Source organism: Nicotiana attenuata, chromosome 3 (assembly GCF_001879085.1).
Source record: "Nicotiana attenuata strain UT chromosome 3, NIATTr2, whole genome shotgun sequence".
In the NCBI taxonomy this organism is placed as follows: Eukaryota; Viridiplantae; Streptophyta; class Magnoliopsida; order Solanales; family Solanaceae; genus Nicotiana; species Nicotiana attenuata.
Window position 1 is genome coordinate 50863815 of NC_031991.1, and position 64760 is coordinate 50928574.

At 37.5% G+C, this 64760-nt stretch overlaps 4 protein-coding genes across 4 annotated transcripts; all 4 read right to left on the reverse strand.

Moving 5' to 3' along the window:
- Positions 5617 to 8772, reverse strand: LOC109224364. The gene is made up of 3 exons (XM_019388945.1): positions 8643 to 8772; positions 7238 to 7396; positions 5617 to 6509 (listed from the first exon to the last, which is right to left on the reverse strand). The coding sequence occupies exons 1-3, from the start codon at positions 8770 to 8772 to the stop codon at positions 5617 to 5619; spliced, it is 1182 nt and encodes a 393-aa protein (XP_019244490.1).
- LOC109223739 (monocopper oxidase-like protein SKU5) lies at positions 18376 to 22564 on the reverse strand. Its single transcript, XM_019388156.1, has 9 exons — positions 22104 to 22564; positions 21787 to 21896; positions 21432 to 21702; positions 21182 to 21320; positions 20234 to 20600; positions 19790 to 20155; positions 19614 to 19692; positions 18853 to 19052; positions 18376 to 18762 (listed from the first exon to the last, which is right to left on the reverse strand). Exons 1-9 carry the CDS (start codon positions 22245 to 22247, stop codon positions 18660 to 18662), a joined length of 1779 nt encoding a protein of 592 aa, XP_019243701.1. The 5' UTR covers positions 22248 to 22564; the 3' UTR covers positions 18376 to 18659.
- Positions 36036 to 36695, reverse strand: LOC109224365. The gene has a single exon (XM_019388946.1). The coding sequence runs from the start codon at positions 36693 to 36695 to the stop codon at positions 36036 to 36038; it is 660 nt and encodes a 219-aa protein (XP_019244491.1).
- On the reverse strand, positions 53739 to 59687 carry LOC109223740 (acid beta-fructofuranosidase-like). The gene is made up of 7 exons (XM_019388158.1): positions 59255 to 59687; positions 58752 to 58760; positions 56643 to 57499; positions 56075 to 56236; positions 55704 to 55939; positions 54253 to 54340; positions 53739 to 54138 (listed from the first exon to the last, which is right to left on the reverse strand). The coding sequence occupies exons 1-7, from the start codon at positions 59673 to 59675 to the stop codon at positions 53953 to 53955; spliced, it is 1959 nt and encodes a 652-aa protein (XP_019243703.1). The 5' UTR covers positions 59676 to 59687; the 3' UTR covers positions 53739 to 53952.

Genomic DNA, 64760 nt, shown 5'->3' on the forward strand with positions numbered 1-64760 from the left:
GATGTAGCTATCAAAAATGGAAATGAAATAAAGCATGGCTCACGTTTCCTGTTTCGTGATTCGCACTCGTTTGAATGTTGTATATCAATAATTAGACATTGCTAGTTAACATGTGCTTGTTTAATACAGTTTAGGCTAGACTTGTAATAATATGGACTTTGAAGTTTGAACTGTACTGGACTGTAATTTTTGAATTTGTATTCATTTGTTCTGGAGCAGTATCCTAATGTAGTGTAGTTAGATCTCCATGTTAGTTGAAAGTCAGTACATTAGCAGGTTTATCGTTAAAATGAAGTTTAGTTTAGTTTAGTAGAGTTAATATCGTGGCTTGGACGGACACAACTGGATTAAAATTAGATTGAACTGGGACGGTAACTCGTCTTAATTCAACAGCCTAATGTCTCATTCGAAAATCAATAATCACACCTTTGTATAATTTGGTTTATTTGGATGTCAATAGGTCCTCTAGTTTAACTGTTCAAAATCACGATTCAATGCACAAATGTCATACTGACTGTCTCATACTCCTTCAATTATTAGCATTTTGGTTTAATTCTTGTGGAATGACTTTTAGATTTGTGTTGCTTTAAGTGTATTACTGAAATTGGAATCCCATTGGGGAATTAGGCGTCAAGTTGGCCTTGAGATCTGAGGTCTCCAAACGTGCTTGGGCTATGAACTTTGGCCCAAATCATGACTGAAATCTGATTGTAGTCCTAGGGGCTCGAAATAAGGACCTCTGTGAAATTTGGCTCGTGCATGCCTCCTGAATGTTGGTTTTCGTTTGGGCTTGGGCCACAGTCAGCAACTGGCCAATTTTTGTAGTACATACCTAGGTGTAATTTCCCTACGTTGGGCTTGTCTTGGAGCCCAATGGCTGGACTGTGGTGCAGAATTATCATTTGGTCCAGTAACGAATTAAGTAGGACTTTTCCTGAGACAAATAAAAATAGAGAACCATAGTTGCTTTTAGGTTTGCCTTTTAAATAATAAATGAGATGAGCCTCGCCAAACAAAATACATAAATTGTGGGGCCCTCGATAAATGTTTACATAAATATTTAGACTCCGGGATGGGCCGTTTAGCGAATTTCACGGTTTTTCCCCAAAGATAATAACACGATAGTTTCTTTAGGCACGCATTTAAAATAATTTTACCTTCCTAAATACGGGTGCACATTTATGTGACCCAAATTCAAATCTCAACGAAGTCGAAATGTGTCAAAAACCGCGGGTGCATTTATGTGACGTGGTTCGAGACGTGTTTTCACGACGTTGCAATTCTCTAAAAATAATAATAATAAAGCGGTTCAAAGTTAAAAAGAACATAGTTCAAAACATGTATTAAAATCAAATAAATAAGCCAAATATGACAGTTGAGCGACCGTGCTAGAACCACGGAATCCGGGTGTGCCTAACACCTTCTCCCGGATTAACAGAATTCCTTACTCGGATTTCTGGATCGCGGACTGTTAAACAGAGTCATATTTTCCTCGATTCGAGATTCAACCGGTGACTTGGGACACCATGAATCTCCCAAGTGGTGACTCTGAATCTTAATAAATAACGAATCCCGTTTCGATTGTCCTTCAAGTGGAAAAACTCCTTTACGCCCTTGCGGGTGTAGTGAAAAAGGAGGTGTGACAGAAATGATATTGTTGTTGATAACATTTTTGCTTATAATATTGCTGCTGAAATAATGCAACACGATGAGGATCTTGAACTGAAATCTATCGATGAATGTAGACAGAGAAATGATTGGCCAAAATGGAAAGACGCTATCCAAGTAGAATTGAGTTCACTTAAAAAACGTGAAGTTTTTGGACCTATAGCCCAAACACCTGAAGGTGTAAAGCCAGTGGGGTACAAATGGATTTTTATGCGAAAAAGAAATGAGAAAAATGAAGCTGTAAGATATAAAGCACGACTTGTAGCACAAGAATTTTCGCAACAGCCTGGCATTGATTATATGGAGACATACTCTCCTGTGGTGGATGCAATCACATTCAGGTATCTTATCAGTCTAGCAATTCATGAAAAACTTGATATGCATCTTATGGATGTTGTCACGACCTATTTTTATGGCTCACTGGACAACGAAATTTTTATGAAAATCCCTGAAGGATTCAAAGTACCTGAAATATACAAAGATTCCCTGGAAACTTGTTCGATAAAGCTTCAGAAATCCTTGTATGGATTGAAGCAATCAGGGCGCATGTGGTATAATCGCCTCAGCGAATACCTATTGAAAGAAGGGTACAAGAATGACTCAATTTGTCCTTGTGTCTTTATAAAAAGATCTGGATATGAATTTGTCATAATAGCTGTGTATGTTGATGACTTGAATATCATTGGAACTCCTGAAGAGCTTCCGAAGGCAGAATGCTTGAAGAAAGAATTTGAAATGAAAGATCTTGGAAAGACAAAATTTTGTCTTGGCTTACAAATTGAGCATTTGAAAAATGGAATATTTGTCCATCAATCAACGTACACCGAAAATATTTTGAAGCACTTTTATGTGGATAAAGCACATCCATTGAGTACCCCGATGGTTGTGAGATCGCTTGATATAAATAAAGATCCATTTGTCCTCATGAAAATAATGAAGAGCTTCTAGGTACTGAAATACCATATCTTGGTGCAATTGGGGCATTAATGTACCTTGTTAATAATTCTAGACCAGATATAGCTTTTTCTGTAAGCTTGTTAGCAAGATTTAGTTCTTCCCCAACACAAAGACACTGGAACGGTATTAAGCATTTATTCAGATATCTGTGAGGGACCATTGATATGGGATTATCTTATTCAAATGAATCTAGGTGACAACTGATAGGTTATGCAGATGTAGGATATTTTTCTGACCCACATAAAGGTCGATCTCAAACAGGCTATTTATTTACATGTGGAGGTACTGCCATATCCTTGAGTGCTAGACATAGCTCATCTAATAATCCTCGTTGGACTCAACATAACTGAATTATTCTTATGAAAACGTTTTAGAAAATCCATTAAAGACTTGTTATAAAACAAAATGTTAATCGAAGACTTGTTAACCGAATTTATCGAGAAATGTTACTTTTTTTATGCCAAGAGACTGATAGCAAGCGGTCTATCAATGATATGCACACCATTGCTATTCTTGTGTGTGGTATATTATAAGTCAATTGGATTAGCGGGCGTAAATTGTTATCCTATATGCATGAAATACTGCTCTCTTAACAGCTTACGACCAGATATCTATCCATGTTTCATGGCAGTGATCAAACGACGCACTCATATATAATGTTCACAAAAGGCGGATGGAGCCTTGTCGAATGGATTCAACTGAATCTAATATTTTCGACATGAAACAAACATACAATAGATACATAATAGATGGCAAAATTTTAACAACTTAGTATTGTATTTGTTACAACAACAACAACAGCCCAGTGTGGTCCCACAAGTGGGGTCTGGGGAGGTTAGGATGTACGCAGCCTTACCCCTACCCTGGAAGGTCAGAGAGACTGTTTCCGATAGACCCTCGGCTAAAGAAGGTGAGAAAAGCCCTCGTAGCAAGTAATAGAAAAACAATAATTAGAAAACTAAATCGGAGATAGCAACAGATAATATGAAAGGGGTACTGATAACAAGTAGCAGCAAGATAACATATTTAGAAAACTAATTCCAAGGCAGCAGACGAGAATATGAACGAAGTACTGCTAGCAAACTACGGAATTACCAATGGCAAGTAACAACGAAACGAGACATGCGAATATAGAAAACTAAGGAAAAAAGGGTACCGAACTAGCGCTAATACTATCGAGCTAGAGAAGACAAAGGGAGATGCACGACTACCTACTAACCTTCTACCGTAATCTTCAACCTCCACACCCTTCTATCTAGAGTCATGTCCTCGGTTAGCTCAAGTAGCGCCATGTCCTGCCAGATCACCTCTCCCCAAGACTTCTTTGGCCTACCTCTACCCCTCCTCACACCTCCTAAGGCCAACCTCTCACATCTCCTGACAGGGGCATCTGCGCTTCTCCTCTTAACATGCCCGAACCACCTCAACCTTGCCTCACGCATCTTTGCCTCCACAGGGGCCACTCCCACCTTGTCTCGAATAACTTCATTCCTAATTCTATCCAACCTAGTATGCCTACACATCCATCTCAACATCCTCATTTCCGCTACCCTCATCTTTTGGACATGAGAGGTTTTGACTGGCTAACACTCTGCCCCATACAACATAGTCGGTCTAACAACTACCTTGTAGAACTTACCCTTAAGTCTCAGCGACACATTCTTATCATACAAGACACCGGAAGCGAGCCTCCACTTCATCCACCCTGCTCCGATACGGTGTGTGACATCCTCATCTATCTCCCCATCCTTCTGAATTATAGATCATAGATACTTGAAACTCTCTCTCCTGGAAATGACTTACGTATCGAGTTTCACATCCCCGTCCGCCTCCTGGGTAACATCGCTGAACTTGCACTCCAAGTATTCTGTCTTGGTCCTGCTCAACTTGAAAACCTTTGACTCCAGGGTATGTCTCCAAACCTCCAGTCTCTTGTTAACGCCACCTCGCGTCTCATCAATCAGGACTATGTCATTTACAAATAGCAAGTACCAAGGCACCTCCCCCTGAATGTGACGTCTCAAAGAATCCAACGCCAGGGAAAACAAAAACGGGCTAAGTGTTGACCCTGATGCAACCCCATCTCAACCGGAAAGTAATCCGAGTCTCCACCTACTGTCCTAACCCGTGTCTTAGCTCCATCATACATGTCCTGAATCACTCTAATATACGCTACAGGCACTCCTCTAGCCTCCAAACATCTCCATAGAACCTCTTTGGGCACTTTGTCATAGGCCTTCTCCAGGTCAATGAACACCATGTGCAAATCCTTCTTCACCTCCCTAAACTGCTCCACCAATCTCCTCACAATATGAATGGCCTCAGTGGTCGACCGTCCCGGCATGAAACCAAACTGGTTCTCGGTAATGGACACACACCTCCTCAACCTCCCTTCAATCACCCTCTCCCACACTTTCATCGTATGGCTTAACAACTTGATACCCCTATAGTTGTTGCAGTTTTGGCCATCCCCCTTATTCTTGTACAGCTGGATCATCGTACTCTGCCTCCATTCTTCGGGCATCTTCGTCGTCCTAAAAATAACGTTGAACAACCCAGCAAGCCATCCTTACCCACGCTCTTCCAGAATTCCACCGGGATCTCGTCTGGCCCCGTCACTCTACCCCTACTCATCCTGCACATAGCCCCTACAACCTCCCCCAATCGTATACGACTACATTACCCAAAATCTCGCTGCCGCTCCGAGTGCTCCAACTCCCCCAGCACAATGCCCCTATCTCCCTCTTCATTCAAGAGCCTATGAAAGTAAGACTGCCATCTCTGCCTAATCTGTGCCCCCTCCAATAAAACTCTTCCCTCCTCATCTTTTATACATCTCACTTGGTCCAGATCCCGGGCCTTCCGCTCCCTCACCTTCGCTAGTCTGTACAACTTTCTGTTCCCTCCTTTATCCCCAATTTCTTCGTATAGACGACTAAACGCGGCGGTCTTAGCCGCAGTAACCGCCAACTTCGCCTCCTTACTAGCCTTCTAATACCCCTCCCTGTTAGCACTCTTCTGCCCCTCGTCGATACTCTTTACTAGCTTCAAATATGTCGCTTTCTTCGCTTCCACTTTCCTCTGAACCTCTTCGTTCCACCACCATTCCCTTTTATGGCCAACAGAAAAACCCTTTGAGGCCCCTAACACCTCTCTCGCCGCCTCTCTAATGCAATTTGTTGTCATAGACCACATACAACTTGCATCCCCGCTACTCCTCCAGGCCCCCATAGTCAGCAACTTCTCCCCCAACTCCTGGGCCTTGTCCTTAGTCAATGCACCCCACCTGACCCTAGGTATACCAGACATAGCCCTCTTCTTCCTCGTCCACGTGATCTCTAAGTCCATAATCAAAAGCATATGATGGGTCGTAAGATTCTCACTCGGGATGACCTTGCAATCCGTGCATAAACCTCTATCACATTTTCGGAGAAGTAGATAATCAATCTGGGTCTTGGCCACCGCACTCCGAAAAGTTATCAGGTGCTCCGCCTTCTTCGGGTAATACGAGTTAGCGATCACCATCTCAAAAGCTTTGACGTACTCCAGTAGCGAAGTACCTCCACCATTTCTATCTCCAAAACCGAAGCCACCATGCACATCATCATATCCCCCAGGCGACCTCCCAATGTGACCGTTAAAATCACACCCTATAATAAGCTTCTCGGTGGACGGTATACCCCGCACCAACCCATCCAAATCATCCCATAAGCGTCTTTTAACCTCCTCGCCCAAACCCACCTGAGGCGCGTAAGCACTAACTACGTTCAAAATATACCCTCCCACGACTATCTTAGTGGCCATCAACCTGTCATTCACCCTCTTAAACTCAACCACTAGCTCCCTTAGATTAATGCCTACCTCGTTCTTCCCTCTCACCCTCCCTGAATACCACAACTTAAAACCATCCACCTCCTAAGCCATGTTCCCCACCCATTTAGTCTCCTGGACACAAGCTACGTTAATCTTCCTCTTATGGAGTATCCTTGCTAACTCTATAGACTTTCCCGTTAGAGTCCCTATGTTCCATGACCCCACTCTCAGCCTAGAAGGTTCCTTACCCCCCTTCCACCCTTACTCCCTACCCCCGCTCCGCTCGCTCTCCCCGAGGACATGCCCTCACTCTATCATAACTCACGCGGCCACTAGACCAGCACAAAGCTACAAAAGGATAGACTAGAAAGGAATAAACTCAACAGAAACCTACCGGTACACAAGGTGCTAATAAGGGATCCGACTAAGTAGGGACCAACTATGTATCGGCTATAACACTAAGGAGAAAGACAGAGACCGATATAAGTAGACAAGTCTAACTAAATAAATTAAACAAGATACTATGGATGTCAAGGATACCAGCAAGCAAAAATGGAAAAATAAAATAAAAAATAAACTACAAAATAAACTAAACAGAAACCTACATGTACACAAGGTACTAATAAGGGATCCAACTAAGCAGGGACCAACTATGTATCGGCTATAACACTAAGGGGAAAGACAGAGACCGAATAAGCAGAAAAGTCTAAATAAATATAATTTAAACAAGATACTATGGATGTCAAGGATACCGGCAAACAAAAATGGAAAAATAACAATGAAAAATAAAATAAAATACCAATATCACGAATACCAGCTATAGAACGAAAGAACCTGGAGCAAGTTTTCCTGAAGTTTACCGGAACTAGTAATTCTGCTGCGTCCCGCCGGAAAGATGAACGGGAGCCGCCAGAAGTAATGTAACTTGCCGGAAATCCTCGCCGGAAAAATATTGCACCTGTCCAAAAAATAGAACACACCCACACACTCACAAGGCGGGAGAGAGAAAGGAAAAAAGAGAGAGCGAGGAAGAAGAAGACGGAGCAGGGGTCGCTGGAAAATGCAGAACGGGAAGAGTCGCCGGGAAACAAGGGTCGCCGGAAGCTAGCAAAGCAAACCTTGAGGGACGATAAATCATACAACAAAAGAGAAATATACCAAAAGAGACACAAACATATAACGTGGTTCGGTCAACTGACCTACATCCACAACAAAGATGAGCAATCCACTATATAAAAGAGAGTACAAAATATCGAGAGAACAACCTCACGAAGAGGCAAACACAAGTGACATGCTAACACTTGTCCTGTAAAGTTCTCCCCTAAACACGACTCTCAAACCCCTTTATGGCTACATTGTGGATGCTACTGAATGAGAAGGAAGGATCCTCAATTTATAGAACTCTAAACATTTTCCTACAAGAAAAGGGACTAGCCAAATATGGGAGATTTGTAATTTCCTTCTACAAGAAGGAAAACCCAATTAAGGTAAACATGTTGTCCTTTCCTTCAACAAATAGAAAAATCAAATATGGTAAGAAAATTATGGCAAACACCTAACAATTCTCCCCATTGGCCTGAATTTTCTGACAAAATAAACTTGATCCACCTTCTTCACATAGCCTTCAACAGGTCGCATCTTCAAATCTCCACCACAAAGTTTGTCTCAATATACGTAGCACACCGGTCAAATTTCTCAGACAAAAATCACGATTATCGTCAAATATGTTGCGGCTAGAACTAAACCCGCCAAGATAAACTTGTCTTGAACCTCACTCTGACACCACTTGCTATGACCGAAAAAAGTCAGGTGTCATGCGAAAGCTAGCAAAGCAAACCTTGAGCGACGATAAATCATACAACAAAAGAGAAATATACCAAAAGAGACGCAAACATATAACGTGGTTCGGTCAACTGACCTATATCCACGACGGAGATGAGAAATCCACTATATAAAAGAGATTACAAAATATCGAGAGAACAACCTCACGAAGAGGCAAACACAAGTGACACACTAACATTTGTTCCGTAAAGTTCTCCCCTAAACAAGAGACACACTAACATTGTTCTCGTTATTTTCAGCTTTCTTTCCTTCTCTAGTGTCTTGATTCAACTTGCGGCAAAACCTTTTGATGTGTCCCTTCTTGCCACAGTGGTTGCATGCAATGTTATGGTATTTGGACCTTGACTTACTTCTACTTTTACCTCTATTCCACGAGCCTCTTGTTTTATCTCTCCCCCGGTCTTCTGTAACCAAGATATGTCTTTGCAAGGACGAACCTTCAGATTTTCTTCTTACTTCCTCGTTCAACACACCACTCTTGGCATATTCCATGATCACCTTACCTCTAGGAGCTGAATTTGTCAAAGAAACACGAAGAGTTTCCCAAGAATCTAGCAAAGTATTAAGAAGCGTATCTCATCATCAAAATTAACTCCCATTCCAGACAGCTGATCAAGGGCGCCCTGAAAATCATTTATGTGATCAAGGATAGAGTTGCCTTCCTTGTATTTAAAGGTGATCAATTGCTTTAGCAGGAACAACTTGTTGTTCCCAGTTTTTGAGGCATAAAGAGTCTCTAGATTTTCCCACAATGATCCCGCATGTGTCTCGTTCACAATATGGTTGCGAATATTATCTTCAACCCATTGTCATATATATCCACATACATGTTGGTGCTCGAAATCCCAATCTTCATCAGATATACTCTCGGGGTTATGTGCTGCAAAAATGTGTAGATGCATCTTCTTCACGAGCAACAAGTCTTTCATCTTGCTTCTCCAAATATTATAATTTCTCCCACTAAAACATACCATATTGCTCATATTCGCCTCCATTCCATAATAACCCGGATAAATAACCAAGGCTCTGTTCTTAATGACTCAATAAATCTGGTGGAAAGTGATACTTTATTAGAATTGTGGCATAGAAGATTGAGTCATATGAGCGAGAGGGAATTACGTGTTTGGCTAAGAAAAGTTTTCTTTCTGGAGTGAAACAAGCAAAGCTGAAAATGTGTATCCATTGTTTAGCTGGCAAACAGAAAAGGGTTTCCTTTAACAGCCATCCTCCCTCAAGAAAGCCCTATTTATTATAGATAGTACACTCTGATTTGTGTGGTCCTTTTAAAGTAAAGTCAAAAGGTGGTACACTTTACTTTGTGAACTTCATTGATGATCATTCTCGTAAGCTTTGGGTGTATCCTTTGAAATCTAAAGATCAAGCACTTGGCGTGTTTAAGGAATTTCAGGCCTTAGCTGAGAGACAGACGGGGAAGAAATTAAAATGTATTCGCACAGACAATGGTGGTGAATATTGTGGTCCCTTTGATAACTATTGCAAGGAACAAGGAATTCGTCATCATAAAACTCCGCCCAAGACGCCTCAATTGAATGGTTTGGCAGAGAGGATGAATAGAACTCTAGTTGAGAGAGTTAGATGCTTGCTTTCAGAAGCTAAACTTCCAAATACATTTTGGGCGGAAGCACTTAACACTGTTGCCTATGTTATCAATTTGTCTCCTGCTATTGCTTTGGATGGTGATGTCCCAGACAGAGTTTAGTTTGCCAAAGATGTTTCTTATGATCACCTGAGAGTTTTTGGGTGTAAAGCTTGTGTGCATATTTCTAAAGATGAGAGATCAAAACTGGATGTCAAAACTAAGCAGTGCATCTTTATCGGTTATGGTCAAGATGAATTCGGGTATCGTTTTTATGATCCAGTTGACAATAAACTTATTAGAAGTTGTGATGCAATATTCTTTGAAGACCAAACTATTGAAGATATTGACAAAGCTGAGAAGATAGATTCTCAAATTAATGAGAGCTTAGTTGATAGTGATCCAGTTTCTATTGCTAAGGCACCTATTGCACATGAAGGAACCCAAGACAATGATGGAGATAGTGATCAAGATCAAAATGATCATCATGGTGTAGATGTTATGGATGCTTCAGTTGATGAAGTTGTGGTTGATCAGCAACCAATTCCTGCTCAAGTAACTAGTTCGAATGCTCCTGAAACCTCTCTTAGAATATCTACAAGGGAGAAGCAAAAGTTCATGCGCTATCCGCCTGATGAGTAAGTACTTTTGACTAACATAGGAGAACCTGGGAATTATGATGAAGCCATGCAAGATACTCACAAAGATCACTGGATCGAAGCCATGGAAGATGAGATAAAGTCACTCCATGAGAATGGCACAAATGAGTTAGTGAAATTGCCGAAAGGTAAGAGAGCTTTATCTAACAAATGGATATTAAGAATAAATCAAGATAATTATACCTCTGCGCCTAGATACAAGGCGAGGTTAGTTGTTAAAGGTTTTGGCCAGAAGAAGGGAGTTGACTTTGATGAAATTTTCTCCCCTGTTCTGAAGATGTCTTATATTCGTGTGGTTCTAGGCTTAGCTGCAAGTCTAGATTTAGAGATTGAGCAGATGGATGTCAAGACTGCTTTTTTTCATGGTGATTTAAATGAGGAGATTTATATGGAGCAGTCTGAGGATTTCGTCATTATGCTTGTAGATAAGCATGCGTTTTGTAGAAAATTGGCAGGCATGAAGCCTACCAATAGTTCCTCTACTTGAAGACATATTTGGCCCCTTGCTGGAGGGGGAGTTGTTGGGCACATGCCCATGTTGTCCAGCCAAAGTCCCAATGCCTTAATCCTATTCTCTTTTGATTTTCATTCCTATTCGGAATTGGATTCGGTGTTTATTCCTATTTTGAGTGGGTTTTGGCTTTAAGAGAAAGCACCACTCATGATCTATAAATAGGACAACCTTGAAGAATTATTCTATGCTTATTGATACAAGTCTTTGAAAGACTTTAGCACATAAGAGTGGTTTTTGAGAGAGCTTTCATCAAGAGAGAAGAGAGAAGAAAAGTATTTGTTTTGCTGCAGATTTTTATTCCGACCAGCCAACTTCAAATTGCATTTTCCGATTCGTTAATCGTTGGAACGGGCTAATATTTTGGCTGAGTGTTCGTAACATTTTGATCTTTGATTTGAACAGTGAAGATCGGATTTGGAGGCCTGTAGCATCTGATTTCGAGTCTCGGACAGTAGCTTCATTTTTGTGGATTCTCCTCTTTCTTCAATTGATTAGTTGTTGCTCTTGTTGCTATTGTTGCTCTGTGTCTGGCACTTGTTGTGTAGCCAATTTGGAAGAATTATATTTTTCTTCTAGGAAAAGAAAAACCGAATTATGGTTAATATGTCCTTTCCTTCAACAAATAGGAAAATTAAATATGATAAGAAAATTATTGCAAACACCTAACAGTATTTTGTACACTTAAGTTTGAAGCGTGGTGAGTCTAATGGTAAGAACCTAGATGTTAAATTCCTTAAATTTAAATTTCCTGTTTATTGTTCCAAAATGCGTGACACTTTCTATTGGTTTTCAAAAGTCAAATTCAACTCTTTGCAAGTCATAAAATTAAATAAATAGGAAAAAGGGAATTTCAGTCCGCATCTAAATCCTAAAATTGAGTTAAGATTGCTGGGTGATTCAAAAATATATAATGTCTCTGATATAAAATACACGAAAGAGGTTTAGTAAAATATACAATTCTTAGTGTTAGAAAACGAACTCAGTTTTATTCCCAGGCAGTTGTTGCTTAGCTTTATCTTAGCTCACAAGTCACAATATAAGGCCTGTATTGATTTTTTAGTGGACCCGGCTTTTGACTATCATGCTGGACCAGACTTGGTGGCCCAGTTATCCACAATTTCTCTGGGCCGATGTCTACTGCATGAAAAAATCCAAAATTTCACGGTATAGCCAGTTTTCGGACTGGTCAATCAAAAATAGCCAGCGTTTATCAAGTCAATGAAAAATAGCCATCGTTTTGCTGCAATAGAGACCGGTCCATCATAATATACTGGAGTTCGGTGCACTTGTGTATGAACTCCAGCATATTATGCTGGACCGGTATACTTTGCTGGCTCCAGTATAATATACTGGAAACTGGAGCACTGGTGCTCCAAACTCCAGTATATTATACTGGACCATTATACTTGCTGGAACTTCAGTATATTATGTTGGAGTTCTAGTGTATTTATGCTGGAGTTCCAGCATACTATCCTGGAACTCCAGTATAATATGTTGGAGTTCAAGTATACTTATGCTGGAACTCCGGCATAATATACTGGAGTATTTTTCGGGTTTTGAACAGTGTTTTCGCTCAGATTTATCTTTACATAAAAAGTGGCTAAATTTTGATTACTTTTGAAATTGGGCTATTTTTGAACGACCAGTTGTAAATCTGGCTATTTTTAAAAATCACCCTGAAAGAATAGCACGGGCTAGCCAATTTTTGGACTGGGAATTGAAAAATAACCAGCGTTTATAAAGTCATTAAAAAGTAGCCACTATTTTGCTGCAACGCGGAATGTTCCAGCATAATATACTGGAGATCGGTGCACCTGTGTATGAACTTCCAACATATTATGCTTGAACTCCAACACGCGAAAAGTTCCAGCATAATATACTGGAGATTGGAGCACATGTGTATCAACTTCCAGCATATTATGCTGGACCGGTATATTATATACTGGAACTCCAGTATATTATGCTGGAGTATTTTTCGGATTTTGAACAGTGTTTTCGTTCAGATTTATCTTTACACTAAAAGTGCCTAAATTTTAATTACTTTTGAAATTGTGACTATTTTTCAATGCTATTTTTGAATTTCTCCCTACTGCACTCCTACAAACATAAATAGGCAAATACAAGATTGGTTTGTCAGTCAAATAATCGCATTCGCCAGACAAAAAGTATATAAAATATAAATAGTATACATAGTTCGTACATATTAAACACAAAAATATATTTTATCGGTTATTATTCATGGGAGCAACCAAAATTATACATTTCTCAACAGAAATTGGGACTAAAAAGTGCCCATCTCTATGAGACTATGGCTATCGCTAGAGAGTAAACAGATAATTATTAATAGGGGACTTCAATATAAATGGTACTAGAGATGTACAAAAGAAACCGACAAACTACACCAAATCGATAATTCGAGTCAAATTGAGAAAAAAGATGGACTATGGTTTGATTTAAATTGATTTGGTATTGGGGAAAAAATCCGACCATAATTGGTTTGGTTTGGTTTTAACTACAAAAAGTCAAACCGAAACAAACCAACCCGACATTACATGTATAGAAGTTTTAAATATATTTTAATACATAAAAATATTTATTGTAGTGTAGTTTATAAATATTTCTTAATCTTTTTCATAATTTTATCTTTTAACGTATTATTTCAAGTTTGGACTTATAATTTTTAAATGCTCCACTAAGTTTTATAGTCCATAAATGTTAGTAACTAAAATAAATCCCAAACCAAAATCAAATCAATATTAATGCTAACAAAAGATATTCAATTCAATTGTACTAGGAATGACAATAGTGTTGGATATCTATTTGTTTGTTAGTTTTTTCACAGTTTAGATAAAATGCGTAACTTAATTTTATTTTAGTGTTTAGTCATGTAAATAATAAGTAGCACTTATTAGTCGTACTTCTTTAGCAACTTAGTAATTTTACATTATGTTTATTTTCATTATGGCTTATTAATAAAATTTATTTTATGCGATTTTATTATCTTTATTTGAATAATTTAGTACAATGTCATGTCTCATCTCATCTTTTATGTTATTTTCTTGAAAAATACCTTATATAGTTATGTCTGTTGGGTGTGCGAACAAAGTCCCACATTGGTAGCTGAAAAGATTGGGAGTCTACATATAAGGTGTAGGGATCTCTTAATGGTGTGAGGCCTTTTGGGGAAAACCGTGCGGGCTTGGCCCAAAGCGAACAATATCACACCATGTTAAGAGTGTCATTGGGCCGTTTTAGCCCAACAATGTCTTACTAGAATTAAAGAAATATTTGGAGAAAAAATTTATGTTTTGTGCTACGAAGACTTTATGGGGAAAAAAAATTGAAAAAATCCGAAAAATCCCAGATGAAGAAACCCGACTTTTATTGGTTTGGTTTGGTCTTTAGGTTTAATAACCCGATACAATTGATTTGGTTTGATAATTGAAAAATCCGAACCAACCCGATCTATGTACACCCCTAAAGGGCACTTAAAACTCTTGTGGTTTTTGCATTTGGTGGACAAATCCCTTATCATATATAAAATGTCAAAAGATATATCTATGATAAGATCTCCATCTCCCAAAAAGAAGAAAAGAAAATCAAATTAGAATCAGTTAACTGGCCATAATCAAATCATGTTAGGAAATACTTAATTCTCGTTTTACATCTTCCTTTTCGTAGTTAACTTCTCCGAGGAAATGAAAAAAAAAGGTAATTCAGAGAACTCGTGGCTTCTTATTGTTGTACTAAGTTTGACTTAAGCACATGGGCCATTTATATGATTGTGCTACATTTCAACAACTAAAATAATTTTCAAAAGTCATGATTTGATATTCTTCAATTTATTCTGTTTACAATTGATCTATTCCCATTGAAGTGACTAATCATACATGCTGCACATGATTTTATTTGCAGTTGTCTTACCAGATAGTTTTCATTTTTTTAGGTTGTTTTCATGTTGAGCCTAATCTATAACTAAGTATTGGCCTACTTTGTATTTCTTAGGTTTAGGTTATTAATTTGGATTAAATCAGTAGTAAAGTTGCGTTGAGTCTGTTCATTTTAATATGTACATTAATTAGTTACCAAATTCTATTAAGGTTCATAAGTACACAGTTGTTTTATTTATGGACAAAGTCCTTTTTGTGGTGTATCATTTATGAGTTAAGACAGTCTAGACACTTCACGTGAATTCATGTGATGGTTTTGGCCCCAAGTTTGACTTCGATTAGACAAAGAACAATATTCTTTTCTTTGTTTATTTTTTGGGGCTTAAACTTGAACACATTAAGTGAACGTTTGGTTTGAATACGGCTATGCTGGGATTAGTTATTCTGGTATTATTTTATTCATTATTTGGTATGTTGTATTAAAAATGACAATTGCATAATCTCTAAGAAGAAGGTATAAGTTATCCCAGCACTAATTACTCACCCCCTACAAGGTATAAGTTATCCCGGTAGTAATTTTAATCCTAGAATAACTTCTACCAGATTCGATAACCAAACAAAATATTTAGGTGGTATTAAATTTTCATACCAGTACTATAGCTACTTATACCTCATACCAAACGATCCCTAAGGCTGTGGCCTGTGGGCAGGTGGTTGTGGAGGAAACAAAAAGTTAAGGCTATATTGCATTTAGGAAAGACATAAAAGTCAATTTTATGCCATTACCTCTTTTAGTAATGAGTCTAATTAATGATTAATTATGAACATTAATGGCGTAGCTCTTATGTTTATCAGTTTATGCTCTCTCCCCATTTTATACGAACCTTAGATTAGGATTTCTTAAGTATTCTTTAAACTGCATAGGCTAACTCTCTTTTTTTTCAAACCTTAGTCGTAAGTAAATATGCTATAAAAAAAAATTAAAAGAAAAAGAGTAGTCGTAAGTAAGTATTACACCTCGCCCCAAAGTCACCAGCAGGGATAGGGGTAAAAATAAAAGAAATTTTCAGAAACCACTATGTTTTAGTAATTATTAGCTTGCTATAGCTACCATTTACTAAATTACGTCCTATAGCTATATTTTCAGTTGTTATAGACTGTATTCGATGTATTTTTGCAACTGTATTCATGAATAAAGTAGTAAAAGTCGGCGAAAAAACAGGGGAGTCCAGCTAACTAGAGAATGTATTCGACTGTATTCGCGAGCTGTATACGTGAATACAGTAACGGAATTTGCGAAAAAAAAGGTCTTCAGCTGTTTAAAAAACGGTAAGTGAATCAATTAACGCGATAGACTCCTAATATAACTCAACAAACTCAATTATAACACACAAAATTTGTTTTTCCAGTTATAGAAAAGATTCTCAACCGAAAAACACCCCAAAAACAGAGCAATCTTTAGATATTCAATACATCCTTTCTTTTTTTAGTGGTATCTTTACTAAAATATTTTTTAGTGGTATCTTTACAAATAGATTTATATATTGAAATTATATAATTACATTGAATACAGTTAAATACATAAAAATACATTGAATACACGAAGTATAGCAGGCCATCTATAGTGCAAATACATATGAATACATACTGTAGATACATTTGAATACATATATACATCTAAATACATAAATTATATTAATTAAAAAACATATGAATACATTCTACAATACATTGAATACATACTGCTAAATATATACTGCTGGACAAAATAGTGAAACAAAGTGAAGCTTTGAAATTATATAATTACATTGAATATAGTTAAATACAGTGAAAAGTAGAAAAAATTAAAGACAGCGAATACAATGAAATACATGGAATACAGCGAGATACATTGAAATACAATGAAAATAAAGGTAACAGACTCTTCAAGTTCCTCTGCCCCAAACTCCATCCCTAATCCACCGATATCCAGGCCGCCGCCATGTGAGGCATTGCCGCCGGTTAAATGAAGACAGTTGTTGAAGAAGCACCAATTTAAAGGATCAAATAGAAACTAGAGACAGAACTTCTTCAGATCTCACAAGGCAAACATGAACAATCAATACAAAATCTAAGAAAAATTTAGAATGTGTAACACAACTGTGTGAAAGAAAATCACCGGCCGGAGGAGGGGGTTAGGGGCGACACAACAAGGAAGGGGGGAAGTGGTCGCTGGCCGGATCTGTCGTTGGCAGAACACAGCCCCTGCTAGTGTTTCTAAAAGCAGGGGAGGAAAAAACCGGAGGAAAAAGAGAAGAAAGAGGAAAGAAAAAGGAGGAGAGAGTGAAGAAAGAGGGAGAGAGAAAAATAATACACAGCGTATTTATTTTTGGCCAAAAGTATTATTATACCAAAGTTAAGGTGTTTGGCATAGCTTTTAGAAGGAAAAGAAAGTTGCTCTTGAGCAGAAGCAGTTTTAAGAAGGGAAAAAAATAGATTCTCTCTAAAAGTATTTTTGAGAAAAATACATTTAAAGTACTTTTTAAAAGTTTGGCTCAAACACTAAATAATATTCAAAAGTGTTTTCAAATTGATCAGTCAAATACAAACGGCTTCTTATCAAAAATATTTTTGTAAAAAATACTTTAGAAAAAAATACTTTTCATAATAAGCTTATTTTAGAAACACGGTCAAACATGCTACCATTATCTATTTGTTAATATGTAAAGAATAAGGATAATTGAATTTTGCATATAAGTCCAGGCTGGTACTTTGCAATCGAATATTCGGAATATCGGGCCCTTTATATACTTACCAGAATTTCCACTTATTTAGAGAGTACAGTCTTCTTTTCTGCCAGAGAAGCATATGCTAGCCTATAAAATATTCCAACTATTCTCAAAATTTTTTAATTATTTGGCTGGTATTTTTTTTTCCTGTTTCTTGCTTTTTCTAAAGTAATTTAGCTAATGTTTCATCTTCATTTTGAGTTAGTAAATGGTAAGCATCAACATTTTGAATCAATCTAGAATTTGAATTTGGAATTACTCAAAATGCAAACTTCAAGTTTGTACCCAGTTTATAGAATCAATATAGCTGCTTCATACTTTAGAGGGCAAAAAAAGATGCATTTAGTGTATGAAAAAGGACATGAACTGCCAAAAGCTTGCTAAAAGCTTTAGGGGTCGTTTTGTTGGAAACAAGTTATCCAGAATTAATTATTCTGGGTTAAGCTATTCCTCCCGCGATAACTAATCTCAGGTATACCACAATTTTATCAAAACCAGACATAGGATAAACTCATCTCAAAGTTAATCCTGGGATTAATTATCCCTCGTACCAAACGAGTCCTTACAGTGCACACAGATTTTCTATTATCAGGGGTGTGTAAGATGATCAAAGATTAAGTGTATATAATTTTTATGCAGTACAATGAACAAAGTGGGAAGACTCAAAAGAAACAAAGAGAAATGTACTAAAATTAACGAATAGTAGCCATTACATATATTATAGGCAATTAAAAAGAATGTATGAAATTTCAATAAATTAAACAACCATCCGGGGGAGCAGCAACTGATACAACCGGAAAATAAATGGAAATTACAGGTTAAAACAATTAATAATGGCCTTTATCAACATAACTACAACTAGACTCCTACAAACACAATCACAATATCCTCACTAGGAAAAGCCGGGCTCCCGAATTTTAACACAACATCAAGCATCAGTGGAAAAGTTCCCTAATGGAACACAGAAAATATTGCAGATACCAGCAGCAGCATCGCGAAAATGAATTTCGACCCGTTGCCTCTAATGGATGTAGCAGATGATATATCTTGAGGCCTGAGGAGTAAATGAACCACATTAGATAGGTATACCGAGTTATATATTATGCTTAATAAAACGTGTTGGTGAAGATAGTTGTTTACTTACTTTTGCAGTTTGCTAAGTTGACCACAGAAGAGTGCATTGTCTGGCATTGGCATCTCAGTCTTGTTAGAGGGCTCTGGATTAACAACCCTGATGTATGTTTCTTGACCAAGAAACCACGAGTCGAGGTTTTCTGTTCTCAGGTTCCAAACTCCAACATTGTCAAGGGAGACCAAGATTGCTGTCCATGCTCCAGGGAAAACCTGAGCACCACATGAAGGACGAGAAATTTGTCACAAGATGGAGGTTTTGAAGACATCAAATGAAATTAGGAACTATCGCCAAGCACAAAATTTCTGAAATAAGAGGCAGTGATAACAGTATATTCATGTCCCTTAAGGTTATATGCCATTTAAGTGACACTACCCTCCTCATAATGTGGAGCAATACTAACTCAACATGCTATAGGAAAATCTTATATTGTAATGCAAACAAATTACAAAGTTGTCATCTTATCACTGGCATATACAACTAAGAAAAGAATTGAACTCATGGGGCTGTAAGCAGTGTTCATTGAGATGGCAACAAAAATATAGTGAGTTTGGCCAAGGAATGAATCCATAATTCAACATGCTACAGCAAATATTATTCTTAACAACATGCTATACCTTTTCTTTTTGATAACATACTTCATATACTTAGTATCAACCTTATTTCACCTGTCTAATAGACTACTCACAATTTTCTTGGCACCAAAATGAATTGTAAGCCTGTACTAACTTATCAAGAATTCAGAGAAATTCACAAGATATAACAATGATTACCTGTGTTGTGGTTCGAGCTATTCCATCCCATTTGTTGTAAGTGCCCCTACTACTATTTGACCATACACCATAATCCATCCTGCAAGTTGGTATTAATGAAAAATCAAGTTTAGCGATAAGAGTTTTCCAGTTTCAGGTTTGAATACAAGGAACATAGAGAGGAGGCCAGATCATACCCAACCACAAAAAAGGCGTATCCACTCATGTGGTATGTATGCACCTTGGTATCATTGTTCTGTAATATTATTTCCATAAATCCCCTGTAGGTACCATTTATAACAGAGGTTTCCATCTTAGGAGGTCCTGTTAGTGGTGCCGTGGGGAAATCTAGTTTATATACACCCTTCAATTTGTACTTGTCAGCAAGTCTGATTGGTGTTTTAGGATTAACAAACGAAATTCCATTAAGTGTTGTTCTTCTTTTTCCATCTACCATTGTTGGCGGCTTATTTTGTATCACGTATATCTCTGTCACGTTTATTGAGCCATATCTGAAAGAGCCTTGGGGATTTGGGCGAGCTCCACTTGCAGTTACATTCCACCTGCATAGCATACACCCCCTCTATTACTTACAACTTTCAGATACTAGTTGATAAGTGCATTTGGGAAGAGAAACAAACCTGATAGATCTAGCCTGGTTCATAGAGTAAGTTTTGTCGAATTCATCTTGAGGTGGTTCGGGAAGAGGACCATGTGCCTTTCCTTTTGAGTTTGTGTATTTCAAAATGCCTACACCAGTGACTCTTTGCCATTGTGATTGGTTCACAAATCTGGCACTTGCAACAATATAGTAATCAGAACTTGCGTTCTGATTCATGGTTACCAAAAAGGAGTATGATTGTCCAACATGTATGTCTAAGCTAGTATAATTTTGCTGCACAGTGTATGATCCTTCTGCTTCTGCCAAAAGTAAGTTATGATTTTGAATTCTGAAGTTCAAGCTGGTTGATATTCCAACATTGCTTACACGAATCCGATAGGTTTTGCCTGCAGAATCATAATATTACCATTACAAAACAACAGAGAAGAGTATCACACTTTAGATAATTAACAAGACAATGTAGCAGCACAAATGAGGACTTACAGTTCTAGACAAAGGCGAAGTCAGGAATTCTAATAAGGGATAGAAAAATGCAAAATGGTAAACCTAGAAACTTCTCTTATTACAAGGAATACACGCGCGCGCACATACATGTACGTACAAGTTTGTTTTCACCCTACTTGCACAATATAGTTTTTGGACGAAGAGGATTCAATTGAACCTCCTTTCTTACCTTTAGCTACACCACTGGTCCCAGATAATCAATTAATTTCTACATACAGATGCATTATTTCGCGGAATCATTTAATTCATTTTCCTTCTCTACACTATTGAAACACGAAAGCATAAGCACTTGCAAGAAGGTGAAATGAAACTCTAAAGTGTCTAGAGGAAGTTTTATCGCGAAAATGTCACAGAGGGAAGTTTTTGTCAGAGCAGATAAAATCCATGTAACAAATAACATGAATTACTTTGAAGACAACATAAATCTTACTAGTAGTCACATTCTAGCATAATGTAGCTTTACCTGGGTGGACAGTGATAGTTTCATAGTCAATGCCATCAGGCACAATAGTATCATTGTATCTATAAGGACCTTTTCCATTAATTAAAACACCATCTGGCTTTCCCAGATCTTTCCCGGCAAGAAGCGTGTTCCTCAAAGCCTACATCCATCCAACAAGAAGCAAAAGGTACACATTACACACTAAAACTATACAAATACTTTTAACTTCAACAAAAGCTTTACGCAATAAACTCATCGCGTAAACACTAACCGTGTGATTTCTGGTGTACCAATCACCAATCATAATAGTGATATCATCATATGGAAAATCAAAAGGGATTGGAATTTCACCCCTGTTGTTAATTGTAATTCCACCAAAACCACCTGATGCTCTCTGAAAATGGAGTGAAGGGAAGTAAAAGAAACTTCCAATTTGGTCCTTGGCCTGAAATTGGTAAGTCCAATTCCATCTTGAAGGGATAGGACAGTTTGTTCCTGGTAAACCATCTTGCCAGGTTGTCTTCTTCTGTTGAACACCAGACCTGTATAAATTACAACAAAATTATAACCCCAAAAAACCATTAACATTCAAAAGAGTGTACTCAGCGGGAAAAATTAAAACTTACCAATGCAGAAGAAGTTCTTCATCTAATTTGTTCTTTACATTAACAACAACATTGTCATTTGTAGTCACATTCATAGTTGGTCCAGGAAATTTTCCATTTATAGCAATAACCTGAAAATAGATTAGGTAAACATAGCTCAAGAAACTCAAACTCTAGGCATTACTGAACTCTAAGCACAAAGATGGAAACTTTGACATCACATATCCCATAGATCTGAAACCACTTTTCAAGAAACACTATGCAAAACATTAACATTTGTCCTGCTACCTAGGAAGCAACAAATGTATGTAAAAAATAAGAGATCTGAAAAAACAAACCTGTTGGGGTACACCAAGTGGAGAAGCTTCAATGTAGGAAACTTCAAAATTAAAAAACTTAAATGGATCTCCAGCAAAACATAACCCCATAAACAAGAAAATGCATACAAGTGTGATTTGGAAAGACTGAGTACAAGAAGCCATTTGGTTCAAAGTAAGTAAAGATCAATACTTTCAAAGTGTTTTATGAAAAAAAAAATGTTTCCTTTTTTTGTGCAGTTACATTATAAGATAGAGAGCAAAGAAAAAAATGAGTAAAAAGAGAGCAAGAAAGCAAGAAACAAAGAAAGCAGCTAAGAGAGAAAGACAGAAAGAGAAAGTATAGTAGTAGTACTAGTGGTTTTTTTATAATAGTAGTAAAAGGAGAGTGGCAACGGTTCAATTTTACTTTTTATGGTGGTGCTAGCTTGGATTTTAGAGGGGGTGAGCTGAAAGTTTTATGTTGGTCCAAATTGCTAATACTAATAATAAATTGTTATAATTATTAGGGTGCACATGACCAATGCATGGATTGAGGTGAAAGAGTGTAATCAAGAAAAGGTATGCGTGTCTTTGCGTGTAATGTGTGTGTGAGAGATGGAAATGAGCCAATGACAGATAATAAGATATATACATGTCATATATATAAGAAAATTAAAAAGAAATAAAATCTTTCACAAGGGAATGAAATTACAAAAATGAAAATATGGGCATAACAACAACAATAACGACCCAATAAAATCTCACAATGTGGGGTTTGAGGAGGGTAGTGTGTACGCAGACATTACCCCTATTCCGATGGGGCAGAGAGGTTGTTTCCGATAGATCCTCGGCTCAGGAAGACAGAAATAAAACAAGAAGAGACAATATATTAGTATCGTCAACAGAAGCCATAGAAAATATGAGCATAAATTTTGTATAAAATAATTAGATTATATATAAGTCATAAGTTAAATTTGAGGAAGTGAAAAAGATTGTATGTACCTTGTTTGATTTATAACTGGAATGCACCATTATGAATTGTTTTACCTAAACCTACTTCTTATGTTAGCAAACAAATAGAGCATACAGTACTAATCAATGACACAAACACTTGATGAGTGATATGTACTAATCAATGACTATGTTTTTTTCTTCATAAGTTGAAATATTAAGGCTCTATAAAAATTGACTTAGAAAGCAAGATACTAGTAACAAAAATGTATAATAGCTCGGTACAAGTAATAATTCACAATGTATGACATTGTCATCAGCTTTGTCCAATAACCTACATATATAACAACTTACTGTATTTACTATTTTCATATTGTATAACATTATAATGTCCAAAATGTCCTACTGCAGAATTCCGTTCCCCATTGAGTAATAAGTAGGCGTTTGGACATAAAAATTATAATTTTTTTAAAAAAATAGTAGTATTTGGAGTTAAGTTAAAAAATGATATTTGAATTTTGAAATTATTATGGGCATGCATTTTACTTGAAAAAATTTAGCAGTTTAATTTTTAAAAAATTTATTTTCAAAAAGTTTATAAAATCTTACAAAAATTTCATGAACAAACATATTTTTTTTTAAATGAAAAAAAAAATTATGGACAAACGGGGACACAAATAACAGAAGGGTTTTAGCTGAGTGATTTTATTTTGTGTCTCACACAACTTACACTAGTTGCGTGAGGCCTCTTTTTATCTCACATATTTGTGGACTCATATCTTACATATCTGGGTCCACAAAATTCTGAAACCCACACAGTTGTGAGATAAAAAAGAGACCTCACACAACTAGTGTCAGTTGCGTGAGGCATAAAATAAAAAATTTCGTTCTAGTTATATTTAGGGATGAGGTGGGGTAAGGGGGTTTGGGGATGACAGCCAATGGACAGTTCAGATTGATACATACCCAGTCATACATTACCCACACGCTTGCTCCTTTAATTGAGAACCAAATTTTGTCCTCCACCAGCCTCTATTATTCTTTTCCTTTTTCCTTCCCTCATAATTTTTACTATGATTATTAGACCCTTCCAGAGTGTATAACTTATAATTACTTGTTACTTTATTTTTTTGACGATAGTGTATGGTTCAATTTGTAGGCATTATAATTATTTTTCGCTACCATATGAAGTTTATGAGTTTGAAATTCTAGTCATTTTATGAAACTAATATTTTAAAATAATAATTAAGGCAAATATAATGTTTGAACAAATATTATTGGGTTGGATAAATTCATTACTTACACACTAGTTGTTCTGCCTCTGCTTGCTCCTCCCACTAGTACAAGTATCAAATAATTCTACCTACCGAGGCATAACCAAATGAGAAAAAAATCACCTAATTGCTAAAATTAGTTGCTACATTCATGATCAATCTTCTTCTGAATACACTTATTTTGCTGTCCTTCTTACTATAAGTGGATCCGAAACAACAACTCTTAATTGATTTCATAAAGGCATCATCTACTAATAGGGTAATAATAACTACAATTAACTTCAAATTATCATCTCTCAAATAGCAATACTCCATTTATATACATACACTGTGTTTTCATCATCCTTTGTTATACTTTTCATATCGGTATTACTCTGAAACTAAATTTTTAATGATGACTTGCGCAAGTTAATATGCACTAAGTTTGTTCCTAATACAGAAAAGGTTATGTTTTACTTATGAATACATATAACGTGAACAATTTAATTTTGGTAAGCATGTTCACCACTTAGCGAGCTAGTATACCTTTACCTTTTTCTTCTCTACATCGATTGCTTCTATAATTTATTAATTAATCCCAAAATATCTTTAAATTTCACTAAACACAAAACATTTAGAATGACTTAAGGAAAAGATGAAACTTTTACGCTAAATAAGGAGAAGATCTATCTTTCGAGAATATAATCGTAAAATATACTCTTTCTATCTTAATTCATATAATACTCTTTTTAGTTTTTAATTCGGACATTTCGAGATAGTTAACCCCAGAAATTCTAGACAACTTTTGCTACTTTTAAAAATTTTAATTTATTTAATCATTTAAATATAAGCTTTTATGGAGTATCAGACAGCGTAGCCAGGATTTCAAACTTATAGGTTTGAGATATATCTTAATTTTTTTAAGTTAATGTGTTCTAAATTTATAATTTGTACAAATTTAATAAAAAAATTAAGATGGATATATAATTTGAACTAAAGAGTGCGTCCAGCCGAACCCGTAGCCAACAATGCGGCTCCGTGTTCATACTATTATTAGAAGTTGCAAGTTGTAGAGAAAGACCATTATTTTTAGGCAGAATAGCGTGGAAGACACTTGTACTTATTCCGGTTTGTCATCCCGGTCCCTACACTTCATAAAGTTTCATTCAGACACTTCAACTTAATCAAAACAAGACTTTTAAACCCTTCTGACCGTTGACCGAGCTTATGTGTCATTAATATGGCTGAAGTGGACAAAATGAGTGATTTACACGCACATTAGGTGCGTGAGCTGATGATTCTTTTTTATTAAAAAAATAAAAATTAATAAATAAATAAATAAAAATACACTAGCAGCGCCTCCCCCTTCGTTCTGCACCCCCTCCCCCCCTCCTCCTCTTCTTCTTCGCATCCCTCCCCCTTCATTCTGCCCCCCTCCCCCCTCTTATTCTTCTTCAGCCCCCCCTCGTTCTGACCCCTCCCTCTTCTCCTCATCTTCTTCTTTAGATCCCCTCCCTTCCCCTTTTTCTTCATCCCTTCTTTTATTAGATTTTCTCCTTGGTGTGTATTTCTTCTTCCATCATGTCATCTTCCCCTTCTCTCGGACTCCTCCATTTTTTCCGGTGATTTTAGCTTTCAAATTTTTTCACAGCCCTTCCAAATTGGGGTAGAGGAATAAGTCAAAATTCAAAAGACTTAATTCTCTACTCATGTATTTTTCATGGATAGATAACTTTCTTTAAAAGAGGAGTGAAGGAAGTAGTGATATTCATGGTGGAGGAGCCATGGTAGGTGGGTTATTCTTTTAAGAAGGTTGAGTGGGGTTTGAAGAAGGGAGGAGGGGTTTTCTTTAATTTTAATTTTAATTTTTTGCTTTTTTTTATTTTATTTTTTGTTTATGAAATTAAAATTTTGTTAAATAATATTATTTTGGCGTAGAATCTGATGTGGATGCTGATTTGTCATCCACGTCAAGCAAGTGAGCATCACACGATTCCGGAGGTGTTTAACAGTCTTGTTTTGATTAAGTTGAAGTGCCTGGATGAAACTTTATAGAGTGTAGGAACCGGGATGACAAACCGAAACAAGTACAAGTGTCTCCTAGGCTATTCTGCCTTATTTTTATGTAAGGAGCGTCGTACAAGAAAGTTTCTCAGAAAGCTCCACATGATTGCCAGCAGGGTATCCAGGCACCGTGTGGGGCCCTTTGTCGTTGGTTTCAACCATTAATGGCTATGGTTCGCCCATTTACAGCTCTTTTCTTTCCTTCTATTTTCTGCTTTCTCACCGGTATCCCCAGGAAAAAAAAATATAAAAATTAACATAAATAGTTGTCCACCAACCACTTAAACTAAAAATAATTACTTGAGATATAATATATGCATACTTTATTTATTATATATATAATCGTATATAATTAGTAGTATATAATATATGTATATAGCTAGAAAAAGTAAACAATAAATTTTAAGATTTTTTTATATATTTATCAGCCGATGTTCCCTACCTGCATTTCGATTAATTCGAATTCATATCGTATAAGATCTTTAAAGAAAAATGTACTTACTAATATTTCTTTTATTTTTATTTTTATTTTTATTTTTAGGACTCAAACCTCATACCCTTTATTAAGAGCATATCAATTTTATTCATTCCATCACAAATTTTAGTGGTCATTGTCTTAGACTCTTAGCCTAACCAATGGTTTCCAGAACACAATCATCAGCTCTTATTCCTTCCCATGTGATATTTTGCTGACAAAAATCATTGTCAATGCTCCCACGAAATCATATTTTTCATTCTTTGGAAAATTCTTTTTCTTTTCTCCTGAAATTATGATTCAACGACAAGGTTTATGTTACACTAGGCAATTCTTTCACGGGATTTTTTTTTTTTTTAAAAAAAAAAACAAATGATACCGGAGAGTGAGAAAAGAGAGCGCAATGGACGTCAAAGGACGAATAGGGTAATTAACGCAAAATGAAAGCAACTTTGAAAATGACACACATGGAATGCAATGCCATATATAAGTCGCATTTAATTAATGTGATGTATAGGTCGTATTTAACCAATTTGATTATAAGTCAAAAATGCGATTTATAGGTCGTATACAAAAACGCGACTTATAGGTTCTTTAACTTCAATGCATCAACATCAATGAAATGAGCTATACATTTTATAAGAGAATTAATTGATCTGATTAAAGATTCGCCAACTTGACTTTGATGAATATTAGGTTTCGAAAATAAGTTCTTTTTCATTAGCAATCAATTATGAAGTTGAATGAAGAATTATGGTGGGATGATTGTAATTTTTCCATTCTTAAATCAGAGATTTCGATTTGAAACTTAAAAATGAATAGCTCTTTGATAAGGAGGCTATATCGCCTTATGGGATTATCCAACAAAAATTAGGAGTAATTGGACTAATAGACTTAGGATATCAAATAAAATTGATACTCCATTTAACTTCTCGTGAATTAAGGTTGAGAACATCTTTGTGGTAGACAAGAAAAGAAGAAGTGATAATTAAAGAAGCAAAACGAATCCCATTAATGGCCAGTTCCGGTAATTGTGCCTGTCTGATCTGTTATTAAAGTAATTGTGCCTGTCTAATCTGTTATTTAAAGGGATGGTAACCAGAAGTTCATGCTCACATCCCGTTTGGCTTAGCAGATTTAGAGTAGCTGATAAGCATTAAGTGCTGAAAAACACTTTTAAGTGCTGAAAAACACTTTTAAGTGCTGAAACTGATTTAAAAAATAAGCAGTTACGTGTTTGGATAAAAGTGCTGAAATTAATAATATGCAGCTGAAGAACTGGGTATACGAAGAGTTTTGTTTTAAAAAGAAGTATTTTAGGGATAGAATAGTAAATATTTTGGTCAAACTTAAAGTGCTTATAAGCTGAAAATTGATAAGTTGGGGGAGACCAACTTATGGCTTTTGGCTTATTTTTAGCTTATAAGCACTTAACTTATAAGCACTTTTAATTTTACCAAACGCGTAGATAAGCCAAAAAGTGTTTATAAGCTAGTTTGATCAGCTTATAAGCTTAGCCAAACACCCTCTTAAAGTTTTCAGGTTATTAGTCTCACAAGCTGGAGCTAAGGCCCCGTTTGTCCATAAAAAAATTAATTTTAAAAAAAAAATGTATTTATTCATAGAATTTTGTAAGTTTTTGAAAATTTTTGAGAATGTTATAAATAGAATTCTATTTAAGGTGAATGTCTATATTTAGAGAGATTCTAGGGTTTATTACTTGGTGGCTAAGTCAACCTCTCCCTATAAATAGAGGGTTCTATTCCATTGTAATTCATCCCAAAAATTCAATAAGAATTCCTTCTCTCTCTTTCTCTGCAATATTGTTCTTCTACTTTTATTATTTCATAACACGTTATCAGCACGAGACTCTAACCAATTGAGTAGAAGCTTTGGAATTGAGCATAATGATTGTCAATTGTTCCATGAACTTCCTTCATGATTAAATTCTGAATTTAAGGTAAGTATCTTACTTTATTTTTCTCTTTTAAATTCTTGCAATTCTATAATTTGATTTTATATACAAGCAAAGACAACAAAGTTTGATTATAACTCTAATGGAGTTTGTAAGAAATTATAACCACCTGAAGTAGTAAAATTTCTATGCCTTGCCATGATCAAATTCATGTACGATTGTGGGCAAAGAATTGAAAACCCGTCCCATTGAATTTGCTCCATTCTCATTCCCTTAAGAGAATGTGATAACAGTATGTGATAAGTCTGAAAGAAGACAAAATTATCACTATGAATGTGTCAATCGATGTGGACGTGGCAATGGACGAAATTATAATCGTCATCATTGTGATAATGAGAATAATAAGGATTCTCAAAATAATCCTTCACTCTGTGGAAAATATTTGTCATCGAATTGACATGAGATTTTGTAAAGCACATATAGATGATTATGGTCCATTCATGATGTGAATGTGACAACATCTGATTTATGAATACATATTCATTCTTTAAAGAATATGAACGTGCTAGTGCTAGTGAATATACCGCACTCACCTCTAAAAGGAGGTTTGAGATGATATAAGAAAATAATGTTATTATTATGGCATGAATGGTCATTGGTCACGTACCTATTGTACGCCAAAATATTTTGGCATTGTGATTGTTAAAAGACAACGGTAATGCAAGAAACAGATCTTGCATATAATTTTGACCATAACTATAATGGTATAACTTTCTCTTTAAAAGAGATATTCACCATATGGATGTTGATGAATATGTGGTACTACAAAATTAATTGAGAACTCTGCAAGAGCCAATTATACTATTTTGGAGAAACACAATTGATTACCAATAAGGTATTGTGTTTTAGTAAGTCTCAAAGAAACTTATTCAGTTTCCAAAGTAAACGCGAAAGCGGTTTATTATATTGAGACTATAAATAAAGGAAAAATTTAATATCTTCTATTACTACAACTTGTAGCGGGGTAATATGTATGTGAAAAGCTACCTGCTTTATTCTCCAATTTGTACTACATAAACAAAAGAATACCACAATGAAGTGGATATTTATTGATAGAAAAACCCATATCATAATAAACTTGGAGTTTATTCATAATTGCACACATCATGGTGTAAACCTAAAGTTTATCAATATTGATAATTTTTCCAGTTGGCATAATTGGTTTAGCCATGTTAATTCAAGTATAATGTGCAAAAATAAAAGAGAATTCACATGGGTAAATATTAAAGAACTAGAAAATTCTATACGAATTCTCTTACATTGCTTGTTCTCATTAATTAATAGACCAAATAAAATTGGGATTTAATCCCATGAATGCTGGAAATATCAAAGGTGAATATGGGCCCATTCACCTGCCATGTATACCACATAAGATGCATCTATGAGATGGTTACATGTGCAATTATTATTAACCCGCAACATGGTGTTTTGCGAGGTAACTTGCTCAATAATATAATTTCGAGCATAATTTCCAGATTTTTTATTCAAGAAGTTCATCTTGATAAGTTGGTTTACATCACAGTTCGTTTAGCAAAATGATTTATTGAGTGCCTCCACTTAATAGCTAAACAATTGCTTATGAGAACAAAGTTATCTATATCAGTTTGATATACGTTATATACGAAAGTATACTATTTTCTTCCCTCACAAGTGGTTCAGGGTCAGGAACCAAATAATTTCATCTTATTATTATTGATGTGCGGTGTATATTTTGATTAACACCATAACGCACAAAGGTGGATTCTCAAAGTTGAGGTAACAAGTTAGTTTTTCTAACATGAGGGGGAGACATGATAAAAGTTGAGAAAAAGTTACGTGGAATGAATTATCATTTGTACATCTAGATCCTCGAATAAAATAATATGAACTTGAAGTTCATAAAAGGATAATTCATGTGCAATTTATCGCAAAGCATGCCAGACGCATTTGCTGACCCAAAGAAAGTAACTATATTCTCATTGCAAATGCTCCTATTAAGTCCTAGAAGGACAAAGTCTATGGTAAGCTTAAAGCGTATAGACAATCGATTTCAAATAAACTTCTTGATAAAGAAGATGAGCAAATGATCAAAATGATCATAATAAAGGAGGCAAGTGATCTAGAAGATCACATGACATAACACTTCATAAAATCTCATGAGAGATTCAGGTACCTGAATATACGAATGAAGAGATCTCTATGTTATGTCTTTATGAAAAATAAGGAGGTTGGAACCGATATAAAATGTTTGTCGACGACATTGATTATAGCACTAAATATATATGAGGATCTTAAGCCAAGAGAAACAATTCAAATAGAATTGGTTTCATATGAAAGACATGTAGTTTTGAACATGTAGTTCAAACACTTGAATAAAGTCAATGGTATGTGCAATCAGTGTTTCAATATCTTATATGCCTAGCATGACATGAAAACTTGATATGCATCTAAAGTCTATTATATGACTTATATGACTTAACAATCCCTGAAGGATTTAAATTGCTTAAAGCATATAGAATTCATGGTCATGAAGTACTACATCCTCAATGCAATTTGTGCACAAATGTATCTTGCTATAACTATATGCATGATAATATGATTGCAAGAGTTTTCACCTCTATGTGAAGATATTGAACTGACGATTCCAACAAGATCATATGAAGACAATTCATCTCTATCAAGAATGATGATTTCAAGGTGCAATATATTCATTCAAGTTAATATGGCTGATTTGTTCATCAAATCTCTACCAAAGATCTTTTGAAGATGGTGCAAAAGATTGGAATGCAAATGCTTAAGGATGTGAATTGATGCTCTCATCAGGGGCGGTTAATACGCGTTGTACTCTTTTTCCCTTACAAGGTTTTGTCCCAATGGGTTTTCCTTGCAAGGTTTTTAATGAGGCAACCAAAAGACGTATTTCTAAACATGTGTACTCTTTTTCCTTCTCTAGAATTTTTTTTCCCACTAGGTTTTATTTTAGTTAAGGTTTTAACGAGGCACATTATCTGGTAGATAGACATTCAAGGGGGAATGTTATAAATAGAATTCTATTTAAGGTGAATGTCTATATTTAGAGAGATTCTAGGGTTTATTACTTGGTGGCTAAGTCAACCTCTCCCTATAAATAGAGGGTTCTATTCCATTGTAATTCATTCCAAAAATTCAATAAGAATTCCTTCTCTCTCTTTCTCTGCAATATTGTTCTTCTACTTTTATTATTTCATAACAGAGAATGAGTTTTTCAAACATTAAAAAATGGTCTTGAGCACTTTTCAAAATTTTCAGATTTTTTTTTCCCGCACACAAAACTGCAACATTTTTTCAAGTGAAATGTATGTCCACACAAAATTTCAAATTACAAATGTTATTTTTCAACTTAACTCCAAATATTACTTTTTCTAAAAATTACAATTTTTACGTCCAAACACCTACTAAATTTGCTGTAAATTTCATTCGGGAATATGTAGTGTCCAAATTAACAATTCTTCTTCATTTTAACTTCCAATTATTCGAAATGTAATGGCTCTTTATCCTAGTGCTAAGCTTCAGGTGTCTCAAGTATATGCAATCTATTTTTTTTTTTTTAATAACTTCAACTTAAAATATATTTCGAAATATATTTTAAAATACAACTACAGATTGGTAACATGCAAGAAAATATAAATTATTTGATTTAATACAGTAAAATTATGCTGATAACTAAAATTACATTAACAGCCAATAGTGGTTCGAGTCCTGTGAGGTTTGAGTGCAGCAGATAATAAGTCAAAGTCAATGAAACCTGCATATATTGTGGAAACATACTTCAAACAGTTTCATCCTCGAGATGCCCGTACTCTAAACAAAACATAAAGGAAAACACTAGTTTATACTATTATTAAACCCTCCCCCCTACCCCCCCCCCCCAACCCACCCTAAAAAAAAAGAAGTTAAAAAAAAATAAAAACAAATGATTAAAATGATACTCCTATTTGCTAAGGCAACCAGCAGATGCAGAAATTGACCATACATGAAACCAACGGATAAATATTAGACGAGGATACAATATTTGAGTATTGGATATTGTAGCTTCTGAAGTGGTCCTACTACTAACCTGGAAAAAATAGGTAAAAAAGACTTCTCAAAGTCTTTGTGGAAGAATATTGGACACAAGTAGTTCAGAGGTCAAATTAAAAATAATAAAAGTTATGAGTAATTTTGAACATGTGATGTTTGAAATATCTCCCATGATGTTTGAAACATCTCAAGGATGTTTGAAACACCCCGGAATGTTTCAAACATTTTCCGGGATATTTCAAACATCCCCGGGACATTTGAAACATCTCCCGGAATAGTTGAAACATCTCCCGGTAGATGTTTCAAATGTTCCGGGGATGTTTCAAACATCACGGGAGATGTTTCAAACATCCATCGGGGTGGAGGAGGAAGGGATGTTTTTGTAAATAAGAAAACTTTGGGGGTTTTAAAATGCCCCTTCTACCCCATTCTAACACTTTTATCTTAAAAATTTTATATAAGTTTTGAAGTCTCTTAAAAAACCTTAAGATTTTACTTTAATTTATTTTATAGTCACGTGACGTAGGCTTTTCTTTTTTGGGATGGTTTTGTCATATTACTTGTTAGGTTTTGATTTTATTTACGGCAGAATAGCCTAGGAGACACTTGTACTTAATCTGGTTTGTCATCCCGGTCCCTACACTTCATAAAGTTTCATTCAGACACTTCAACTTAATCAAAACAAGACTTTTAAACCCTTCTGACCGTTGACCGAGCTTATGTGGCATTAATATGGCTGAAGTGGACAAAATGAGTGTACACGCACATTAGGTGCGTGACCTGACGATTCTTTTTTATTAAAAAAGTAAAATTTAATAAATAAATAAATAAAAACACACTAGCAGCGCCTCCCCCTTCGTTCTGCACCCCCTCTCCCCCTCCCCCCCCCCTCCTCTTCTTCTTCGCATCCCTCCCCCTTCATTCTGCCCCCCCCCCTTCGTTCTGACCCCCCCCCCTCTTCTCCTCATCTTCTTCTTTAGATCCCCTCCCTTCCCCTTTTTCTTCATCCCTTCTTTTATTAGATTTTCTCCTTGGTGTGTATTTCTTCTTCCATCATGTCATCTTCCCTTTCTCTATGACTCCTCCATTTTTTTCGGTGATTTTAGCTTTCAAATTTTTTCATAGCCCTTCCAAATTGGGGTAGAGGAATAAGTCAAAATTCAAAAGACTTAATTCTCTACTCATGTATTTTTCATGGATAGATAACTTTCTTTAAAAGAGGAGTGAAGGAAGTAGTGGTATTCATGGTGAAGGAGCCATGGTAGGTGGGTTATTCTTTTAAGAAGGTTGAGTGGGGTTTGAAGAAGAGAGGAGGGGTTTTCTTTAATTTTAATTTTAATTTTTTGCTTTTTTTTGTTTATGAAATTAAAATTTTGTTAAATAATATTATTTTGGCGTAGAATCTGATGTGGATGCTGATTTGCCATGCACGTCAAGCAAGTGAGCATCACACGATTCCGGAGGTGTTTAAAAGTCTTGTTTTGATTAAGTTGAAGTGCCTGGATGAAACTTTATGGAGTGTAGGGACCGGGATGACAAACCGGAACAAGTACAAGTGTCTCCTAGGCTATTCTGCCTTTTATTTACAGCAATAAGTAAACCACTAGTTCACTACACAAAATATAAAAAAGTTAATTGAAAAAGTAATTTCATGCGATCTATTATTAATGAAATTGATTAGGTGATGAAATCAAGAGAAAAAGATTCAAACCAATTAGGCTCGACTTATGTCTTTTCACCAAACGATCAAGGAGTTGACTTTTACAAGCGAGTGATTATATTGGCTAATTTTCTGTAAATTGAATGATTTGGGGTTTTCTGGATAGGAAAAGTTAAATTACTTTTTGAAGGTAACAGATATCCACGAAATTAATCGAATTACGCATAAGGTGGTCCAAACATACAACTCTAATATAAGAAAAAAGTTTCATTTCATTTTTTAGAAAGAAAAAAAAATTGCATTTCGATAATATGGCCATCTGAGCAACTTAGCTAGTTTTGATAGATAAATGGTTTGAGTCAGAATTTTTTTGATCAATTATATATAGGTGCCACAAAATCTTTCTTTTACTTTTTAAGTAAGAAAGTACAACCCAATATATTATCAATACTTTTCATAGTTTAAAACTAAAAGTGCATTTTACTCCACGTACCATAATAAAATCTTAATCTTTAACTCAACTGGTTTGGCACTAAAGCGCAATTATTGGCGTATTTGGTCATTTCCTGTGTATAATTCTTCAAATTTTCCGCGTGTTTGCTCCTAATTGGAAATTTCTGGTAACGATCTTCACCTTTATAAATTATCGTTTGTTCTTTCAACACAACTGATTTACGTCTATTTTATTTTTTTCCTACACGAGAAGAATTTCATGGTATGTGTATAGGTTCATATTTGGTAACTACGGTAATAACGGATACGCAAGACAAAAGACGGGGTCGACCACGACACAACGCCTGAAGGTCGTCCTCATAAAGGCTGACGCTAGAAGTGGGCAGCTGAGATAGGATAGTAACGATAACTTTAATTCAGAAGTAGACAACTTTGGATATTCTTTATGTTGTACTTTTTAGGGTTTTGGGGGAATGTCCCTTATAAATAGGAAGAGATAGAGAACAAAAAGGGATCTGCCTTTTTGGAACTAGAACATATTGTAAAAGTTGAAAGAAGAATATACAGGAGGGTTGTCTTATTCACTTATTCAAGCACATGTTGTCCAATCTCTATTCATAAATCTCGAGATCCCATACATATTCCAACTGTTCTCCTTCCCACGTGATCTTCAGAAGAAAGGAACCTCCCAATCATATAATCATTGGTGATAGTTCCTTTCCCCCTATCATCTTTGTCCGTATTTACATTTATTATGCAGTTATGCTATTACATGCATTATAAATCATAGCAAATTAATTCTGTTGTTTATTGTTCCTAGAATCTATCCGTTATAGAAGGGTTTTGTGTCGTTTGATCTAGAATATATTAGATACAACTAAGATTCACTCCATCAAACTTAACATTAATTGATTTAGCAATTATTTGCTCAAATAATTTGGCGCCGTCTGTGGGGAGTTTTTTTTTGGTTAAACTGAAAACTTTTATTTAACCAAGTGTAAATATGTACATCCACTCGCTCATTGGACTCTAGAGACGGGTCTTACAAAAGTAGCCTATCTTTTTATCACTTAAGTTCCACATCTGGAACTTAAACTCTATACTAACATGGATATCTATTTATCCAATCTAAGACAACTCTCCATTTACAGTAGCTATTTCCTTTAATGTGTAAATGTAATACAATTTCTCTAACTCTATCCCTACTTTCTTTCCTTGTCTGTTGAAACCTTCGTAAGTTCCTTTCCATCCATGTGTGATATACTATTGCTGCAGAGGTATTTCCAAGAATCTTCCATTTTGTATTCCTGCTCTTTGTTTTTGTAGCCATCCATTCAATCTCTTCCTGCCATCTACCTACTTGTCGATCAATTCCAAACAGCCTCAAAATCTGCTTCCATATGAACTTTGAATATGAGCATTCAAAGAACAAGTGATCATGAGTTTCCTCTTCATCTGTCATACACAGAGCACATTCTGCAGGTACTGGTATTCCCCATTTGATCAGCCTATCCACAGTTGCTAGTCTCCGATGCAGTGCCATCCACAGAATGAATTGATGCCTAGGGATCATACCTTGTGTCAAGTACAATGTCTTCCAATTAACTTTTGGATATTGTGGTATGAAGGAACGATAAGCTGTGCTGATGGTATACTTCCCCTGTACAACATATAGTTCCAACTCTTGTATTCCAGTGGTTAACCATTTTCTGGCTTCAAATATTTTCCTTACCACCCAGCTAGCCTGTTTAGGAGTTTCCATGTTTTCAATCTCTTTCTTCTTTATATAGTGATTATGTATCCACATAACCCAAAACTTGTCTTTGTTCTGTGCGATTGCCCATAACAGTTTCCCTATTGCTGCTCTATTCCACTTAGAGAAGTTTATAATGTTCAGTCCTCCTGCTGCTCTTGGCTTGCAAATTTGTATCCCATGCTATAGGAGCTTTCTTTCCTTCATTGCTTCTATGCCATAGAAAGTTCCTGCATATCCTTGTAACCAGATCATGTACTTTTTTTGGGATCATGAAGACTTGTGCCCAATATGTTTGCATTTCAAACAACACACTTTTGATTAGTTGGACTCTCCCTGCATATGATAAAAATCTGGCTGTCCAGCATTTGACCCTTCCTGCAATTCTATCAACCAAAGGCATGCATTGACTAATGGTGAGTTTTTTTAAGGACAAAGGGACACCTAAGTACTTGAATGGTATTTCTCCAATGGTGAACTGCAGCTTCTCCAGTATTTCTTGCTTGTGTTGATTAGATATTCCTGCCACATAGAATGAGCTCTTTTCCATGTTAGCCTATAAGCCTGAAGCTGTGGAGAATTTTTCAAATTGTTTCATCAGAAGTTCAATAGACACCTTATCAGCTCTACATCACATTAATAAGTCATCAGCAAAACAGATGTGAACTATTCCCAATTTTGCACATTTAGGATGATAGTTAAAATCTGGATTTGAGTTCGGCTGCTTTAAAGATCTATTCAAGTACTCCATTACTAAAACAAAAAGATAAGGTGACATTGGGTCACCTTGTCTTAATCCTTTTTTCGCTTGAAACTTTGTAGTTAATCCTCCATTGATCAGTAGGGAGTTTTTAGTTGAATTTATAGTTCTTTCTAGGTCAAAAAAAGGAGGAGAAAGACGACCATCTTTTCTTTGTTTGTACAAACTAACGATGGTAGGAAAAGGAGATGCAAGACTGAAAGCGATAAAAGGCGTCACCACCAGCATTATAAATACCATCAACAAAGATGGTAAAGGAGACAACGAGAACGTGACACCAGACGCTACGCCCAGGCGAAGTGCTTCACCTCTCCCCTCCCGGCCCCCTCACGAAAGCGTAACAGCTTCACGCGAAAGGGGAGCCTCCACATCCACAGCTGAAGAGGCACCACCAGCAGTGAAAAAGTTACTGGAAGAGTGTTTGACAAGCACCCTAAACAATATACTCGATAGACCCGTTCAAAGGGAGAACAGAAATACCGCGCAAGCAGATACCACAACAACCACTGGCGAACAGCCCGCACCTCAAATAGGTATCGCTTACACCACTGTTGATGCAGGTAACGACGCACCTGCAACCGTATTAAAGAAAATGGAAGAAATGGAAAACGAAAACAAGTCACTCCGCGATCAGATGAGGGAGCATCAAGAAAGGGTCGATAAGATACCAGGTGCCCCAAAGTTGCTGCCAAAGCGAGATGTTGGTCGGTTCGTCGAACAACCATACAACGAAGAAGCGACTCCATATGCCATTCCAAAAACCTTCAAAATGCCACCGTACCTGAAGATATACGACGGTACTACAAACCTCGAGGATCGCATCATCCACTACATCACAACGGTGAAGGGCAAAAACCTTTCAAAGGAGCAAGTGTCGTCAGTGCTGCTAAAAAAATTCGGTGAAACCCTGACGGGGGGAGCCTTAACCTGGTATTCACAACTGTCGGCGCGGTCAATAGCAACGTTCGAAGAAATGGCCAATAAGTTCGTCACTGCCCACGCAGGGGCTAAAAAGGCGGAAGCCAGGGTGAACGACATATTCGCCCTTAGGCAATCGCCTGGCGAGGGAATCAGAGACTTCCTCGCCCGGTTTAATAGAGTGAGAATGAGCAATGTATCGGAAGGGATGGCGATAGCAGCCTTCCAGAACGGGTTGAACAGGAACGGATCGAGGGCAACCAAAAAACTACTGAGCAGGCTCAGGAAATACCCTCCCACCACTTGGGAGGAAATTCACAATGCCTATTGCGCCGAGGTAAGAGCCGACAAGGACGACCTTGACGGTCCGACCCAACGGCTAACATCAGTTCAAACAGAGCCGGGGAAAGATTGTCACAACGACGGTCGAAAAGATCAGTCAGGCCCCCGTCTCAACCGAGAAAGACACCAGCCCTACATCAGAACACCCATCCCACCGTCTCCCCGACATATAGAAGGGCCGCCCAGGCCGCAAATAGGGACTCAACAAAATGAAAGAGGTATGCCTCCACTCTTATCCGCTCACAATTTTTGTGTTTCCCCTTCAGAAATAGTATACACACTAGAGAAACTTGGCACAAAGGTGAAATGGCCACAAAAGATGAAGTCCAGCCTAAGTACACGAAAGTCGAACCTCCTCTGTGAATTCCACCAAGAGCGGGGTCACAAGATTGAGGACTACATAGCTCCACGACAAGAGGTAGTAAACATGCTGAACCAAGGGCACCTGAAGGAACTGATGAGCGACCGTGGACGAGCCAACTTCGGCCGCAGGCGAGAACAACACCAGGGACCTCCAATGCCGCCCTCCCCCGCTCGCACCACTCAAATGATCGTCAGCGGAGGCGATGAAGCAGCGGTCAACCATATGAAGTTCACCACCATACACAAACTCAAGCGATCGATCACGCACGAACGGTATGACGACTTCGGAGACATTATCATCTTTGATAAGTCAGATACCGACGGTTTGACTTTTCCTCATTTTGATGCTCTTGTTATTACTTTACGTATTTCAGATACTGATGTGAAAAGAATAATGGTTGACGACGGAAGCGGCGCGTGTATTATCCACCCTCGAGTCCTCATATATACAAATGAGACTCGAAGACAAGGTAGTACCACGTTGCATAACGCTGACAGGTTTTAATAATACAATTGAGCGAACCTCCGAGGAGATAACGCTACCCGTTTTGGCCGGGGGTGTCACTCTGGAAACAACGTTCCACGTCATGAACCAGGATACAGCTTACAACGTCATCATAGGGCGGTCATGGATTCATGCCATGAGAGCCATACCGTCAAGCCTATACCAAGTAATAAAGTTCTCTACTCCATGGGGAATATTCAGCATCCGAGGCGAGCAACGCATCGCCCAGGAATGCTATCGCATCGCTCAAGACTGCACATATACCCAACAACTAAAAAGAGCAGGCTCAGAAGCATAGCAATCACTGAAGTCGAGGATCAGACCCGACGTGCTGACAAACGTCATCAGGGACCCCGACACCGTGGAAGCTGCTGGATCAACGATAGAAGATTTTGATCCCGTCCAATTAGATAGCAGCAACGTCAACAAAAAGGCTTATATCGGACACAAGCTCTCAGAACCACGTAAATTTCATGAATTTTTAATTGATAACGCCGATTTGTTCGCTTTCACCCATGCAGATATGCCAGGCATCCCAAAAGACGTTGCCACCCACAAGCTGAACGTCGACCCGCTCTATCTACCAGTGCGGCAAATAAGAAGAAAATTCAACGTCGCAATCAATGAGGCTATCGGTGATGAAGTAGATAAGCTGCTCGCCAACGGTCCCATACAGGAATCGATGTATCCCCAGTGGGTCGCCAATGTGGTCATAGTAAAAAAAAAATGGGAAATGGCGCATGTGCGTAGATTTCACAGACCTAAAGAAAGCATGCCCAAAAGACTGCTTCCCATTGCCTCACATCGACCAGCTCATCGACTCAACGGCAGGGCACGAATTGTTAAGTTTCTTAGACGCCTATTCAGGTTACAACCAAATCCTTATGGAGGAGGAGGATTAGGAGAAAACTACTTTCATCACCCATTAGGGCACATATTGTTACAGAGTCATGCCGTTCGCGTTAAAGAATGGAGGAGCAACGTACCAAAGGTTGGTTACCAAGATGTTCAAAGACCAACTCGGCAAGACAATGGAAGTCTACATCGACGACATGCTGGTCAATTCAAAAAGGAAAGAAGATCACATCGACCACCTTAAAGAGGCCTTCGGTATATTAAGGCGGTATGGCAAGAAACTGAACCCCGAAAAATGCGCCTTCGGTGTAACCTTGGGCAAATTTCTCGGTTTCTTGGTATCACAAAGAGGCATCGAAGTCAATCCAGACCAGATCAAAGCCATTGAAGGAATACCTAAGGTGTTGACCAGCAAGAAACAGGTGCAAAAACTAACTGGCCGTATAGCTGCCCTATCGAGATTCATCTCACGGTCATCCGACAGGTGCCATAAATTCTTCAACATGCTGAAGAAAGATAACGGGCTCCAATGGAATTCGGAATGCGTCGAGGCCTTGAGGGAACTAAAGGCATATTTGTCCTCACCTTCGCTGCTCGCCAAAGCAGAACCCGTTGAGCGCCTCCTAATCTACCTAGCCGTCTCAGAAGTTGCAGTAAGCACAGTATTGGTCCGTGAAAACAAAGGTACGCAGTCTCCAATCTATCATATTAGCAAAACCCTGGTCGACTCCGAAACGAGGTACCCCCACCTCAAAAAATTGGTTCTAGCACTGGTCGTAGCTTCAAGAAAGCTTAGACCCTATTTTCAGTGCCACCCCATATTGGTAGTAACGACCTTCCCCCTGCGGAGCATCCTACACAAACCCGAACTGTCGGAAAGGCTGGCTAAGTGTGCCATAGAATTGAGCGAGCATGATATAACATATCAGCCGCGAACAGCGATAAAATCGCAGGTACTCGCCGATCTCGTCGCCGATTTCAATACCAAAATAATGTCCAAGGTAGAACAGGAAACGCTCCATACCTCCCATGGGCAACCCGACCTCTGGGTCCTTTACACCGACGGCATGCGTCGGGATCCGGACTGGGACTCGTACTTGAAGTCCCAACAGACGAAGTTATCCCCCAATCCATACGGTGCCCCGAAATGACTAACAACGAGGCCGAGTATGAGGCCGGAATTGCAGGATTAAAGTTAGCCCTCAAATACGGAGCACGACGAGTCATCCTCATATGCGACTTACAACTCGTCGTCAACCAAGTCGTAGGGATTTTCCAAATCAAGGAGCTAAGGCTACAGAAATATCAAGCAGAAATTCATAAACTACTGCCAGAATTCGATGAATGTCGACTTGACCAGATACCTCGGGCGGAAAATATCGAGGCAGATGGCCTCGCCAAACTGGCAGCGGCAACCAAAAATATCACCAGGAAAATATGGTCACCCTCCTCCACTCATCAATAGACCAACTTGAGGTACATTCCTTAAATTTGACTTGGGACTGGCGCAACCGCATTATGACATAATTGTAGGAGGGAGTACTCCCTCAAGATAAAAAAGGAAGCCAATAAGCTCCGAATGCAAGCGGCCAGGTACAGCATCATAAATCACGACCTATACAAAAGAACGTTTGGAGGCCCCTTGGCGAAATGCCTAGGACCGAATCAGACGAGGCATGTGCTCGAAGAAGTACACGAAGGCCATTGTGGTTCCCATACAGGCAACAGAGCCCTCGTCAGATTCCTCATTCGGGCAGGATATTACTGGCCCACTATGAAAAAAGGAACCCGCAGATTACGTCAAAAGATGCGAACAGTGCAAAAAATACGCACCTATGATACATCAAGCGAGCGAACACCTCCACTTTGTTACTTCGCCATGGCCGTTCATCAAATGGGAAATGGACATCGTCGGACCCCTCCCAGCAGGACGAGGTAAGAACATTTCCTTTTAGTTTTAACTGACTACTTTTCCAAATGGGTGGAAGCAGGTGCGTGCACCCAAATACGCGAACAGGAAGTCATTGCATTCATATGGAAGAACATCATATGCCGTTTCGGCATCCCTAAAGAGATCAGTTGTGACAATGGGCCCTAATTCACTGGGAAGAAGACCACCGAGTTCTTCAAAAAATGGCACATCAAGAGAATACTCTCCACGCCATACCATCTCGCTGGCAACGGTCAGGCCGAATCCTCCAACAAGACAATACTGAACATCTTAAAGAAAAAGCTCGAGGATGCTAAAGGGTTATGGCCGGAATTGCTACCAGAGGTACTATGGGCCTACCGCACCACGTCGAAAACAAGCACAGGCGAAATGCCATATTCACTAGTCTACGGGACTGACGCTATGATACTTGTAACCTGTTGAGGTCAGAGAGCCTAGTCTAAGATACTCCAATGAAAGAGGACAAGACAACAACGAGAACAGAAAACAACACCTCGACGAGGCAGAAGAATGAAGATACATGGCTTACGTAAGAATGGTAGCCCAAAAACAACAAGCAAAAAAGTACTACAACAAAAAGGCCAAAGTACGACCACTCAAAGTCGGAGACTATGTTCTCAAAGCCAAAACACTGGCGAGCAAAGATCCGAAAGAAGGTAAATTAGGAACTAATTGGGACGGGCCATACAAAATCACAGCAGCGGCAAGCAAAGAAGCATTCCAACTAGAAATAATGGAAGGAAAACTACTACAAAACAATTGGAATGTCGCCCACCTCAAATACTTCAACTTCTGAAAAAGGACGCCCCTCAAGTCGTACTCTTTTTACCTCACCCTGTTTTTGTCCCAATTGGGTTTTCTCGAGGAGGTTTTTAACGAGGCGACGTCTCGAATTTCAACGTATAATTCATCGCCCCGCCTGCCGATTGTTTCTCTAGGCCGAACGATGAAAGGACTAGATACAGGGAAACTTCTCCAATATATGTATGAAATGGACATGTGTAGTACTCTCCAGTGAATGAAATAAAGCAACATTTTGTACTCTCCACCAAGATATTCCCCAATGAGTGAAATAAAACAACATTTTATTCTCCATCGTTTCTTCACATTCGACCTCGTTCGAATTACTTAACATTCGACCTCGTTCGAATTACTTAACGTTCGACTAACGTTCGACCTCGCTCGAATTACTTAACGTTCGACCTCGCTCGAATTACTTAACATTCGACCTCGTTCGAATCACTTAACGTTCGAGCTCGCTCGAATCACTTAGCGTTCGAGCTCGCTCAAATTACTTAACATTCGATCTCGCTCGAATTACTTAGCTGTCGACCTCGCTCGAATTACTTAACGTTCGACCTCGCTCGAATTACTTAACGTTCGACCTCGCTCGAATTACTTAAGACGCCCTCACAACAAACGAAAATAACAATTCGAAGGTATACAGCAAAAAGGTAATCATTCCATTACAACTGTTATATTACAAAAAACTTTTTACAAAGGGCTCGAAGGCGCCCTCACAAAAATAGCAAGGCAAGACAAAATAAATACAACGGCCCTACGCTGCGTCATCCCCCGCGACATACTCCTCATTATACAAAGAATCGAATGCGAGCTTGTCCGTATCATCATCGACATCTTCCCCGCCAGGCGTACCAGGATCATAACCAAAGGCCTCGCGAGTTGCACGTGCTTTAACACGAACACCCTCGAGTTCTGCCTCGGAAACCTTCCCGTTAGCATTCAGGAACTTGTACACGTCAAGCTGAGCTTCGGTATGAACCCACATCTCATACAACTCCAGCGGCACGACGGGATCAGCAAAATTATGAGACGTAGATGGCTGCGACTTCCGTCGCACTTCCTCTGCCTTCAAAGCAACAACTTGTTTATTCAATCCGGACAACTCCGCCTCTAGATCTTAGATCCGCTCTTCTAACCTCGCTACCTTGAGCGTCGACGTCTCCACCTCATTATCCCGTTCAGACCTACAAACACAGAGGGCATCATTCAGTGACGCTACTTCAGAAACCGCGGCTGCCCTACCTTTTTTTGGCATGAGCCAATTCCTCAGCCTTAGCGCTCAACTCACCCCTCAGATCGACAGCCTCCGCCTCCCTTTCGCCCAAGCTCAGCAGTTAAGGTAGCCACCCACACCTGAAGATAGGCGTTCTTGGCCATCACCCCCTTGCTCACCTCGAGCTCATCATCCTTGGCCCTAAGAGCCGCCTTAAGTTCACTGCATCGACCTATGGCCTTCATCAGCTCGTCGTCCCGCTCTTTCAGCTCTTCGATTTTCTACGCCAGCTCTTCCTCCTTCTGCTTAAGCCCGTCGCGAAACAGCTAAAAATCACTATCTTGAGTAAAGACATCGGCCAAAGCATGGTGCTTGGTACGGTATTTTTTGTACTTGGAGGCCACCTTCCCAAAAATGGTCGTCCTGCGTTCATCCCTCCGGTCGCGCTCGATCTCCATAATAAGAGTCTGGCATGCAGATGAAAGAAATTCAGCATAAGTAGGTTACGCATGCGAAACAAATCTTAACAGGAAAAAGAAAAGAAAAATGCTTACTCGCAAAGCCATGCAAGAAATGCTCCCCGATAGCTCCGCGTCACTCATCGCCTGAAGCACCGAATTCTCGGAAGTGGCGCACAAGGGAGCAAATGCCGACACTGCCTGCTCAGAGTTCGCCAAAAGATCGTAACCCACAGGAATGATTACGTGTCAGTTAGGACCCTACGTCCTTACTTCCACGCGGGTATTTCTCTAAAAAAAGGCCTGCACATCTTCGGGGTTGATATCCGAGCCTGAACCATCGCCCTCCGTGAGCACTGCCCCATCCTCTCCGGCAGCCGACGACGCGCCACCTTTAGCAGCCCGTACCGGTCCTTCACCTTGGCATGTCTCTTCGACCCTAGGGGACCTCCCCGCCGAAATAGCATCCACCATAAAAACGGCCCCTGTGCCTGACCTAGACGAGGATGCCACTCTCGAAGTGACGACTTTCTTCTTTTCAACACCGGTGGCGACGGCCTTCCTGAGCTCCACCCTCCTCCTCTTTCTTGACGCCGATTCCTCTCCGTTGGAGGACTCATATACAAGGTGGTAGGTAGGCCGGGATGAGATCTCGTCCCGTATAGAGACCTCCCGAGGAGGGTCCCTTGTTGACAAAGTCTGAGTACGACCTCCGCGGGCGGCCTTGGCCAAAGTAAATCGCATCCCCGCCGTTGCAACGGCCTAGTAGAATGCCGGTACTGGAGCTTTCTTTTTGGAAGTCCGTCGGCCTGTCATCACAAAGAGGTCGTATCAATAAACGATAGCAAACAGCCGAAGGTCGAAACAAAAATAACACTTACTAACCTTCGGTCCAAAGCGTTTGTAGAAAACGGCCCAATCTCGGATTCCCACCATGTAAGGTAGCACGCGAGCCACCCAATCCTCAATACCGACGATGGGAAAGGGTGCACGCCTCTCAGCTGCACGAAAAAATCACAGATGAATAAAAATCAGAAAGAAGGAAAGTAGATAACAAGCGTACATCATCGACACCTACGGTTATGATTCCACTACTAAGGAAATCCAACAGGGTCCGACACCAAGTGCTCCGTTTTGATAAAAAAGTTCTTGTGCCAAAACCTCCGGCTCGCCCTGTCGTCCATTCCAACTACCAGCCCCCTGGTCCCGCGATGTCGCAGATGTATCATGGTATCTCTGTGAAAGCTTGGGGAAAACAAATGTAACAGGTGGCGGATGTCGACCTCACACCCAGCCAACTCTGTGTACTTTGTCAGCATCAGGAAAATTTTATACAAGTACGGAGACAGCTGTGCCGGGCAGACGTCGTAAAACCTACAGAACTCCTCCACTAGCGGAAGAAGAGGGAGAGTATGACCAATTACGAAAGGATAAACGTAAAAATCACAGTATCCAGGTCTATGGACCTCTACGATGTCCCCCCAGCTGGAACCATCACGACGTGAGAAGGAATATGGTATGTAGATCGGAGTTCATCTATGTGAGACGGCCCGGTTTCAGAGATCACCGGAACGGGAGAAGGAGCAGGTTCCTTATGGAAATCGTTCCTAGATAAAGGGTTTCTAGGGAGTATCTCTTCTACGGTAGGAAAACTTTCACCCTCCTCAGCCACGAAATCCTCACCACCGGAAGGAGAGGCCACTGACAACGGAGTGGCATCGGAAACTTCGTCATGTACACGAAGAGTTCGGGACATCTCGATAATAGAAGGTGGCTATTAAACCTGAAGAGAGAAACGGTGACTAAACAGGAAGATGAGAAACAAAATCGCAGAAACGGAGCTAATAACAAGAACTGATAAAGATGATCGAAGGAAAATAATGTACATACAAGGGAGGAAGTGGCAAAAATTTCTGAAAAAAACAAAACCCTCACCTATTTATAGGGCTGTGAGCACGTGATTTTTGCCCTATATATGAATTATTCCCAAAATTCAAACAAAATAATTTCTCTTTCATTATTTTACACTTTTGTGAATTTTGTGTCATTTTCTGTTAATTGTTGCATTTTATTTGTGCATCTTTATTTCATATGAAAATATAAAAAAAATATGCCTGACATTTGCATTTAGGATCTAATTTCATATTTTAGGATTATTCAATGGTTAAGCTGTTTTAGAACAAAATTTAAAGAAAATAATAATAATAGTCCATTTTTGCATTTTTGTTAATTGATGAATTTGTCATGGGTTTGCTTTTTAATAGGATTTAATAGAGTTTTAGGAATTAATTAGTTTAATTTTGGAAACAAAGCAGGTCTTTGATTTTGCATGTTAATAAAGTTAGAAAAACATAAAATACAAAATGAAAACAAATAAGTAAATAAAATAAAAAAAAGAGAAGGAAAACAAATAAAAAGAAATTGAGAATTTTTAGGCTGGCCAATCTTGGGCCAATTTTTGACCCCAGCCCAAAAATCCCTCCCAAATCCGGCTAAAATGGCCCAAGCCCAACCCTTTTACCCGGTCCAGCTCCCCTACCCTTTAAACGACGTCGTTTGGTTAAGTTTTAATCTTGACCGTCGATGTTTATTGATCTAACGGACAGGAAGCCCATGTTCAATGATATATATATGTCCTAACCTTACCCACCCCCACCCCAAGTCCGTCTCCCTCACTCCCCCATAACCCATTCTCAGAGACTGCCGCCCTCCGCCGCCTGCCGCCCGCCGGAAATCGCCTGCGGCGGCGGCCGGTCACCAAACGCCTCCAAAAACACACCACAGCACCTCCTCCATCTCCTCATTCCCAATATGGGATCAGTTTCCCTCAATGCCCTTCCCAACTCCTCGAATCTTCAAAATTACTGTCACCGTCTCCGCCGTGTCCGGCGGCGGTCACCCCAAACCGGTCCAAAATCACACCTCATGCTCCTCTCCTCCTCTCCTTTCCACATCCATGTCTATTCTCCCTCAAATATCACCCGAATTCCTCGAATTCCGATTCAAAGTTCCGCCCCAAAACCCTAATTTCTCCAAACAGTCCCAGATTAATACCATACACTCCCATCACCCTCCTCTACCCAAATCCCTAAACCGTTGTCCCCAAATCCAACAGGCACTGATACAATTTCAAATCTAGGGTTGGAGAAGTTTGAACCTCTTCTGGGTTTTTGAAGGTTCGACTTGGCTCAGTTGATGTATTTTGTTTAGTAAAGTCCGAGTCAGTAAGTTCTTTCTTCTTTATTCAATTTTTTCCGTTTATGGTTGATTCTCTGCTCATGCTTTTGATTTTCTGTAGTTTAATCTTGTATGTGGATTGATTCTGTTCTCGTGATCTTGTGTGAATCAATGTTTGTCTCTACTAGCATCGGGCTAGTCGTTACTGATTAGTTTAGTTAGGCTTCATCCTTGTTTAGCCTTCTATTCGTTTTTAGGATTAATCTTGACTCAGTTTTGATTCATATGCTTTATTTCAATTATTTGATCAATAGATGTTACTTTTAATTTGATTTTAACCTGGTTCATTTATCGTTAATCCTTAGTTCACTGACCAACCTAGGTAATGAGTGGAGTTAATGTGAATAATCTAGATTTTTGCTAACCATGGTCAATCATTGACCAATTATCAGGGTTGGAGGTTTAGGTTTGCTTGGTCAGTAATTTCAGGGGATTCAAAGGGTAGTTTAGGCATGGAAAAGGGTAGTTTCATTAAGATTGGTAATTATTGAAGTAAAGTAAGGGTAGAATAGGAATTGTAATGGGTATAGAACCTTCTAGGTTGGACTATAGTGCATATTTCAGTAAACTTAGGGTAGTTACTTGTGTGACAAGTCAGAAAATAAAGGATAAAAATAGAATTAAAATAGGGACCAATGGGGTAAAGGGAAAATCTGAAATTGGACCTAAGTTCACCTATAAATAGGCATTCATTTGCCTTGACTCACAAGTTTTTGGGAGCCTCACAAAAATCCCCTCCGATTCCTCACAAGTTTCAGATCTGAAATTTGAAATCCAACTCCTTTAGATCTTAGTCTTCTCAAGTTTCCAGAAAAATAACAGAAAATCAAAAAATTTTTTTTTACTGTTTCATTAATTTCTCCTTAGCTCACTTTCAGATTCCAGTCCCTAATCCAATTTTCTAGCTCGTTAAGGATCAGAAGTAACTTGAACTCACCTGATTTTGCTCGACATTGATATTTACAAGTTGTTCGAGTCAGATGTGCATGAGATTTGCTTAGTTCGAGTTGATTTTTGGTTGTTTACTGGTTGTATTAGTGCTGGGTTCATTTCTGGCTATTTGGTGCTATTTTGGGTTGATCTGTGGATTCTGCTTGGTTTTCCAACTTATCCTGAACTGCTGAATACTTTCTGGGCTATTATACTCATTTATTGATTGCTGCTGGGTTTTAAACACGTTCCTGAACTACTGCTGGGAATTGTTACTGCAGCTGACTTCTTCCTTTTCTGTTTGATTCATTCTTCAGGTACACGTCTCAGAATCACCCTGATGTAACTGTTGAGATAGAAAAGAAATGAGCATGTTCACGTTTTCTGCGTCACACTACGTGTTCATTTGAACTGTGTATATTAACAGTTAGAAATATGTTAGTTAGTGTGTATGTGTCTGATATAATTCAGGTTTGGTATGCACTTAATTGGACTGATTTGGACAGTTAAATTTGTGGTTACTTAGCTGTAGTCTTAGCACAGCTAGTACTTGCTTTGGTTTAGCATTTTTCTGTTTAAAATTAAAAATCAGAAGTAGTTTAAACCTGCAATTAAGTTAAAATCAATGTGATGGCCACATCGAGTTCAATTTTAAGCTGAACGTGCGTCTTGAACAACTTCGTAATGCAGTAGTTGATATAAGCAGATTAGTTATTAATGTCGAGGCATGCATTTCCTTGAGTTCATTGTTTCAATGTAAGCATTGACAATTCTAAGTGAGTAGTTAATATTAGTAGTTCACTTGAATTAAGTATGCAATATCAATTTGACTGATTTGAACAGCTAAGAAGTCACTGGTAGGTAAATAAATAAAGTAATTAGGCTGTGATATTAAATCCAACGCTGATATGAAATCTGGGCTGTTTTGAGCTTGCAATTGTTTGGCCCATTTGTTAATTTTTGGGGCTGAAATCAAATCGTGTGAGACCCCACGAATCTGTTGGGTTATGTATTCTTCCTGGGCTAAGCTTGAGGCATAAAGGAAACTAATGAAGTTCTTATAAAAGTCACGGACCCAAGAGGATAGTAGCTTTTGAACAATAATAATTAATTAGGGCTTCTTCTTTTATTATTAGAGACAAATAAAAACAGAAAATTATAGATTGCTTTAGGTTTGCCTTTAAATAATAAACAAGGTGAGCCTCGCCAAATAAAATGCATAAATCGCAGGGCCCTCAATATATGTTATATAAAATACTTAGAATCCGGGCGGACCGTTTAGCGAATTTCACGGTCTTCCTCAAAGATAATAAACGCATAGTTGCTTTAGGCGCGTATTTTAATAATATTACTTTCCTAAATGTGGGTGCACATTTATGTGACCCAAATCCAAATATCAACGAAGTTGAAATGTGTTGACAATTACGGGTGCACTGGTGCGACGTGGTTCGAGACGCATTTTCACGACGTTGCAATTCTTATTAAAAATAACAATAAAAACGGTTTACTACTAAAAGGCATATAGGTTAGAATGTGTTTTAAAATCAGATAAAAGCAAATACAAGAGCGACCGTGCTTAGAACCACGGAATCCGGGAATGCCTAATACCTTCTCCCGGGTTAACAGATTTCGTTACTCGGAGTTCTGGTTCGCGGACTGTTAACAGAGTCATAATCTCCTCGGATCGGGATTTAACCAGTGACTTGGGACACCATTAATCTCCCAAGTGGCGACTCTGATTTTAATTAAATAATCCCGTTTCGATTGTCACTTCAAGTTAGAAATAACTCCCTTATTATATCCCTTCACGGGGTGTAGTAGGTCAAAAGGAGGTGTGACAAGGGCTGGGTGGCACGAAAATCGAAGCAAAGGATTGTCAATGGTGCTAAAACCAAAGCGACAAGCACACTGACGCTGTCTCGGGAAGATGCATAATGATGACGCGCGTGGCAATGACGTCACATCTCGACAACCATACCAATCAGGGTTCCGCAGGTCGTGTCGTTCTCTCGATTTTAGTCGACCCAGCGTGATCTAATGACCAAATTCTCCCACGATGAAAATAAATGATGTCCGCTTATCGAGGACGTGCGGGGCTATGACCCCAACAAGCGGAGGGACTAACTGTATATGTCCAAATTTGGTAACCACGGTAACGGATAAGCAAGACAAAAGACGGGGTCGACCATAGCACAACGCCTGAAGGTCATCCTCATAATGGCCGACGCTAGAAGTGGGCAGCTCAGATAGGATAGTAACGGTAAGTTTAATTCAGAAGTAGGCATAAAGAATATTTCTTTGGATATTCTTTATGTTGTACTTTTTAGGGTTTTTTGGGGAATGTCCCTTATAAATAGGAAAAGATAGGGAACAAAAAGGGATCTGCCTTTTTGGAACTAGAACATATTATAAAAGTTGAAAGAAGAATATACAAAAGAGTTGTCTTATTCATTTATTCAAGCACATGTTGTCCAATCTCTATTCATAAATCTCGAGATCCCATACATATTTCAACTGTTTTCCTTCCCACGTGATCTTCAGAAGAAAGGTAACCTCCCAATCATATAATCATTGGGTGTAGTCCTTTCCCCCTATCATCTTCGTCCGTATTTACATTTAATNGTATGTGCATTGATTATCGCCAATTGAACAAAGTTACAGTGAAGAACCGATATCCTTTACCTCGTATTGATGATCTGTTTGATCAGCTACATGGCGCACAGGTGTTTCCCAAGATTGATTTGCGCTCAGGTTACCATCAGTTGAAGATTCGGGAGCCAGATATCCCGAAGACTGCTTTCAGGACTCGGTATGGTCATTACGAGTTCCTTGTTATGTCTTTTGGGCTGACTAATGCCCCGACAGCTTTCATGCATTTGATGCACAGCGTATTCAGGCCATATCTTGACTCGTTGTTTTTATTGATGATATTCTGGTGTATTCCCGGAGTGGGGAAGATCATGAGGCTTATCGAGGACGTGCGGGGCTATGACCCCAACAAGCGGAGGGACTAACTGTATATGTCCAAATTTGGTAACCACGGTAACGGATAAGCAAGACAAAAGACGGGGTCGACCATAGCACAACGCCTGAAGGTCATCCTCATAATGGCCGACGCTAGAAGTGGGCAGCTCAGATAGGATAGTAACGGTAAGTTTAATTCAGAAGTAGGCATAAAGAATATTTCTTTGGATATTCTTTATGTTGTACTTTTTAGGGTTTTTTGGGGAATGTCCCTTATAAATAGGAAAAGATAGGGAACAAAAAGGGATCTGCCTTTTTGGAACTAGAACATATTATAAAAGTTGAAAGAAGAATATACAAAAGAGTTGTCTTATTCATTTATTCAAGCACATGTTGTCCAATCTCTATTCATAAATCTCGAGATCCCATACATATTTCAACTGTTTTCCTTCCCACGTGATCTTCAGAAGAAAGGAACCTCCCAATCATATAATCATTGGGTGGTAGTTCCTTTCCCCCTATCATCTTCGTCCGTATTTACATTTATTATGCAGTTATGCTATTACATGCATTATCCATCATAGCAAATTAATTTCGCTGTTTATTGTTCCTAGAATCTATCCGTTGTACAAGGGTTTTGTGTCGTTTGATCTAGAATTTATTAGATACAACTAAGATTCACCCCATCAAATTTAACATTAATTGATTTAGCAATTATTTGCTCAAACAGTATGTTCTCAAATTTTATTGTTTAGCCAACCAAACGCCTTGCCAACAAAAAGAGGAGAAATTAACCTAGTATCTCATCATATTTCAAAAGAAATTTCAAATTGATATGAACTTTAAATGGATACCCTTTTAATATACTATCATGTTTGTGTATAATAATTCCATCACCTTCAGGTTAAAAGCTTGTTATTGTCGGAAATACTGAACACTAAACACGAAACTTGGGACCCATTTGTAGTCGAAAAAGGAGTTTTTTCTCCTCTCTGTCCATATGGTTCTATTATTAGCTAGCATTTGATTATGCAGATTTGAGAGAATTCCTTGGAATAATGTGTAAACTGTCCATTTTGTTCTATTGTTTAGCTCACAAGATTTAATTCACAAATGCAGAGACAAAAGAGTCACGAGGAATAACTAAAGAAGTACAACTATTGATCCCCCAAGAAGACAAGAGTAGAGGACCCCCCCATACCCCCCCCCCCCCCCAAAAAAGTGAGAGCGGAGAGTTAATTTTAACGTGTAATAATAGATTTGTTACCATTTTTACTAGATTAGCAATTAATACTTATTAAAATATTTGCCTTTAATTATTCAATAATGGACCTTATTGTGTAAATACTTGTGGAAATGATACCAGGTAGCCACTTTTAAGCATGCCGTTTAAAATATATTCACAGTTTATACTGTATTTAAAAATTAGCCATCTTCGCTCAAACTTCAGAACACGGCGTCCTAGAGTTTAGACACTCAAAATTCAAATCGTGTCCTAAAGTTCGAAAATTGTGTCTTGAAATTTGAATCTTATGTCCTGAATTTTAAATTAATAGTTCAGAAATTCAGGACACTAAGTCCTGAATTTGAAAATTCAGAATACTTAGTACTAAAGTTTGGGTGAATTAGCCAATCTTTAAAGAAATTATAAATTGTGGATATATTTGAAATAGCGAGTTTAAAAGTGGCTATAGCTGCAGATCGCCCTAAATACTTTTCAAAGCAGCACAGAGAAAAGGCCCACTTCACTGATTTATGGATTCAAAATGAAACTTTTTCTATTTCACCAATAGGAACTCTAGAGTACATACATGGCGAAAAGAAAAGGAAGAATGGGATAGATGAAATTAAATTACAATAAGAAGTGAAAAGAAATAAAAGAATGCCACAAAACAATGGTGGTGGAAAATCAAAAAAAGAAGAATCAACAATTTTGAAAATTTACAATCTACATATGGGATGGAAGTTAACTAGATTGTATATTTGCAGAATTCATTTGCCAAATCTTGAGTGAGGCAGTAATGGTAACATCTGTAGCATTGTTAAATAAGTAGAGCTTAGCATCTTCATATATTGCCTTGGTTGGATATACCCTTGATGTTATTGCTGTCCTTCCATTTTGTGCAAAGCTTTCTACTATTGAATGATCCACCTATTACATTCACAAAAAATACCCCATTAATTGATACTTAGTAAACTTAAGCGTACGCAATATAATCAAGAATTTGGAATAAGCAATTAAAAAAAGAAGAAAGATGAAAATTACCAGTGTTCTTAGAGAAAGCTTCTCTCCTTGGAGGACTGGAACTGTGCTTCCATAGATTAGTTTACGAACATCTGTTGCTTCAGATGACCTAAAAAAAAGAAGCAAAATGATGAAAATCACCATTATCATACTTAACATTACTACGTAATGCATGTTCAACATTTGTCTCGGATATCTTGTCCCCATTTTAATTTAAAGAGAATTGCAACAAATATCCGGCTTCATATATTGCCCTCGAGTTTTGGTCTAATGGTAAAACTGACTCGTAATCTATGGGTTAGACGTTACGGGTTCAAACCCTGCCACATATAAAAGGATGCATGGTATTTAAAAGAAGAAAGATAAAAGAGTGGGCCCAATATCAATCGAGTTTTGAACCATGTACATGCCACTTGTCTTGGGGACTTCTCCATTACAAAACAAAATTTAGACTTCAATTTTAAACATGGATAAAAGTTAGGGCTGTCATATTTGGCCCAAGCCCAAATGACCCGCCCAATCCGCCCAAGGTTGGGTTAGTTATTGACCCGCCTATTTATTGAACTTAGTCCATCTTGATCCAACCCATCTCAACCCATTTAAAGTTGGGCTAATTTTTAGCCAAAATTGATCCATGAGTAAGTTTGTCAAAATATCTTAGAAATAATTTTATTTTTTGTTTAATATTTTAAATATGACCATAACAAAAGCAAAAAAATCTTATTTAGTAATTATACAATTAATAAGAAAATAACACATATTAATTAAAGTTTAATAAGAGTTGGGCTGGTTGGGTTATGACTCGAATTTTAACCCATCTTGACCCAACCCATCTTAGCCCAAGTAACTTTTGGGAGGGTCATTTGACCCGCCCAATTATTGACTCAACCCATTTTGACTCGCCCAAAATTGACCCAACCCGCCCATTTGACACCCCTAGATAAAAGTATGGACATGAGAAATACTTAAGCTCTTGGAAAGCTCGGTTGTTATGAGAAAGATGTGTTTAGGCAGTTGCGGATTCAGACTAGATACAACCGGTTGTCCGGTTCAACAGAACTCATTGCATCTAGTTCGGACTATAGATATGTGTGGGAAAAAATATTGTACAATTTACATATATAGAATGGGACCCACTGACTCAAAATCCCGAATTCGTACTGACATTAAGCACTGAACCTATAAAGGTTTTCTCCGATTTCTTCGTTTGGTGGGGAGGGGATGAGGGGCTAAAATTTCATTGATGAGATGATAAGTTGATAGAAGGGGAGCATTAATGTAACTTGATAAAGCTGCTGCCACATGACCAGGAGGTCACGGGTTCAAGCCGTGAAAACAGCCTCTTGCAAAAATGTGTACAATAAACCCTTGTTGTCCTACCTTTTCCCGGACCCGTGAATAGCAGGACCTTAGTGCACCGGGCTGCCCTTTTAAATGATAAGTTGATAATACAAGAGAAGAGAAATTAGAACCTGGTGAGATCATTGCAGAAGAATGTGGTGAAATTTCCAGCAACGTCTTTTGTAATGTAGAAGTAAATTGGAGTTTGCTCGGACAAACCCTTATCTGTTAAAACCAATAAACCAAATGGTCCTAAGGCACCACGTTCAGCAGATCCACCGCTGCTTCTGCACTCATATGTAGCATTACTTCCTTCTAATCTTTCCAAGACCTTAGGGTCTACTTCAAACTCAGCCATTATGTCCAACTGTAACCATCAATGATTTAAATTATAGTAAGTTAAACTTATCGAACATTAGCATGTTACGTGCTATAATAGTTTAAAATACACTGTTAATCTTTTATGCAGTCAGTGTATATAAGTTAAATTCAATCAACAAACCTGAGTGGTAGTGCCAACTTCTAGTGGAACAATGGACCCTGGTTTGACCTCCACCTTATCGAATTCCTTGCTGTTTAATCTCAAATTCTCAACCTCCGCCACTGGCCAAGTAATTATGTTGCTTCCTGTCTTCTTGTCATATTTTATAGTCCTTGGAATAGGCTGTTTTACATCACACGCTACCAAAGTGTTAAATGAGACCAAAATTCAAATATGACAAAATGAAGTTTAAAAAAAAAAAAAAAGGAAATTAGCTCCTGTTTGGTCATAGATTTTGGCAACTTTTTTTTTTAAATTTTTTTGATAATATTGTTTATTCATAGAATATAATCAGTTTTTGAAAAAGAATTCAATATTTTTTCAACTTCCTAAAATCTGGTTTAGGGCAGTTTTTAGGTGAAATCAAAAAATTAGAACTGTTTTTTTTCCAAATAAAATGCATATTCAAACATAACTTCAACTTCCAAAAATTATTTTTCAACACAATTTCAAAATACTTTTTTTTATGTTTCAACCAAATCTATGTCCAAACGCTAGCTAAAATGTCTTAGACACAATTGAATTGTACCTGAAGTGATGCCCAACCTTTGCAAATATCAGCAGCTTCACTATCACTTTCAGTAATCCAAGCCCAAAGGACTCTTCTCTTTTTCTCTTGGTCATAAAATGTTTTTGATGCATAAAAATTTCCATAATCATATCTTAATCCAATACCAACATCAATGGTGGGATTATCAGGAATCCATTTTCCAGCCACAGCATCATAAGTTCCAAGTGCATAATAGTCATTTCGATCATCATCAAGACTGGACTTTAACACATGTTTTACTGCAGGCCCATTATCTGATGTGTCAAGCCCATTTTCAAAAAATTTCGAAACCGGGTAAAAATCCACACATTCCCACATACCCGTACCCGGTACACCATGGAGCACCCCATCCAACAATTCAAACTTCTTAAAATCAATAGTGTCATAGACCAATGAAATTCCAGTTTTATTAACCTTTGAACCAATAGTAATCCGCCATTTGCCTTGTGGTGTGGTCCATGCAGTGGTGGGGTCACGAAAATCTTTAGCAGCAATTCCGGGTGGTGGTACAAGAACCGGGTTGCCCTCATATTTGACCCATTTTCTTAGGAGAGGATCCGATGGGTCAGCCGGGTACGCTAAATTTTGAACCTGTACTGACTCATTGGTTGATCCGGTGTACAACATGACGAGTTTACCATCTGGTAAAATGGTTGCGGACCCGGTCCATACACCGTTAATGTCGTACCATTGATCCGCAACCATAGCAACCGGAAGGTGTTGCCAGTGAATTAAGTCTCTTGACACTGCATGTCCCCATACAATATTTCCCCATACTGCAGCCTCTGGATTGTATTGATAGAACAAATGGTACCATCCTTTGTAGAATAATGGACCTAAAATATTTTTTTAAAATTGGAGTTAGAAATGAATGAAATATAGAAGTATAACTTTGAAATACATTTTTTTTTGTATGATGAATATTGAAGTGTAAATATGAAAGCGCTTTAATGTAAAAATATCTCAATAAATTAGGTCACATACAACCAGACCTTTCTATAACATCATCCATATATAACAATTATTTACCGTAAAAGCCAAATTTTCTTCAGAATCGATTTTTTAAGTTATATTTTACCTCTCTATAATAACTTTTTACCCTATAACAACAACAACCATATTTATAGCAGAACGCTGTTTGTAAAATTACCACTCTATAACAGCCATATAAAATCTTTAAGATTGCTAATAATAATTCTAAAAATAAATAAAGTTTCTATCTTGCATAAGATATAAGATTAGATTTGCACATGATATCTTTTTTATTTGACAAATTCCAAAAAATATTTAGATAGAAAATTTAACGGTTAAGCTCTTAGATTGTCTTCAAGGAAATACTATTGAATACCTTTTTGCTAAAATTTTGGACATGAATCTTTGCCAATTCAAGCTTTATATCGCTAGTAAGAGAATGTAATCTACGAAACAAGCTATAATTACAAAGTTCTTCCATCAATCTTGAAAAAAATTATTTTTTAGGAAGCCTCAAAATGTCTACCTTAGAGTTTAAATCTTTATACTCTTAGTTATGAATTTATTAATAATGTATTATCTTTCTTCAATAGTTAACTAGTGAAATATGCATATCTTGTGAGATTTTAAATTTGAATAATTTTTTTATCTTTTATATGTAACATGAAAAAAGAAATAATTATTGATATTTAGATAATTCTTATCTATAACAATCAAAAAATATTTAAACGTTAAATGTTGTTATATATATAACAACCATTCACTATTAAAGCTAAAAAAATATCGGAACAGATGGGGCTGTTATGGAAAGAGTTTGAGTGTATAATTAAATAAGTGATCCAGTGTTGAATGAAAAAGGTGTAGTGGATCAAAAGTAGCTAGGTTCTATTTGGACAGACAGGATTGAAGTTGTTTACTATTCTAGGAATTTGTGTTTGCTCCTAGAAAATTCACATGCAATTGTCTAAAGACAACTGTCTTCATCATATTGACAATCTGTCTACTTACAAACTACCACGACTAGTATGTTTTGAGGTCCCCGTTTTGTCGATGGTTTCCAATATATCAAAACAAATTAATAATTAATAATAATAACAGCTGAAAATATGGACTTACCATTAGGATCTGACGAACAGAATCAGGCAATTTCCGTGATCAATGCAATCGAAGCCAAAGAATCCAACACATGCCAAATAAGAATAAATCATTAATGTTCGCCTTAAAAAATAAATAAATAAGCAAATAAGTTCCAAAACGATTTCATATTTTCCCTGAGTAATTCAAACTCTGTTCTTGCAATCAAAGATCCATCTTAGGCAAAGAAAAAGACAAGGTATCCATATTCGAAGCTGTAATGGTTTCTTTTATATCAATACTAAGCTTTTCTTAAACTATAAACGTAATATAATGTCATGTCAAGTGTTTAATTAATTGTGACATATAACGCATGGTTATGTAATGGAATGGGGATAATCATTCATTGTATATAAATTTCTAATTAACATCGTCAAGCATAAGGCGGTATTGTTAAAAATTGACAAATAAGTAATGTTGGTTTATTGTTTAATAAAAACAAAATTGATTTATGAAAATAACATAAGAGAAAAAGAATTACTAACCATTCATCCAATTCTTCTTAGGTTGAAAGTGGAAGGATGTTCTTTGCCAAGCCAACATTTGTTTGGTCCATGGAAACGGCCGTAATCCCAAGAAACGACCGCGTGATTTGGCGGAGACACCTTCTGCCACCCCACGCGCCACCGTCCTCATGCTGGTCAACGGCATTGAATTAGAACCAAGCATGTTGCACACCGTTTCTTGTGGTGGCACTGGCCCTGGATTTACATCCTCCGCCTCGTTATTGCCATATTTCACTGCCACAAATAATAACAAAGCTGCCACCAGCCCTGTTAATACTATAAACGACACTCTTTTGGGTCGTAGCCGGCATATGGCCGGAGAATTGCCGGAGGTGTTATTGTCCTCCGCCGGTAATTGGGTGTAAGGAACTCTATTGTTAGTTTCCGCCATCTTTTGCATGGTGATGGACAAACTACTTTTACGAGCTTTTTATAGCACTACAAATTTCCTTATTTTTCCTTTTTTTTTTCTTTGCAAAAACTGACGGTGGAGAATATAATTGTTTTTTGTACTTTTTAATTGTCTTCTCTTCTTTGCTCCCTCGACAGTAAAACAATGCCTAAAGAGGAGTAGAAATATTAAAAAAAATATTCTCTGCACTAATCTTTTGATTAAAACAGAAATAACAATAAACGAGGAGATTGGAGGGCTAAAGTGATTTCTGTTTTATAGGAAAAAGGATGATTTTGGGATTTACTAAATATATTAATATTAGGTTTCCTTAATTGCTTCCCCTACTTGGAGTGCAGGCGACTTGGTTAAAAGGTGGTTGCCTGGATTGGAGAAAAATTGAATTGTTTCTTTAGGGGGTTTCTTTAAAATAGTAAAGTTCAAATTGTTATAAATAAAATTTTATTTATGGTGAATGTCTATATTTAGAGAGATTCTAGGGTTTATTACTTGGTGGCTAAGTCACCCTCTCCCTATAAATAGAGGGTTCTATTCCATTGTAATTCATCCCAAAATTCAATAAGAATTTCCTCTCTCTCTTTCTCTGCAATATTGTTCTTGTTCTTTTATTGTTTCATAACACGTTATCAGCACGAGACTCTAACCAATTGAGTAGAAGCTTTGGGATTGAGTATAATGATTGTCAATTGTTCCATGAACTTCCTTCATGATCAAATTCTGGATTTAAGGTAAGTATTTTACTTTATTTTTCTCTTTTAAATTCTTGAAATTCTATAATTTGATTTTAAATACAAGCAAAGACAACAAAGTTTGATTATAACTCTAATGGAGTTTGTAAGAAATTATAACCACCTGAAGTGGTAAAATTCTATGCCTTGCCATGATCAAATTCATGTATGATTGTGGGCAAAGAAGTGGAAACCCGTCCCATTGAATTTGCTTCATTCTCATTCCCTTAAGAGAATGTGATAGCAATATGTGATAAGTCTGAAAGAAGACAAAACTATTACCGTGAAGGTATCAATGGATGTGGACGTGGCAATAGACGAAATTATAATCGTCATCATTGTGATAATGAGAATAATAAGGATTCTCAAAATAATATTTCACTCTGTGAAAAATATTTGTCATCGATTTGACATGAGATTTTATAAAGCACATATAGATGCTTATGGTCCATTCATGATGTGAATGTGACAACATCTGATTTATGAATACATATTCATTCTTCAAAGAATATGAACGTGCTAGTGGTAGTGAATATACCGCACTCACCTCTAAAAGGAGGTTTGAGATGATATATGAAAATAATGTCATTATTATGGTATGAAGTCATTGGTCACGTACCTATTGTACGCCGAAATATTTTGGCATTGTGATTGTTAAAAGACAACGGTAATGCAAGAAACAGATCTTGCATATAATTTTGACCATAATCATAATGGTATAACTTTCTCTTTAAAAGAGATATTCACCATATGGACGTTGATGAATATGTGGTAGTACCAAATTAATTGAGAGCTCTAGAAGAGCCAATTATACTATTTTGGAGAAAACAATTGATTACCAATAAGGTATTGTGTTGTAGTAAGTCTCAAAGAAACTTATTCAGTTTTCAAAGTATACGCGAAAGCGGTTGATTATATTGAGACTATAAATAAAGGAAAGATTTAATATCTTCTATTACTACAACTTGTAGCGGGGTAATATGTATGTGAAAAGCTACCCGCTTTATTCTCCAATTTGTACTACATAAACAAAAGAATATCACAATGAAGTGGATATTTATTGATATAAAAACCCATATCATAATAAACTTGGAGTTTATTCATAATTGCACACATCATGGTGTAAACCTGAAGTTTATCAATATTGATAATTTATCCAGTTGGCATAATTGGTTTAGCCATGTTAATTCAAGTATGATGTGCAAAATTTAAAGAGAATTCACATGGGTAAATATTAAAGAACTAGAAAGTTCTTTACGAATTCTCTTATGTTGGCTGTTCTCATTAATTAATATACCAACTAAAATTGGGATTGAATCCCATGAATGCTGGAAATATCAAAGGTGAATATGGGCTCATTCACCTGCCATGTATACCACATAAGATGCATCTATGAGATGGTTACATGTGCGGTTATTATTAACCTGCAACATGGTGTTTGTGAGGTAACTTGCTCAATAATTTAATTTAGAGCATATTCCAGATTTTCTATTCAAGAAGTTCATCTTGATAAGTTGGTCTACATCACAGCTGGTTTAGCAAAATGATTTATTGAGTGCCTCCACTTAATAGCTAAACAATTGCTTATGAGAACAAAGTTATCTATATCAGTTTGATATAGGTTATATACGAAAGTATATTACATTCTCCCCTCACAAGTGGTTTCAGGGTCAGGAACCAAATAATTCTATCTCATTATTATTGATGTGCGGTGTATATTTTGATTAACACCATAACGCACAAAGATGGGTTCTCAAAGTTGAGAAAACAAGTCAGTTTTTCTAACACGAGGGGGAGACATGATAAACAGTTGAGAAAAGGTTACGTGGAATGAATTATCATTTATACATCTAGATCCTCGAATAAGATAATATGAACTTGAAGTTCATAAAAGGATAATTCAGTTGCAATATATTGCAAAGCATGCCAGACGCATTTGCTGACCCAAAGAAAGTAACTATATTCTCATTGCAAATGCTCCTATTAAGTCCTAGAAGGACAAAGTCTATGGTACGCTTGAAACGTATAGACAAATCGGTTTCGAATAAACTTCTTGATAAAGAAGATGAGCAAATGATCTAAATGATCATAATAAAGGAGGCAAGTGATCTAGAAGATCACATGACATAACACTTTATAAAATCTCATGAGAGATTCAGGTACGTGAATATATGAATGAAGAGATCTCTATGTTATGTCTTTATGAAAAATAAGAAGGTTGGAACCGATATTAAATGTTTGTCGACGACATCTATAATAGCACCAAATATATATGAGGATCTTAAGTCTGGAGAAACAATTTCGAATAGAATTGGTTTCATATGAAAGACATGTAGTTTTGAACATGTAGTTCAAACACTTGAAAGTATAAAGCTAATGATATGTACAATCAGTTTTCGATATCTTATATGTCTAGCATGACATGAAAACTTGATATGCATCTAAGTCTATTATATGACTTATATGACTATACTTATATGACGATCCATGAAGGATTTAAGTTGCTTGAAGCATATACAATTCTTGATCTTGAAGTACCACTTCCTTAGTGCAATTTGTGCACAAATGTATCTTGCTATAATTATATGCATGATAATATGATAGCAAGAGTTTTCACCTCTATGTGAAGATATTGAACTGACGATTCCAACAAGATCATATGAAGACAATTCATCTCTATCAAGAATGATGATTTCAAGGTGCAATATATTCATTCAAGTTAATATGGCTGATTTGCTTATCAAATCTCTACCAATGATCTTTTGAAGATGATACACATGATTGGAATGTGAAGGCTCAAGGATGTGAATTAATGCTCTCATCAGGGGGAGTTGATGCGCGTTGCACTCTTTTCCCCTTACAAGGTTTTGTCCCACTGGGTTTTCCTTGCAAGGTTTTTAACGAGGCAACCAAAAGGCGTATTGTTAGATATGTGTACTCTTTTTCCTTCTCTAGAATTTTTTTCCCACTGGGTTTTATTTTAGTTAAGGTTTTAACGAGGCACATTGTCTGTTGAATAGACATTCAAGGGGGAGTGTTATAAATAGAATTTTATTTATGGTGAATGTCTATATTTAGAAAGATTCTAGGGTTTATTACTTGGTGGCTAAGTCACCCTCTCCCTATAAATAGAGGGTTCTATTCCATTATAATTCATCCCGAAATTCAATAAGAATTTTCTCTTTCTCTTTCTCTGCAATATTGTTCTTGTTCTTTTATTGTTTCATAACACAAATTAATTACTTTTATATTCGTCTATTTTTGTTTGTTAATAAGTTGACAATTTCAAACTGCCTATCATCACAGATTTAATGTCTGCTCTTAATTTGGAAAATTCAATGTTAAAAAAACGCTAATTATCGAGTTGCCGTGAACATCTTTGTTTTTTCAGGCATACGAAAGAATTTTCTTTTTTCACCAAACGAATACCAAGCTATGAGTAGTTTTTCTTGCAATTAGCTCAAAGTTTCAAAAGTACTCTTTTTTATTAACAGAATGGCCTAAATGACACCTATATTCGTTCCACTTTGTCATGTCGGTCCCCAAACTTCACTTGTTTTTATCCAGACACTTTAACTTGATCAAAACCTATTATTTAAACCCCTCTGACCGTTGACCAAGCACATGTGACAAAATAATGGTTGAGCTGGACAAAGTGGTGTAGTTCATGCGGATAATGAGCGTGAGTTTGAGCATTTTGAACCAGAAATAATTAAAATAAAAAGAAAAAATCAGTAAAATAAGAGTAAAAGATAAAATAAGTAAAAAAAGAAAAAAGCAAACGAGTGGATCCAAATAACTGAAGCAAATGGGTGGATCTGTTCTTCCTCATGTCCACCTTTCTCTTTCTCCTTATTTTGATTTAATACCCAAAGCGTATTTTCCCCTCCGACCAAGAAGTTGCAGGATATTCTTCCTCAATATTCACTAGTTGGGCCCTGATAATTTGGAGAATTTGAAGAAGCTAGCAGAGCAGTTCCACAAGCAAGCACCTATTGCTGCCCCAGCTACCGGGGCCCCTGAAGGTGTTGCTGCAGGTGATAAGGTGCCGGAACTCGTGGCTTGCCAAACGTTCGAAGCAGCCGATGCAGAGGAGGGTCACAATTCCTAAAATTTTAATTGAATTTTGTATAAATCCCTTCTCCATCTCAACGTTTTGAGATCCGTTTAATTTAGATGAGTGTTCTATTTGATTTTGATTGTGAACTACGGAACCGTCGCCGACAACCTCCCGCCGCCGACCCAAGTCGCCGCCTTCATCAGGGACTAAACCTAAGCGAATAAGTGTAAAATGAGGGGAAAATTTGGGTTGGGGGTTAATAATTATTTCCTATTTTATTTTCCT

Coding starts and splice junctions, on each gene's coding strand:
- LOC109223740 (XM_019388158.1), bottom strand. CDS start 59,675: ATGCAAAAGATGGCGGAAACTAACAATAGAGTTCCTTACACCCAATTA. Junction 56,237..56,642: donor AAGGTTGGGCATCACTTCAG/GTACAATTCAAT, acceptor GATGTAAAACAG/CCTATTCCAAGGACTATAAA. Junction 54,139..54,252: donor AGCTTTCTCTAAGAACACTG/GTAATTTTCATC, acceptor TGAATGTAATAG/GTGGATCATTCAATAGTAGA.
- LOC109223739 (XM_019388156.1), bottom strand. CDS start 22,247: ATGGCTTCTTGTACTCAGTCTTTCCAAATCACACTTGTATGCATTTTC. Junction 20,601..21,181: donor AACTATCACTGTCCACCCAG/GTAAAGCTACAT, acceptor ATGATTCTGCAG/GCAAAACCTATCGGATTCGT. Junction 19,693..19,789: donor TACGCCTTTTTTGTGGTTGG/GTATGATCTGGC, acceptor ACCAACTTGCAG/GATGGATTATGGTGTATGGT.
- LOC109224364 (XM_019388945.1), bottom strand. CDS start 8,772: ATGGAATATGCCAAGAGTGGTGTGTTGAACGAGGAAGTAAGAAGAAAA. Junction 7,397..8,642: donor AAGAGGCTCGTGGAATAGAG/GTAAAAGTAGAA, acceptor TTTTTTGGACAG/GTGCAATATTTTTCCGGCGA. Junction 6,510..7,237: donor AGCTGGTATTCGTGATATTG/GTATTTTATTTT, acceptor TGTGGTATTCAG/GGAGGGTGAGAGGGAAGAAC.
- LOC109224365 (XM_019388946.1), bottom strand. CDS start 36,695: ATGGAAACTCCTAAACAGGCTAGCTGGGTGGTAAGGAAAATATTTGAA.